Source organism: Alexandromys fortis, unplaced genomic scaffold (assembly GCF_014885135.2).
Source record: "Alexandromys fortis isolate MF-2015 unplaced genomic scaffold, M_Fortis_MF-2015_v1.1 scaffold_69, whole genome shotgun sequence".
Lineage (NCBI taxonomy): Eukaryota > Metazoa > Chordata > Mammalia > Rodentia > Cricetidae > Alexandromys > Alexandromys fortis.
Genome location: NW_026067951.1, coordinates 745738 through 817826, shown reverse-complemented (window position 1 = coordinate 817826; position 72089 = coordinate 745738). Strand labels below are relative to the sequence as shown.

General features: G+C 42.4%; 2 protein-coding genes across 4 annotated transcripts; one reads left to right on the top strand and one right to left on the bottom strand.

The window, feature by feature from the left end:
* The first annotated feature begins 19577 nt into the window (after window positions 1-19577).
* Window positions 19578-23494, top strand: Rpp38 (ribonuclease P/MRP subunit p38). The gene is made up of 2 exons (XM_050150560.1): window positions 19578-19774; window positions 22568-23494. Exon 2 carries the CDS (start codon window positions 22578-22580, stop codon window positions 23418-23420), a length of 843 nt encoding a protein of 280 aa, XP_050006517.1. The 5' UTR covers window positions 19578-19774; window positions 22568-22577; the 3' UTR covers window positions 23421-23494.
* Window positions 23495-23604: 110 nt separating this feature from the next.
* Nmt2 (N-myristoyltransferase 2) lies at window positions 23605-67869 on the bottom strand. Of its 3 annotated transcripts, XM_050150538.1 has the most exons (14): window positions 67262-67869; window positions 49909-50044; window positions 49439-49481; window positions 47941-47990; window positions 45032-45176; window positions 40067-40185; window positions 39870-39961; window positions 39648-39764; window positions 37649-37819; window positions 36528-36636; window positions 29873-30043; window positions 27348-27515; window positions 26920-27057; window positions 23605-26461 (listed from the first exon to the last, which is right to left on the bottom strand). In XM_050150538.1, exons 1-14 carry the CDS (start codon window positions 67852-67854, stop codon window positions 26441-26443), a joined length of 2073 nt encoding a protein of 690 aa, XP_050006495.1. In that variant the 5' UTR covers window positions 67855-67869; the 3' UTR covers window positions 23605-26440. The 3 variants fall into 3 exon arrangements, with proteins under 3 accessions (XP_050006495.1, XP_050006494.1, XP_050006496.1); XM_050150537.1 differs by lacking the exon at window positions 47941-47990 and having other exon boundaries at window positions 49439-49537; XM_050150539.1 differs by lacking the exons at window positions 47941-47990; window positions 49439-49481.
* Window positions 67870-72089: the final 4220 nt, after the last annotated feature.

The window sequence follows — 72089 nt, the reverse complement described above, 5'->3', positions numbered from 1 at the left end:
TATGATCTAAAAAAGCAACTGCTTTTCCTCATTTAAGGTAATGAAACAGAACTAACCATGAGTACAGTAAGACTTTAGTGTCCACCTCACAGAGCATTGTGGGCAGAGCCTGGCACAGTGATGCTGTTCTTGGATTTTGGACAGACCATCCAGAGGCAAATATAGCCTAGTCAAGCCATGTCTGTGAGTCACAGGACAGTGAGGATGTGGCTTTAGGAGAATGAACAAAGAAGTTTCAGTTCAGGAGATCAGTGTGACATCCCAGGCATCAAGCACCAGGGATACCAGGGGCTGGAGGGCACAGAAGAGGAAGAGTCCTGTGAGTGAGCACCCCACGGAATCTGCAGAGATGAGGGTAAATCTCCAAACAATGAATTGCTGGAGACTTTTCCCCAGGATCCAGACGACTCGGGCCTGAGCACATCTCACTCCTCGGCTGCTAGCATTGTCCACAGGACTGTACCACTGGGAAGGCCTTTCAAGATTGTGCCTTCGAGGTTCTGCTTGCTGCAAATATCCTCGCCTCCAGAGCCTCTCAGTCAGGCTTCACGACTGTGCCTGCTACAACCAAGTCAGGCTCCCAGGACAGGAATCCTTTCCTCTCAGGAGAAGGGATCGTCCCCAAGATTTCAAAACCCCAGGAGCATGGCATAGCCATGGGCTTAATGCAAGCAGTAAAATAGAGGGGCCTGGATGTCCCAGGCAGAAGTGCAGGGACAAGTCCTGGACAAACTGAGGGGTCACATGACTATCAAAAGACCGTTGGGCAGAGCATAAAAAGATTTGTATTTTCATTTTGACCTCCAAAGTTAAAGTGCAAAAGAACTCTGCACAAAACCTCAAGGACTTATCCTCCAAGACACAAAAACAAAGAGTCAGTCCTGAGCAGACTCTTCATGACCCAACAGGTCGCTAAAAACAGGACCTCACGAGCTCTGTTGGATAGACTCCAGGAGACAAATTGGGGATTATCCATAGATGTGCTCCTGCAAAGAAAACTCTATACATTGAACCAGCCCAAGACCCAGTGTGTTGGCATGTCTGCCACCACAGGATTCTCCAAAACACAAAACAATCAAATATTAGCTGTGTTTACCACTCCAATTCTAAAGTACATGGTCAAGGAGCCAAAGGCAAATGGAAGCTCTGGGTCATCCTATGTGCAGAGATCCTGTGTACTGAGCCAGCGACTATCAGCACAGGGTACAGGCACCACATGTCCCAGGCATCCCTGTCCATTTGTCTGAGGCACTGCCTCTGCAGAAGGGTAATATCTGGAAAAAAAAATGCGACTCCATCTGAAAGCAAGGAAACATTTAGGCATTACTTCCTCTGTGTATGATTTATCTTGAGGTCCTCTCTGCAGTGCAAGGCCACAGGGAAAGGTCTGCATCTGGTCCACCTTGGAGTACTGTTTCCGGAGAGGATATGACTCGACAAAGAGCTGATAGTGGCGTTTGAGGTCTCACCATCTCCTAGTTCTGTCACTGTAGTTAGTGCCAATTATACTGTAACGAAGGAAACAAAAGTCTTTAGATTTCTTTCTGAGGGTGGTGTTTGGGCTAAGTCAACCCTACAGGACCAAAACAAACAAATTTTTAGGACTGGAGAGAGTGCTAAGTCAACCACGTAAGGCCCCAGCCTAAACGTCATTTAACCTTGTCTTTCTCCTGATTTGCTCTCACCTGACCGTTGTGTGGCTGTGTTCAGAGGCACCAGAGAGCCAGCCTAGTGTCTACCCAAGTCACAAAGTAGGCACAGTCATCAGGACAGTAGTGTGGCATCCTTGAGTTCACAGCAGATGAATCATGGCCTCTAGATATATATCATGCCGAAGAATAAAGGACCTAGGGACTCTAGGGACTTCCTACTCAACTAATTGGAGATGGGCAACCAGCTGAGTTTTCCAGGCCCTCCTAGCTCGGCCTGGATATCAAAGCCATGTCACTCTTTCCTATGTCTGCCTTCAATCTCAGAATGGTGGCCAGCATGGCACTGACAACTTTTCATGAGGTGGCAGCTGCAGAGACCCATGGTCATTTGCAATTTGCAGATGGGTATATACAGTACCCATCTGACTATGGGTACAATGAGCATGAGGTGAAGGTAGAAATACAAAGGTTAGAACTAAGGCAGGAAGAAAGCCAGAAGTTAGGAATGAGTAATGTTAAAATATAAGAGATAACTAGAAATGAGCTTGAGACATTGACCAATCAGTTTTGTAATTAATATAGTTTCTTTGTGATTATTTCAGATCTGCGGCCTGGGAAATGAACTATCAGTGTCCAGTTAAATAATGGTGCAAACATAGGCCAATTACATCCACATAAAACCTGAGAGAACTTGGGAAGGAATCTGAGACACAAAAGAGTTAAGAGACGAAGGAGCAGTGTTAAGGACAGCTTATTGTTAGCAGCATTTTCTCAGGTAGGCTCTGTTTGCTGGCCATGAGCAGAGGCACGTCTTCTTTAAGAGAAGGCTTCCTGACTCAGCCTTAGCAGCAAAACTGACGAGCTTCTTTAAGAGTCAGCTTCCAGGTTGGTGCTGATCGCATAAAACTCTGGCTCTTGCTGGGGGTCTTGAACTTAAATGGGGTCTGTGAACAGTGTGCTATAAATTGCTCATGGTGACACAGACCCACTGTGTCCCTGGAGCTGGGGAGGTAAGCATGACAAAATTGGGAGCATGGGGGTGGGGGAAGAAGGGAGGGTGGGAGGGGAGTTGGAGGAGAACCTGAGGGAATGGGATAGTTGAGATGAGAGCATGGAAAGATATTTTAATTGAGGGAGCACTATGGGGGCTAGCAAGACACCTGACGCTAAATTCCCAGAATTCACAAAGATGGCCCTAGCTAGACTCTAGGCAATAGAGGAGAGGGTGGACAAACCAGCCTTTCCCTGTATTCAGACTGATGAATATCTTAATTGTCACCATAGAACCTTCATCTTGCACCGGAATGAAACAGAGGCAGAGACCCACAGCAGAACATTGGGCTCAGCTCCCAAAGCCCAATGGAAGAGTAAGGGGAGTGAGAATATGAGCAAAGAGGTCAAGACCATGATGGGGACACCCACTGAAACAGTTTAACCCGAGCTGATAAGAACTCACCAACTCCAGCTGGACAGGGAAGGAATCAGCCTAGGAGCAAGCTAGAGCCTCTGAATGTGGTTGACCGTTGGATGGCTGGAGCAGACTGCAGGGCCACTGGCAGTGGCACCAGGGTTTATCCATACTCCATGTACTGGCTTTTGGGGAACCCATTCTCATTGGATGGATACCTTGCTTAGTCTGGATATAGTGGGGAGGCCCTTGGACTTTCCACAAAGCAATGTGCCTTACCCTCTTTGAGGAGCACACAGGGGGATGGGGTGCCATGGGGTGAAGGTGGAGGGAATAGCAGGAGTGAAGGAAGTGGAACCTGGGATTGGTAATAAAATGGAAAAAGATAGTCTGTTTCATTTTTTAAAAAAAAAATAAAAATTAAATGTGCCTAATTATCATTTTCATTGAGAAGTAGCATTTTCAAAAGCCATATATTCAATTATTATTTATATAGCTTCTGGATTTCATATCATTCTATTTACTGATGTATTTGTCATTGGAAGAAAGCTGTGAAGCCCTCCTTTGGCTTGCATGATTTTAGTAGATGCCTCATTTTTCTTTCCTATTTCTACAATTCTGTCCCAAGCATTCAAAGCTGCTGCATGGCATAAATCCAGGGCATGGTCATCATATAGAGAATGCCATGGTGCATCATCATGAGCTCCCTCTCTAGGAAGTTGATCTTGGGAGATTTCCATACCTCTAACCCTATTTTGTTGTTCAATGGTCAAAGCCTCTTCTCAGAATCACGTACATCATTGCAATTGTGGACCAGGCCCTAAAAAAGCTTTAATCAAGTCTATGCTGTCTTAGGGAGAATTCTATTACAAACTGACCATGCGTTTAACACCTGTTTCACAAAAAGTGAATGCATGCTATATGAGACTATTGCTTCCTTGAACTTCCTAAAATCCAACATTTTCACAAGAGTCCATTTAACTCTTGCATAGCCTTGGGGAAATCTATCATCTGGCAACTGTTCCTGTAAGATGACTGGATACACTAAAGTTGGCTGTTTGAAAACCTTATGCTCTCTTCCTCTCTGTTCTTATACTGCAATACTGAACTTGTTTCTCCATCAAATTCCTCTGTCTGGATTTGAATCTCTCTATGATATGTTTTATTAAATTTTTCTAAAACTTCTTAGGACTCAGATTTACCAATATTTTTAGTGATATTTACATCACTAAAGCAGATATTTATGACTGACATTAAGTAAATCCCATCTACCATAGTTATACTCTCATTAAATCATTCCAGTTTCAAACTGTCCACCATATAATCATACAGAGATTGAAATTCCTCCTTTGAGATGTGTGGGATTAGAGGAGGAGGGGAAGATAGGGAAGAGAGAAGCCCTGGCTCTAGAGTCCTACTTCCTCCGATTGTTTCTTTGAAATCTTGAAACCATATACAGATGGTCCTCAACTCAAGATGGGGTCACATGCCAAAACCCCATCCAGGTATGAATTTCCTGATTTTGGAATGGAATGAACAGACCTATCAAGATCACAGCTCAGCCCTGACGAGCTTGTCTTCAGAACACTTGCTTCAACTAACTGCAGTTAGGCAAAGCCAACCCACACAAACCCTCATTGATAATTAAGCGCTCAATAAGGTACATGATTGACAATGGCACTGAAAGAAACACAGAGTGTTGATAGTTGTGGACTCACCTGCCTGGAAGGCTGAAAATGTGTGCATAGGACCATGTAGGTCAACCTCTTCTTTATTCCATTGTTCCAGTGAGTACAAGTGTCTGAAACAGAGCAGGTCACATGGACTCTGAAATCAGAGAGAAATTCAACCTTTATGGCTATGGGGAGGGTGAGTCAGAAACCTAGAGGTGGTGTCCATTTAACCCGCAATGTGGAGGCCTTCACCTTCCTGGGAGCCCACAGTTGTGGTGTAGAGCCAGAATTCCAAGGACCCCTTCAGCTCTCCCTGTCTGCACTCCCCTAGCAACCTCGTCCCCTTTCTGGTCCCCTCAGCCTCCTCCACTCCTCCCATGCTTTGAAATCTGCTGTCACCATCTCCTCCCAATGCCAGATGCTGCAAGGCTCTCAGGCTGGGCTACAGTTAACAGTGTAACACTGAGCTCCGGGGAGGTCAGAGGCCCCAGATACTGTGACTTTTATACTGCTGGGCAACTCAGCTTCTCATTCAAGACTCAGCAGCTGCAGCACCTCTCAATTCCCAGCAAACGCCACGGAGGACAAAGACAGGTTCTCTGCTGGTGTCTGGGTGGGGATCCTTACAGGACACCTGACAGCAGTCAGATTAACAAGGGCCGAGCGCTTCTCCATCCTGCAGCACCACAGACTGGGCAGTTAAACCGCCAAAGAGCGGGGAACAGTTCAGAAACAGGCAGCCCGATTGGCTGCAGGCAGTTGGTCCCACAATGTGATTCATGGTAGCCTGTGATTGGCTGAAGCATCATTGCCGGGATTGGCTGATCGATGGCTACAAGAGTATCCTGTAATATTAAACTCCAGGTTACACAGAAAATCGGGTTACAGATGACTTTGTGCGGTGGCCATGTGAATACAAACTATCAGCCAAAACCAGGAGAAACAAGTTAGAATTTCACTGCCTCAGGCTGATAATCCTTTTCCCGTCTTGAGGGACTGACAGGAAACGTGGGTGTGACCAGTGAACCTTCTGCCAGGATCACAATGATCTGCTGCACTCCAGACAGACTTCATGATCCCACAGGGTCAAGTTAGCCAAACATTCCTTTATTTACCTTTTGTTATTCAGAGGCCTTCAAAACACAAGGACTGTGTCTATAGCTGTTTACATTGGAAAGGAACTTGAACAGAAATATAAACCTAAAATCAATTGCCTTATAGGAAGAATAAACACCAGTGAACATATATTTTAATCTTTGAAGTGTCTGCTAAATGATACAGTGTAGAAGGAACAGGTTTTGTTGTTGTTGTTGTTGTTTCATTAGTTTTTTTTGTTTGTTTGTTTTGTTTTGTTTTTTACAGAAGCCACCATGAGGCAGTTCAAGCAAATCCACTAGAGGGTCTGATTGCTCTGTGTGCTGTGATTGCCATTAATAAATAAAGAAAACTGCCTTGGCCTGTTAATAGGACAGAACTTAGGTAGGTGGGGAAGACTGGACTGAATGCTGGGAGAAAGAAGGGTGGAGTCAGAGGACTCCATGGATCCCCTGCCAGAGACAGATGTGCTAAAATTGTGCAGGTAGGCTATGACCTCATGTTGTTATACAGATTAATAGAAATGGGTTAAATTAAGATGTAGGAGTTAGCCAATAAGAAGCCAGAGCTAATGGTCCAAATAGTGATATAATGAATATAGTTTTTGTGTGGTTATTTTGGTTTTGGGTGGCCGGGATGAACGAGCGGCCAAGTGGCCTCCTCCAACAAGGGTCAGCTCTCAGAGGCAGCTCAGCAGTTGCTGGATGATGGTGGTGCAGGCTGAGACCACATGTTCTCTACTGCTCCTCTCCTGTTCCCATGTGAGCTCCATGAGGCAGCAGCCGCACTCCTTTCTTCACTGCTGAGTTCTCAGGGCCTAAGACAGAGCCTGCCTGGCACGTAGAATGTTCTCAGGAAACCTTGTCAGATAAATGACTGGCCACATTCACCTGACAATCTGTCTCTGCCTTCTATAACTTCTGCTTTCATGAGCACGTGCACACACACACACACACACACACACACACACAGAGACACACACACACATACACACACAACCCTTCAGTGTGCTCTTAGGAAATCCAGGTTGAACAACTGCAGCAAAGGAGAATATGACGTTACCAAACACAACCCTATGCCTGTGGACCCCAAATGGTCTTACAGAAGTCCGCACTTGATTCTGGAGGAGACACTTGAGAAGATCTGAGGCTCCTGATTTCCTGTTTCCTTCATTTGCTTCCGTAAGCCTGATGCTTTAGAGACTATCCTTCCCAAACAACTGAATGCTTGCAATAAAGAAAGAGTGGTAATTACATAAACTCACTAACTGTGGCATTAAAAACAAGTCAGTGTGAGAACCTGGGTTTCCAAACACAGAGATTGACCAGCGTTTCAGGATAAAAATCTACTTAGGGGTCATGGAGATGGCTCACTGGGTACAGTGTCTGTTGAAAAGGCATGAATGCCTGGGTTTACATCACTAGCAACCACGTAAAAACCTAGATGTGGTGGAGCAGGGGTCCATAACCCCAGTGCTGAAGGGCAGAGTCTGGCAGAATCTGGGAGCTCAGCTAGTCCAGCCAAACTGGCAAGCTCCAGGTTCGGTGAGAGACTGTGGCATAACATACGGTGGGAAGCAATCGAGGAAGATGTTCTGAGGTCAGTCTGTGGTCACGACATGCCCCAGCAGGGTAAGTGCTCTTACACACATACTCAAGCATATAAACTCCAGTGTACCACAGCTCAGTCTAGACTTCATCTGGAAAAGGTTAGAACATGTGCACACTGCACCGGGTGAGGACTGGAGGTGGGATGAGGACTTTAGCTCAGTGGACTGTCTCTTGCTCAGGCCTGGCCCCTCCTCTTTGAACCTTCTTGTCTCTGCTAACTGAGCAAGCAATATGATATGAGCTTATGATATGCTCTACTTTGTCCTCTTCCTTTGGTGTACCTGTACTGTGTTTTTCAGGCAGGTTAGTTTTTTGCTTCTTTGGTTTTTGTTGTTGTTTTGTTATGTTCTTTGCACAGGGTTTCTGTATATAGCCCTGGGTGTTCTGGAACTCACTCTGTAGACCAGGCTGACCTCAAACTCACAGAGATCTATGTGTCTATGCCTCCCAAGTGCTGGGATTAAATGCATGCACCACCACTACCAAGAAGGTTCATTTCTTTTTAACTAATGCTAAGCCTCACCAGTGGCAAGAGATAGCAATGCCTGAAAGGTGATACAGAAATAGGCTGTCTTAGGAAACACCTGGCAGAGTCCCTAGGCGCACACTCCAGAGAATTCAGGCCGTGAGAAGTCACCTGACTCCTCTGGGAACACCAAGGGCAGGAAAGCAGATAAGGAAGTCAGGTCCAAAGAGTTCCCCCTTGGGACACTAATTGAGTCCAAGAGAACTGCACCAATGTTTGCCAGGCCTGACACTGAACAGGGGCTGCTGTTGTGGAGGAGGAAGGGAGCTGAAATTTTCAGCTTATTTTGGACTCCTTTTGACTCATCAGTGGTGCGCAGGTTTGCTTAGTGTGAATACTTCCTCCTCTGAAAGACCCAAACAACAAAGTCATAGTAGATAAGCCAGGGGCCATCCCTGCTGGGGATCCTGTTGTGTCATCAGAAGGGAGTCTGACAATTCTGGGATCATCTTCTGAGGTGCTTTAAATGCTCCCAGCACTCTGGCCACCATTTGTCCTGAGACTCTAATGATAACAGCTGCTGTCAGTTCCTACTGCCTGCTGCTGGCTGCTTCCCTAGAGGTTAAAGAATTTCATTTCACAGTTCTCCAACTTCATTGCACAAAAGAGAAAAAGAAAACCCACCAGGCTCTCTAGTGTATGTGCAGAGTGATTTAAAGGAAGGCTTGAACAAATAGCATGAAATATCTTGGGGGTAACTCTGACCAAGGAAGTGAAAGATCTATTTGACAAGAACTTTAAGTCCTTGAAGAAAGAAATTGAAGAGGACACCAGAAAATGGAAGGATCTCCCTTGCTCTTGGATTGGGAGGATCAACATAGTAAAAATGGCAATTCTACCAAAAGCAATCTATAGATTCAATGCAATCCCCATCAAAATCCCATCAAAATTCTTCACAGATCTGGAGAAGACAATAATCAACTTTATATGGAAAAACAAAAAACCCAGGATAGCCAAAACAATCTTATACAATAAAGGAACGTCTGGAGGCATTACCATCCCTGACTTCAAACTCTATTACAGAGCTACAGTATTGAAAACAGCTTGGTATTGGCATAAAAACAGAGAAGTCGACCAATGGAATCGAATAGAAGACCCTGACTTTAACCCACAAACATATGAACACCTGATTTTCGATAAAGGAGCTAAAAGTATACAATGGAAAAAAGAGAGCATCTTCAACAAATTGTGCTGGCAAAACTGGATGTCAATCTGTAGAAGAATGAAAATAGACCCATATCTATCACCATGCACAAAACTCAAGTCCAAGTGGGTGAAAGACCTCAATATCAGTCCAAACACACTGAACCTGATTGAAGAGAAAGTGGGAAGTACTCTACAACACGTGGGCACAGGAGACCACTTCCTACGTATAACCCCAGCAGCACAGACAGTAAGGGCCTCATCGAATAAATGGGACCTCCTGAGACTGAGAAGCTTCTGTAAAGCAAAGGACACTGTCGCTAAGACAGAAAGGCAACCCACTGACTGGGAGAAGATCTTCACCAACCCCACAACTGACAAAGGTCTGATCTCCAAAATATATAAAGAACTCAAGAAACTAGACCGTAAAAGGCTAATCAACCCAATTATAAAATGGGGCACTGAGTTGAACAGAGATCTCTCAACAGAAGAAGTTCAAATGGCCAAAAGACACCTAAGGTCATGCTCAACTTCCTTAGCGATCAGGGAAATGCAAATCAAGACAACTTTAAGATACCATCTTACACCTGTCAGAATGGCAAAAATCAAAAACACCAATGATAGCCTTTGCTGGAGAGGTTGTGGAGAAAGGGGTACACTCATCCATTGCTGGTGGGAATGCAAACTTGTGCAACCACTCTGGAAAGCAGTGTGGAGGTTTCTCAGGAAATTTGGGATCAACCTACCCATGGACCCAGCAATACCACTCTTGGGAATATACCCAAGAGAGGCCTTATCACACAACAAAAGTATATGCTCTACTATGTTTATAGCAGCATTGTTTGTAATAGCCAGAACCTGGAAACAACCTAGATGCCCTTCAATTGAAGAATGGATGAAGAAAGTATGGAATATATACATATTAGAGTACTACTCAGCAGTAAAAAACAAGGACTTCTTGAAGTTTGCAGGCAAATGGATGGAAATAGAAAACACCATCCTGAGTGAGGTAAGCCAGACCCAAAAAGAGGAACATGGGATGTTCTCACTCATATTTGGTTTCTAGCCATAAATAAAGGACATTGAACCTATAATTCGGGTTCTTAGAGAAGCTAAATAAGAAGGAGAACCCAAAGAAAATCATATAGGCATCCTCCTGAATATTAAACTTCATCAGGCGATGAAAGGAGACAGAGACAGAGACCCACATTGGAGCACCGGACTGAAATCTCAAGGTCCAAATCAGGAGCAGAAGGAGAGAGAGCACAAGCAAGGAACTCAGGACCGCGAGGGGTGCACCCATACACTGAGACAATGGGGATGTTCTATCAGGAACTCACCAAGGCCAGCTGGCCTGGGTCTGAAAAAGCCTGGGTCAAAACTGGTCTCGCTGAACATAGCGGACAAGGAGGACTACTGAGACCTCAAGAACAATGGCAACGGGTTTTTGATTCTACTGGACCTATTGGTTTCGTGGGAGCCTAGGCAGTTTCGTGGATGCTCACCTTACTAGACCTGGATGGAGGTGGGTGGTCCTTGGACTTCCCACAGGGCAGAGAACCCTGATTGCTCTTTGGGCTGACGAGGGAGGGGGACTTGATTGGGGAAGGGGGAGGGAAAGGGGAGGCGGCGGTGGGGAAGAGACAGAAATCTTAAATAAATAAATAAATAAATAAATAAATAAATAAATAAATAAAAATTTAAAAAAAAATAAATAAAGGAAGGCTTGAAGCCAGAACCTTGGAGCTGGCACTAGCAAGTGTTATTGCTCCCTGTCCTGTGACCTCCTTCCCGGTCCAGGACCCTGCCAAAGAGTACACCAATATACTCACCACAACTCATCCCTGGTGGATGCAGAGTGCCCTGGGCTTTGGCAGCTTAAGGGAGGCTTTACTCAGATATTTTCAATGTCTACTCTAGACAAGCACAATAGGAGATGAAAAGGGCAACAGAGAGAGAGAGAGAAAGAGAATGCTAAAAAAAAAAAAAAAAACTACGTTAGGTTTTTCATTACCTGGAACTATTCACAGCAGACAGCCAATAGAATATATATAGAGATAAACACAATGTTGTGTTCATATATGTAGATATACATATAAATAATTAATGCACACAGTCTGTCCTAGAATCCTGTAGTTCCACATCTGTGAATTCCACCAACCTCAGAACAAAAATAGTAAAACAGTTTGCATCTGTACTGAATACATAAAAATTTCTTTTCCTATAAATAACCCCTAAATAATACAGTCTACCAGCTATGCACACTGCCCTTACTCTGTCTTAGAAGCAGTGTGGAGTGGTTTGAAGTATCATTCACAAGTGCACATTCTCTGCCATTCTGTACAAAGGACTTTACTTCACAGTGCTTAGATTTGGGTCTGCATACAACGTAACTCATTCCTGTAGATGCTCAAGTCCCTTGAAGAAAATGGTGGAGTGTTCGCAGTAACCTATAGGTTTTTTCCCTGTTCTATGATAATCTTTTGGTACACTGCGAAGATGTGCTACTCTTCTTGATTTAATAAAGAGCTAAGTGGCCAATTGTTAGGCTGGAGTAGGTATATGCAGGAGAGCCAGGCAGCCAGAACTCTGGAAAAAGAAGGGCAGAGTCACCAGTCAGGTGGAGATGGAACAAGACATGGAAGAGGACAGGTAAATGTTATGAGTCATGTGGCTACTTGTAGATTGATAAAAATGGGCTAACTGAAATTGCAGCAGTTAGTAACAAGCCTAAGCTATCAGCCAAACTTTTATAATTAATAAGAAGTCTCCATGTCGTTATTTGGGAGCTGGATGATGGACAGATCTTCCACCTACATCTCACATAAGTCTTAAGCCCACTCTAGATCATTTCAACTCCTGAGGCCGTGTCCACATTGTGTGGACAGCTGTCCCAGTCCATTGAAGAACAACAGGAAAACATTTACACACACTGAAAACAGGAACAGCTTTTTTCCTGGTTATTTTTTACAGTCTCCATGTGTATGTGCATTCATGTGTGTGGTGTATGCATGTGCATGTGTTCATGTGTAGGTACATTTCTTACGGAGGCAATGTTGGCCATCGTCTGTTTCTCTTTACTTTGCTTTTTGAGGCAATGTCTCTTATTGAACCCAGAGATCACCTATTCCACTAGACTGGCTGGCCAATAAACCCCTCAGATCATCTTATCTTTGCCCCCAGTAGCAAGGAGATTAGAGCCACGCGCTGTTATGACAGGCTTTCATGGGTCACCAGGGATCCAAACTCAGGTCTTCGTTCTTCCACAGCAGGCACTTTATTACTGAGTCATCTCTCTGGCCATGGTTCTGAGTATCTTCATCTTGCGGTTGTTTGAATGTACTGGTGTGCTACCCCCGAATGCACAGAGAGGCTGGGCAAATGGTGTAAAACACAGACCCTGTGATAGCTTTCTTCTTCAGCTTGTCCGTCTCCAACCAGTTAGATGTCTTCCATCAGTCACTTTGTTCCTACTCCGCCAGCCATGACTTTGTTCTGAAATATGACTGAACTTTGTCGGAGCCCGTGTGGGCCCAACACAGATTCTCTAACTAGACTGGAATGGAGTCGCGAGGAATAATCAGACACAACTTACACGGTCATCTTGGAAAAGGCCAGCCTCTCCCAATAAGATGTTATTGTCCCAACATCTTATATATCCATCCCAAATGAGCGGGAACACACAAAGGCTGTTGCCTAGGCAACCAGGTGCCTGGACTTTAGTCAAGTCTGCATCTAGCAGCCAGGTAGGTTCTGAATTAGCATCTCTATAAGATAACCTTCAAATTGCATAAGGAAAGAAACCCCAAACATCCTGACCAGTTTCAGTCAACACCTCTTCTCAGGTAATCCACACTTTAACAAAGGATGCTAGGAGCAAGGCATCCTGGCTTTTGTTAAGGGCAGACAACTTGTCTACAGAGCTATGTATTCAGCTCAAACCGGGGCAATGGCTTTTGTGGCATATCAGAATATGCGCTCACAGAACTTGAAGGTTCCCACATTCCCTCCTGCACTACAATCCCAGGAGCTCAGGCTGCTAATACAACTGAAGGCTGGTGTAATGCCAGTGCATGTCAAACAGCACCCAGTGCCCAGAGAGGCCCACAGGGGATCACTCCCCATATGAAGTGCCTCAGAGCCCTGGGACCTGGAATACACCCTTGTTACTGGTTGAAAAGCCCAATTCCAATGACTATAGACCAGTGCAGGACCTCCAGGAGGTGTAGAAGGGTTGAGGGCATTCCTCCAACACTTCCCAACCCCTATACTTTTCTAAGTGTCTTGCCTCCAGAACAGGTCATCTACACTGTGTTGGACCTTAAGGATGCCTTCTTTAGCCTGCCAGTGGCTCCAGCCAACCAGCCTGTTTGCTTTCGAGTGGATGGATCCAGAGGACAGATTCAATGGACAGCTGACTTGGACCAGACCTCAAGTATTATTCCTTTAAAAAACGGCGGCGGGGCGGCGTGGGTGTGTGGACAAACACAGGATAGACGGACGCAAAGGAAGAGACAGACACGCGGCTCCCACGTGGGTGCGCTTTAATGGGGAGAGGGGAACACAGTAAGGGGTGGGACTTGCGACACACAAGGGTAGGGGGGAAAAGGGCCAAGAGAGAGGGGCCAAGGGAGCGAAGCCTCGTGGACCTTCGCTTTTAACGGGGGGCGCAAGGTTATCTGGGAGGAATGGTCTTCACCTGGGCGCGGCCAGCGCGCACGCAGGTGACGGTAATCCAGGAGAAGTCTGGGAGCTGTAGTTTCCAAGGAATAACATCAAGGACACCCCTTTGTCAAGGGCTAAGCTAACATGATTTAACAGTTGGCAGTAGCTTCATCAAAAATGGTTACAACTGAAGAAGAAGTCATATGGACAGAGGCCCTACCTCTTGGGACACCAGCCCAAAGGGCCGAGCCGATAGCTCTAAGAAAGGCACTGCAGTGGAAGAGGGGGAAAGACTTAACAGCTGTGCTGACAGCTGGTATGCATTTGACACAATCCATGTCCATGGTGCCATCTACAGGGAGAGGGGAATGGTGACGAGGAAGGAAAGACTATTACAAAAGAACAAACAGGAGATTTTATACCTCTTACAGGCAATATGGCTACCCCAAGAGATAGCTGTCATACACTGCCCCAGGCACCAGAAAGGAGAGGACCCAATCTCAAGGGGGAACAGTCGGGCAGATATGGCAGCAAAGCAGGCTGCCCTCCAGAGAGCAGCCATCCTGTTGACCACACCACCAAAGATGGGAACACCCACGCTGCTAGAATTTCCAGCTTACACTGACCAAGGGCTCCAGAGAATCCACTCATGCACACAGGACCCCGATGAATGGATCATCCTCCCATCAGACTTTGCCACTCAGCCAGTCCGACAAATACACAGAGTCCTCACTTGGGAGAAAGAAAAACGCAGGACCTCTTGAGAAGAGTGCATCTTAAGGTCTTTGACCTTAAGGCCAAAACAGCAGAAGCTGTAGGTCAATGTCCCGCATGCCGTCTCGTCAATGCAAAAAGTGGAGTCATGAGAACGGGACACCAGGAGAGAGGAACTTGGCCCAGAGCTAACTGGGAAGTTGATTTCATTCAGAGAGGCCAAGCCAGGCCTGTATGATTATAAATAATTGTTAGTTTTTATAGATACCTTTTCATCATGAACTGTGTTTTCCCAACTAAGCACGAGAAGCCTGCCATGGTGGTCAAGAAGCTGCTGGAAGAAATTATCCCGAGGTATGACCTCCCTGTGCTCTTGGGCTCAGATAACGGACCTGCATTCATGTCTCATGTAACACAAAAACTAATTAAGGCTATGGGGACTAATTGGAAAACTTCATTGTGCTTAGTGTTTCCAAGGTTTGGGTCAGGAAGAAAGGATAGACCTAGCCACAAAGGAGAACTTAACCAAATTACCCCTTGAGTCTGGCAGTGACTAGGTGTCTCTCCTCCCCTTTGCTCCCTATTGGGTTTGCCATTCTCCTTAGACTCTAGGCCAGACCACACTGGTGATCATGTATGTCAGGCCATTACCCATTCTTCCTAATCTTAGGGCAAAATTGCTGGCTGAATTTGATGACCAAAGATTTCTCTCCTCCCTTAAAGTTCTGTCTCAGGTGCAGAAACAACTCTGGCCTCAGGTGCACAGGGATTGAGACAGGGAGGCTTTCAGGTGGAAGAACAGCAAGCTTAATTTTTCCCAGTGCTAAAGCCTTTTATACCTCTACTACTTCTGCGGAAAACCACCAGCCAGAAAGAACACAAACATCCTTGTCAATTACAGACCACAAGGAAGTTCCACTGTCAGTCAGGGGGAGTGAGGGCAGCTGGATCACAGCACTGTGCCCCACCGGTTCTAGCCAGGAGATCTGGTGATCATCAAGAAACACAGAAAAGAGCCCACGGGTGGTTGGAAGGGACTTTACACTATCATCCTGACAATGCTCACAGCTGTCAAAGTAGACGAGGTACCTACTTGGAGTCACCATCCCTATGTGAAGCCCTAAGGGTTACGCTCCAGAGGAAGTCAACCCTGGAGAGCCCTTGCACCTCCATGAGATTCTTTAAAATTGAGAATTCAGAAACTCACCAATCCAGCTAAGTAACGGGCTTGTCCCTATGCTTCCTCAGCATGTGCCTGCAGGGGCTTTCCAGTCTGGTCACCCTAGGGGACCACAACCCCCACCTACCCTTTATTCTCACCTAGTAAATCATCAATGCTGGCACAGGAAGGATCCTGAGCTGGATTTCCCATGCAGTACCTATAGGAACCTGATCTATACTTTGACTTGGGGATGCTTTATGGTTGGACTGAGGTGTGTGATGCTACATTACAAGAAGTCACCCATTTTAATGTTTGTCCTGGGTATAAAAGATAAAGGGACAGGTGGAGGCCTATGGAGGAGTCAGGGACTATTTCTGTGCTTCATGGAGCTGTGTATCCACGGGTCATATTTGGCAGAAGGCCCCAAAGGATGGAGACCTTGTCAAGGGAAAGTAGATAGACCAACCAAGATGTTTGGGTGCTTGATGAACTAAGTTTGCTGGAGCAGGGACATGTAACCAAATATTAATTCAATTCACAGGTGCTGGTAGAAAAATGTTCAGTTGGGCTTCAGGAAAAACCTGGGTTTAAGGTTGTATGACCAGGTGGGAAGATATAGGGGAAGACCCAGGAACATTGTTCATCTCCGGTTAGACGTTCAGACCCTACAGCCACAAAAGCCTTTGGGCCCCAATAGAGTAATGAACACCCAAATGCCAAAAAGAGCAAAGCCTAAGAAATCTAAGCCTTTAAAACTAAGACCTTGTCTCTGACAACTGATTCTACCCCCACAAATCAACCCTCTAATCCAGGCCTCTTTAATCTACTAAGAGCTACCTATCTGGTTCTGAATGCCTCAAAGCCAAGACTCACCAGGGCTTGTTCACTCTCTTTAAACACAAGACCACACTTTTATGAAGAGATTGCAACACAGGGACGTTATACCAGCTCCCCTGACACACAGTCATGCAGATGGCAACACTCAGGCAGAGGGAGACTAACACTACAATCGGTAACAGGAAACAGCCTCTGCATGGGCCGAACCCCACCTAACTATGTTGATTCTGCAGTGAAACTCAGCCCACTGGGGACAGGATATTTAATTCTGCCGGATGATACTTGGTGGGCCTGTACCACAGGTTTAACTCCCTGCATACATGCCCAAGTTTTAACTGATATTCAGGGTTTCTGTCTTGGTGCAGCTGGTCACAAAAATAGCTTGTTTCCCTGAGGAAGTCTCCATCAGTTAGAACCAGTTGGATAAGCCAAATGTGAGGTTTTCCGAGCTGTCCTAATATCCATTCTCATAGGCGCTGGAACCTCACCTCTAATCCTCCAAGATCGGAATTATAAGATTCTGAGCACAGCCATAGATGCAGACACAGCCACCCTAGAAATTTCATCACCCATCTGGAGGAATCACTCTCTTCTTTAGCTGGTGTGTCCCCCCAGAATAGGAGGGGGTTAGACTTACTGTTCCTTCAATGGGGGGGAGGTTCTATATCTGGCTCTGGGAGAACAATGCTGTTTTTATGCTAACTACTCAGGTGTCATAAAAGCCTCCATAAACCTAATCAAATAAAACTAGGAAACTAGGAAAGAAGCATATTATGGTATAAATCCTTATTCAATTGGTCGCCCTAGTTAACTATACTCCTTTCGGCTCTGAGTGGGCCCTAGGTCTTTTTACCATTGGCCTTGACTTATGGACCTTGCATCATTAACACTATCGAAAGATTTATAAAGGAAGGGATCTCTACGGTCCAGCTGATGGTTCTGGGACAGCAATACAAGCCTATAGATATGGAGGATGAATTTCCAGGATTTGAGGAAATACACAGAATCATAAGGACATACTTTAAAAACCTATACTCTGCCAAGGTGCAAAAGCTAAGAGAAATGGATTATTTCCTTGATATATACCACCTATCAAAATTAAATCAAGATCAGTTAAACAAGTTCAATGAACCTATAAACCCTAGTGAAATAGAAGCAGTCATTCAAAGTCTCCCAAGCGAAAATCCACAGGGTCATATGGTTTTACATGGCTTAGTGCAGAATTCTACCATACCTTCAGAGAAGAATTAATGCCAATACTCAAATTATTACACAAAATAGAAACAGAAGGAAATTGTCTGGTTCATTTTATGAATCACAGTTACCCTGCTACCCGAACCACATAAAGACTCAACAAAGAAAGACAATAACAGACCAATTTCCCTAATGAAAATAGATTCAAAATTTTTTCAATAAAATACTTTCAAAAACCAAATACATGAAACATCAAAAAGACCATCCGCATGATCAAGTAGTCACTAATGAAGCTTCCAGTATTGGGAATGGGTGACATTTAATTGAAGTGTTGGCCAAAGTGGCCTCATGGGGACTCCTGAAGAAACTAGGCTATCGTCAAGGTTAATAGATGTTCTCCACAAACTAATGGTAAGGTCCTGTTGCTGAGGACAACACCTACACAACCCAATGAACACAGAGACGTCAAGCTGTTGCCTACCTAGAGCCTTAACCCATACCGACTAGAGATAGTGGTCCTGGAAGGCACTTTGCCCATCACCAAAGGAGAAAGGTTAACATCAACCCAGCTGCTAATCCATCCCCCCCACACCACCCCCACCCCACCCGTCTACAGTGATGGCCTGGCTGCAAGCTGCACTGGCTCAATTGTGACACAAAGCTCGTGAGAGTAACCACCCAATACCTGACTGGATTAACTGGATTACTGGATGTAAGCCATACCTGCCACTGCTTAGGTGGCCAAGAACCAGAGTCTAGATAAGCTGGGGACCTAGGGGAAACCAAATACTGATTCTGCAAAAGGAGCATAGCAATAAAATGTTTCCCAGTGACTTTCTGCTATACTCGTACGTAGAACAGCTCCTTCCTCAGCCTTCATCAGAGAAGCTTCCCCCTGCAGCCAATGGGAACAAATACTGAGGCCCACAGCTGAACAATGTGAAGCCGAAGTCCCGCGTGAATGGGCACAGTTGACACTGGCACCACCGCGAATCTCACTCACGGGAACGTCACTGCCTTCCTCTGGCTGGAGTACAGATATTGACAAGTGGGTGACCTGCAGCAAACTCAACATGTGCAGAAAGTACTGGCTGCAGCTTCTTCCACCAGGACTATGCTGACCAGAGCCTGTACAGAGACCCCCTCCTAAGATCAGCCAACCTACTTCCTAGTTCATGCTGTGTATGATCACAACTACAATTGTATCCAGAGCCTGACATATTGTTTTCTACTTGTTTATGGCCACATGAGTTGAAGGTTTCGTTGTACAGAGGGGATCAAATATATACCGTAGATCTGAGGTGAAACACATGGCATATGTAACAGATGTCCACCTCAAATGCTGCCTCTGGGGATACAAGGTGGTCCATTTACTCTTTAAAAAGTTTATATTTCCTTATGTGCTAATACTGAGTTAGCGCCTAAGCCAGCGATTTCACTCCTAGAAAGTTTGTAGTGAATGGACTATGCCTTATTAGATGGAAGTGGGTCTTTGAGGACCAGGGTAGGAGACTATGATTTTAAAGAGACATGCTGGGCTGTCAAGATGACATAAATCGTAATTCATTCAACCCTACAACCCCTGTTTATTTAATTTTCGTGGCGCGGGGACATGTGCAGAGAATGGATGGCTAAAAGGGCTGGAACTTTGTGATCCTAGAACGAAAAAAGATAGCGGGCCAGAATTCCAAGGCTAAAGCAACTGGGCTAAACCAGAAAGACAGGATCCAAGAACTGGTTGGTTCACCATCTTTAAACAAGCATCTGGAGCGAGAGCGGCTGGTTACTACAGCAACCACAGACTCTCGCGAGACAGATTAAAAGCCTGCGCAGTACTGCTCCGGAGCTTTGTTCCGCGCTTAGGGATTCCTCCCACCCCCACCTCCAGCCCCACCCCCACCCGGACCGACCTGTCGCCAGCTGCAGTTTAAGTACCTTACTGGGTGTGACGTCATGCCGAGGGCCGGCAGCCAGGGATAGCCTTCTGCGCAGGCGCAGCGCAGGCGCACGTGGCGGCACTAGAGCCTTCAGTGACGGCGGAGTCGCAGCAAGGAATCCGTCTGTCACGTGGTCTCCGCAGGGAGCTTCTGCAAAGGTGGGCACGCGCCCGTGGTCCGAGTCCCAGCCCGTGGGCACCCCGGTCACCGCGGGGCGGGGCGGGGCGGGTGGGAAAGGGGCTGCACCCGCTTCTGCGGCCACTCAGCTCCAGGTCTCCCCGCGGCCCTTTCCGACTGTTCTCAGGGTTCACCCCGTGAGGGGGCGTTCCTTCGTGTGGTGTAACGTGGGTGTCCCTGAGTCTCCCGAGACCACGGGAGCTTCTGTGCTGCTGACAGCCTTTCCAAGGGTCCCTTCCCAAAGTCAGCGTCTTTCTGCGACGCCTTTCTAATCGCGCTAAACACTGCAAGACTCTAGAGCCCACCATCTTGTCTTTATCCTGTAACTCCAAGTCCAGCACCTCTGTCCCAGCGACACTAAACTTGTATTAATACTCTTCTGGGATTCACCGCTGCCCACTTCCTACTTCGTTTGGAAGCAATTCTTAGATAGCATTCCCTTCCTCCAGAAAGCCTTTTCCTGACCCTAAGGAAAAGGGCTTTCCTGCCTTCTCACTACTCTGGTTTTAAAGTGAGCCAGCCGCTCTTATTACCCGCAGAGGCTTTTGCTTTGCTTAAAGCCTAATGGCTTCGGGCATCAAAGATAATCCTTAAGAATTTGATGAAGAAGCGATGTGGTGGTATGAGTAGTATCCTAGGCAGAGTATACGCGAATACGCACATGAGAAACCAGAAGCTTCATTAAATAGGCCGAGTCCTTAATATGCGTGGTGGGTGAAAGGAGAAAAGCTTATGAGAAATGGGAGGGTAAAAATGGGAACCCTTGAGTTTGCAGTTGATCCTATAGGCACTAGCAGCTTGCAGACATAGATGACAAGGCACTTGCAAGTCCACCCTGTTTTTCTGTGAAGCTCCGTTCTTATTAGTCAGCATTTTAAAAATTCATATGGTATGGCAGTCACCTTATGCAGACAGCTTTTAAAGCTCCCCTTTCAGGTTCTGTGTATCAGAGAAGTGATCCCAATCTTGCTGCCCCTTGGTTGCAGCACATCTAAGTGTGAATGTCCCTCTTACAACAATGGATGGTTTAGTCAGATACAGTAACTGATTTGCAGTTTGGTAAAAACTGTAGCCGGGCGGTGGTAATCCCAGCACTAAGGAGGCAGAGGCTTGCGGATCTTTGTGGGTTCAAGGTCTACAAGAGCTAGTTCCAGGACAGGCTCCAAAGCTACAGAGAAACCCTGTCTCGAAAAACATAACCAAAAAAAAAAAAAAGAAAAAAGCTGTAGTGGGGCCGTTATCTTTCCAGTTCCTGGCAGTCACCTCACTAGATTTGGATGACTTTTTGTTTTTCAATCTGAGTTTGTGGGGAGCAGAGCTAATAAGGAATTGACTAGGAGAGTGCAGTGCAGTATGGGGAAGGAAAAAGTATTAATACCAGTGGGTAGCACTGATGGGACCAAGGCTGCAGGTCTCATTGGAATGAAGGTGATTAGAAGAATCAGGATGGGGAATGAGTCTGCAGTACCATTTCTTAGGGCTGTAGTTTGGAAAGGCAACCCAATTCACCTGGGCATCTTCTTACCAGCCCCCATGGCTTGGGAGCACTCCCAGGTCAGTAGCTCTAGGGTGAGAATAAGCCACCCTTACCTTCTTAAAAGCTACCTGTTATTTCTGAGATGGAGCCGTGACTCAAAGAAGTCTTCAGAAAAACTAATTCTCAGTTTGGACTGTGAGTCTGCTTCCTAACCCACCCACACACTGGGGAACCCTACACATGGGTTAGGGAATTGGGTTGTGGAAAGTGCCCTGAATTAGAAGACCCTTAATCAGAGGGGACTTCCTTAAAGTTTGTCAACTGGGTCTTTACAGCCCCCAGATGAACTCTAGGAATAAGGAAAACTGAGAAGGAAGTATGCAGTTGCCTTTGGGAAAGGGAAACTGAATCTAAATGAATGAATGCTCAACTAGAGAGTGATTGAGAACATCCTAACTAACTCTAAGGTTAATACCATAGTCTCTAGATTATGAATAGGCCAGTGGCTTTTAATATGCTTTCGGAAGGAGCCTAGCCCTTTATTTCTCCCTAATGGATTAATCTTTATTTCATCACAAATTTTTTTTTTTTTAGTTTTCATGAAATTGCCTGCCAAAGCAGTAGTCATGTGATCATGTAAAGGGAAAAATGTGCCAGTATATCCCAATTGTTTTAGGAAGGAACCTGGGAGATCACGGGAGGAAGGAGACTTAACAAAGTATAGAAGTTTTAGCCATGGAAATAGGTTAATTATTACTTTCAGAAATTAAAGGGTATAAGCTGTGTGGGCAGACACAGGGTCTTGTTGCCCACCAGCAGCTGTGCCTAGAACACCATCTGCCCAATGGAGAAGCTCAGTGAATATATGCTGATAAATGAATAAATGAGGGGCCCTTGAGATGATTCAAAGAATAAAGGCCTGTGACCAGAGTTCTGTGACTTACAGGGTAGAAGGAGAACCTCTGACCCCCACTTGTGCTCTATGTGATCCACAAACCTATTCAATGTTACTAATTTTTTAAAAATAAATGAGTGGAAGGCACCAGCTAGAGTTTAGAAGAAGCTAACAAATTAACATCAGCCATTCACACATTGCCTGATATGAAAAAATAGGGGAAATTAAAATTAGTTCATTTTACCATAAAAGTTATGTTTCTGGTTACCTCGTTGGGCCTTAGACTTGCTATTACAGTATATCAATCTGGAATAAAAAAACGAGACTGGAGAATAGAACCAAAATACTCTCAGAACCTGCCTTGCTAACATGAGAATCTCATCATCTTGCTTCTTTCTGAAGGGTTTTCAAGATGGCCGCAGCCCCTCAAGCACCAAAGAGGGGATCTATTCGGAAGACTAGACCTCTGGTTGTAAAGACATCACTGAACAACCCATATGTCATTTCCTGGAGCACCTTGGAGAGAGAGGACATACACTTTATATTACAGACCCTCGAAGACAAGTTTAAATCAATTGGATTTCAGAAAATTGAAGATAAGAAGCGGAAGAAAACACCTTTTGTAGAAAAGCAAAGATGTACCCCAGATGTTGAGATTAGTAAGCATCTGAAGGAGGAGCACGATGGGAATCTACAGGTGTCAGGGTGGACACCGGCCCATGTCAGAAAACAGCTGGTCATTGGTGTTAATGAAGTCACCAGAGCTCTGGAGAGGAATGAACTGCTGCTGGTTCTAGTGTGCAAGTCAGTCAAGCCTGCCATCATCACCTCACACATGATTCAGCTGAGTATAAGCAGAACCGTTCCTGCTTGTCAGGTTCCTCAGCTCAGCGAGAGAATTGCTCCTGTCATTGGCTTAAAATGTGTGCTAGCCTTGGGCTTCAGAAAGAACACCATGGACTTTGCTGAGGAAGTAAGAGCCATCATTCCCAGGGTGCCCAGCTTACATGTGCCATGGCTTCAAGACAGAACCCAAGATCCTAAAGACAACTTAGAGATTGAATTGTTGGAAAGCCAGGACAAAGAGATTTTGGACACTTCATTTGATGACCTTACAAAACTTAGTAAGAGAAAGATTGCTGAAGGTGGGCAGGACTCAGCTGTAATACTACAACCCCTTAAAATAAAGAAACTCATTCCCAACCCTAATAAGATAAGGAAACCACCCAAAAGTAAAAAATCCATTTCAAAGTAGTTTGTATGAACTTATTTCATTTAAAGAATATGGTCTAAATAAGGTTTATAACAAATAAAGTATGTTTACATATATTCTTAGGATCCTGCATGGAGTTGTTCTTTCAGATATGGCAAGTTTTTCTAGGTGGAACAGGTACACTGAAATAAAACCATGAAGTACAGAAAACACTCAAAAACGATGATTAACAAAACCAAAGTTTATTGAGACTAATGTCCATGCGTGTATAAATTCACTGCTTTAAAGGCTGGTACAATGCTTGCTTGCAAGAACATCAGTTTCCTACAGCACTTAACATTTCTCTACCAAACTTGGAAAATGGGCCACAGACATGGTCTAATAAGGTGGGTGGAACAACTGGAGAAGGTGCTCAGTTGTAAGGGAGAGACACTAAATGCTAAGCAGTACACTGTCTTCAAAAGCGGCATACCATTTTTACTTGTGGTAATTTGGCTTTCTTTGTAGGTAAGCATTGACACAAGCTTGGAGAAAGACTTGATTGATACAGGGGGGGAAAGCCTGATAAGGTTATTTCAATAAGAATTCCCTCCCTGCATATCATTAATTTCCTTGCAATACTTAACATCTATCAAAATACATTGGGGGTATAGCTCTGTGATAGAACATGTACTTAGCACACATAATCCCTGGCTTGATCCCCAGCACCGAAACAAAAAAAGTAAAACTAACAACAAAAATTAACTACAGTAGTAACTTAGGTGAAATGTGGCAAGAGGAGAGATTCAATGGGTCTTCCGGCTAGGAAACGAAGCTGCCAGTGCTTTGGATAGGAACTGACTATGTGTTTTGAAAATCATTCCAGGAGGAACTAAATGGGATATTAAAACTTTTACCTCAAGTTCTGGTTGAACTCATGGGCTGTGCCACCTTTGTTCTATCTGACAAATTTCCATTTTTTGAAGAACCTTATAATAAATTTTGGCTATAAAGACAGGGCAACTTAAACACAACTCTGAAGACTTTGCATTTGTATCTGGTTTTAACAGCTATTTTTATATCCGAGCAATTGCACTGGTTACTGATTTGTAAAATACCGATCATGTGCTTAAATTATGACTATACCAATGTTAACTATTAGTGTATTTAAAGGCGATGAGTTCTTTAACAACTGCAATGTGCAGTAAACCTCTAAAGGGATGGTTTAAAAGTTTCCTCATGAGGTAAATAAGCCCATGAAAAAAAATTCCTGACTGGCATTTCTAACTGAAAACTCAATCTGTTTAAGATAAAAAAGGAGTGAAACAATTTCCAAAGAGCTGTAAATCCAGATTCACTAAACTCACTTACCTAATACTGTCTTTCTAAACAGTATTCCAATGAATAGGTAGTTTAATTTTCTGAAGATGTTCTGTTAAAAATGTGACAGTTGGGCATGGACCATATGAAATAAAAAATCTGTCATGTGTCTTTAGGGACAGACAGTACTGGTCCCACTTCTGCACCACTTGGGAGGCCCAGGTACTCCCTCTAGTGGTGCTATCAGGTCTGGCACAATTCGTGGCCTACTTAGGACCTCAGTCCATAAATACGCTAAGAGGCCAGCCAGACAGCAACTATTTTAACTTTGCAGGCAATACAATCCAGTCTATTACAACTACTTAATTTCCCTTCGTAGCATGAGGCAGCCATAGATAGGTCATAAATGAAGATGTGGCTGTATTCTGATAAAACTTGAATTTCCTAAGATTTGCATGCTACAAAAATGTCATTTTTTTTGGCCATTTCCCCTAATCATTAAAAAAAAAAAAATAACGACCATTCTCAACTTGTTAGCTGTAGAGAACAGCCAACAGGTAAGACTCAACCTAAAAGTAACATTTGGTGAGTCCTTTCTAGTAGGGAAGGAAATGCCATATTGTCTGAAGTAGTGTTCTGGACTGGGGCGGAGGCACTGTAGTAAAGGCAGGAAGAAGTATCTACTTTGCGGCATCTGACTCAAAGGCCAGTCTATACAGTGGCCTTATTTAGTATTTTACTTTCCCTTGGATTAGTGGCAGCATATACACACATATGTACACTGTGAAACTTGTTTTTCAAATTCTAGGTAAAAACAACATCAGTAACAAAATTATGAATACGTATTTACAAGTAAGACATTTTCCATTAGCATGACAATTTTCATGATAAATTAAAGTCAGCATAAAGGAACATGTGCAATTTTGCATAATAAAAACATTCAAACCATCTGTGTGCTGACAGCACTACTATACTCCTGGGCATTTAATCTGACCTTAGAGCTTTTACTTCCTTTCCCTCACACATCCTTGACACTGCTGAGTAATGAGATTGCAAGCAGTCTCAAGGTTTGGTCAGTCGGTGTGTACTCTTTAGTGAGCATGCTGAACATTTGCCCAAATTTTGCTTTTGAAACAATCCACTGACCTGCCGAAGAGCAAAGGACAGACCTGCATATTTACTGATTTGGCTACTATGCTTATGGGATAGACCTGTTATGTTTGCTGATTTGGCTACTACGCTTCTTATGGAATAATAAATGTGCTAAGTCACTGGTACATTTTCATATTGCTCCATACGTAATTATCTACCACATGTCAATTCTATAAACATTCCCAGTAGCATTATGTAAGGTGATACACATATGGATCCTTGTTCTGTTATACAAGTATATCACCACTTAATAAACAGAAAAGCAGCAGTGACTCTCCTAACAGCAAAGGTTTTCTTAACATGATGCCACCACTTCTGTTTGGTTCACAGAGAAACAATCCGACTTCTAGAGTGGAAGAACAACATCCTCTCTTTACCAGGAGAACTCTGTGGACACCTTCATCCCTCCCACACATCAGTCAACAGCAGAGATTGGCTCTCAACATCCTAACTAGGTATGTGTACTATTGGCCATCTGTTCTGATTGTTAGCAACTACTTCAATTTCACTCAACTTGTGCTTTTATTCTTCTTTGGAATGGCAGTTCCAGGATTCACTAAATCGAGTATTAACAAATGAGAATGTCAGCCTTCTAGAAGTAACAAAACCACCTATTGTAGAACAAGTCCAACCTATAGAAAGAAAAAAAAATGGGATTAGACCAAATGGAAGAGGAAATTGAGTTATAATAGAGCACACAATATCTGTGTTTTTAAAAGTTCCCTTGGGCCATGATGCTGGCTATGAAGGTAAAGGCACTTGCCACACAAGCCTGATGACCTTGGTTCAGTCCTTGGAGCCCTGGTAGAGGGCAAGTACCGACTGACTTCTCATAGCTGTCCTCTGACCTCCATATATGCTGTACCACATATGTACCCACATATTATATATACATACACACAGAAAAAAAACACCTCTAACAACAGAAAACATACAAAGTCCCCTTCCTCCTATAGTAGTAGAGGACTGAGTTAACTGATTGTAATTGATTCCATTTACAATCAATATCTATCACACACACACAGAAATAGTTAAAGCCCCTTTATCCTGAAGGAAGCTGGTATGGAACTGTCATAACAAGCTTACTCACCTTTTCTGAGTCTGTCCCTGGACACCTCCAGTTGTACAAATAATACTGTAAGTTGCCATCTCCTATACCAAACTTGAGTTTTTCCAAGAAGGTTTTATTTTCCATCAAATCTAGTGCATTGAATACATCAAATCCTTTCTGCCAATATAAAAAGTTTAAAATACCAATGGCTTAATGTATTTTGTGTATATATTCCTGTATAAAATCATTTCCTCTACAATAACTTAAATATGCACTTAAAAGGCTAAGTTATAATATAAAGCCAAAGACTAAGAACCATCTTAGAAGATTGTATTATAAAGACAACTGGGGAAGGGGACCAGACAGGTGGCTTCATGGTCAAGAGCTACATTGCTCTTGCAGAGGACCTTTCTGTTAAGTTGACTTGCTTAAGGAGAGCCCTGTAGTACAAAAGCAACAACACTCACCAACTTGGCTATAATGAGCGCATCATTCATGAGGTCCAGCAGGGGTGTCTCTGTGTGAATGTTGTAGAAGGAATAGGCAGCCTTGAGGCTCTTGTGAGCGGGATGGTGCATAACCGTGGAGGGGAGCGTGTAAAAGCTCAGGAAATCAGTCAGCTTCCCACTAGGGCTCTGAAGGACAAAGGTAAGCAACAGCAAGTGAGTGCTTCCTTGAACAAGCATTCAGCTGATGCTGACCTATGACTTACACCCAACTTTCTGTCTAAATGAGCAACAACTGAGATTTTCTTTTCTATAACCCAGTTTAAGTCCTTTATACTAAGTAAAGACCAATAAGTGGACTGCAGTTTAGTCAAAGTGTTAGTGGGAAATATTCAGACTCTTCCAAAGCAGGTCCTAATGGAAAGTTACTCCAGGCCGACTGATGAGTCAATGCTCACACTGACAAGGACAGTCACAGGAGCAGATTTGCAGGCTCTAAGCTGAGAACCAAAAGCTGCCTTCCTTACTCATACTGGAGTATATATGGTCTGCTGCCAGAAGGAAACAAAGCTTTATGCCAAGTTAGCCACCCACTGGTGAATAGAACACCATTTTAAAGCACATGGCCACTTAGCCTTGGTATCTAGCACCTTTTCTTAGAAGTGAATCAGATTTGTTAATAACATTTGAGATCTCAGGGTCTAAGCTAAAGTTTTAAAGAAGGATAAAAAAATCATATTCTCTACCATATGGTACCTTATAATCTTTCTGATGACAAAGGTCTTACCCATGAATGTAATTTTAAATACTATCAAATGAAATGTCAGTATTTGAAAGATCTATGTAGCTCAGTAAATCTACATTTTCCAAGAGGCCAATGCATGATGTTGCAAACTTGTATGTAAGTAAGATTCATTTGAAGAACCAGATACAAGTTAGTGGTAGAGAATCTGCTTGGTGTGTATAAAAACTGCTGGGGAGAAGGGGCACACAGAGAAAGAAGAGGACAAAGATGGGGGACAACAGACCAATGAGTTTCAGATCAAGAGAATAGAAAGTTCACTGATAATTTCAGGTCACAGTATTCATAATTATCTTAAAAGAGTTGTGTGTGGTACTGTACATTAGTAATCCCAGGAATCAGGACACTCAGGCAGGAGAATCAGCAATCTAAAGCCAGAGGCTGGATGGCTCAGTGCCTAGGAGCACTGGTTGCTCTACTAGAGGCCCAGGTTCTCTTCCCAGCACCCACATGGAAGCTCACAACCTTCTATAACTCCAGTTCCAGGGGATCTCTTCTGGTTTCCAAAGACACAGACATAATGTAATGCACAGACATGCATATAAGCAAAACACCCATACTCATAACATAAAAAGAATCTAAAAGTCAGCCTGAATTACATAGTGGGCCTGAGTTGGTGACATACTGAGACCCCATCTCACAAGGGAAAAAAACAGCAATTATATGAAGGGTTAAATTACCCACTATTTCAAAATCTTCATTACTTCTTGGGAGATATCTTCTTTGTGTAATTCAATCAAGGTAGTAGTATGTCACAATGAATTGAAAGCAAAACCAAGGAAAGGGCACTCACTTTTAAAAACGTAAAATTGTTCTTTCACTAATCTTTGTGGTTTGAGAAAAATTAGTTTTCATGTATTGATGTTCTTTAGGTAACATGCAATGGCTTTACTATTGTTACATTATTGAGTATGGTAAATAACTATTGACCTAATCCATAGCATAAACTCTTTTGGGTTCTGAGTAATTCTTTAGCGATTAAGTCCTGAGATTGGACAGTTTATGAGGCTCCGAAGACATACAAGTATAAAAAGATTTGTGTACAAAGAGTTTTTAGAAATACAAATTTTGAAACTGTCTGCTCACTTGTTCTTTATAAATGTCTTGTGGATCATTCTCACCATGGGCCAGTCTCTCCTATGATCATAAGTTCTGACAATGCTTGATAGCGCTAAGTAACAGTTCTGTTTACAAGTGATATAAACAAATCCCTAGAATCACTTCTATTGGCCTTCTCCACTATCTTCAAATTGCTTGCCAAAAAATCCCATTTTCTTAGTTCAACTCCACTTCAATCCACCGAGCGAGACATCATCTGAACAACCAATTCCAAGCTTTGGAATCAAGGTTGAAAAAAAGGTGTTAAGTCCCACTAAGGCAACGGTCAGAGAATACAGACGGCTCCTTTTCCTTCCCTTCCTTAAACAAGAGTTAAGGGGCTGAATCTGTGTCAATTAATGGCAGTTCAGATCCAGCCAGCTATACACAACTCCAAATAATATTAAACTCTGGAATATAGCTATCTAGGATGAGGCAAAATGAGAAGAGCAAATGCACAGCAAACAAAGAAAAGCACCCTAATTTCTCTTTAGTAACTAGGGAAAACGCTCAAACCCAGGACTAGAAGCAGTTGTGGTAGGGCTAGCAAAGGCAGTAGTCATGGATGAAGGACCTGGGCATGCTGCAATCCTCCTCAAAGAAGCTTTAACCTGTTCTCAGGACTATTTTATCAGCTTATCTTTACCTCCACCACAAATGTGTCAATGATGTGTTCCCTGGGGAGGAACCAGTGGGCCACTTCCTCTTCATCCATCACAGGAGCTAGATGAAACTGCTTCAAGTAGCTGTTGATCAGTTCTCGGACTGCTTTGATATCTTTTGGTTCCATTGGTCTCAAACCTGAAGTCTTTGTAACCTTGTTAGAAGGTAAATAAAGCAAAGTCAGAAGTGCAATGAAGAGGAGTAAAATAAAATTACTTCGTGCTCAGTGTGACCCACAGGCCTGCAGTACCTATGGGAAATTTTCAGAACTGAAAACTCTTGGCTCCAGACCTGCCTTAGTGAATCAGAACTTGCAGTATACCATGAATCCATTAAAACCCAAAGCTGGGTCTAAATGTTGGACCTATATAATCCCAGCTACTTGAGAGGATAAGGCATAGGAATTAATTGCAAAGTCAAGGCCTGACTGGAATATACAGTGAGTACAAAGCTAGTCTGGGCAACTTATTGAGCATGGATAAAAAGAAAGATGATGAGGGCTAGTGAGATGGTTCACGAGATAAAGAAGCCCACTGCCAACCCTGAGCACAAATTCAACCCCAGGACCCACATGATGAAAGGAGGGAAGCAACTCTTGCAAGCGTCCTTTGAACTCCACCAGTGCACCTGGCAAACGTATGACAGCCTGCACTCTCAACGAAGATAAAGTTGATAAGCAATGTGTGTCTTCTTGTTGCTGTTGTTATTTTGGTTTTTCAAAACAGGGTCTTTCTATGTATCCCTGGCTGTCCTGGAACTTGCTCTGTAGACCAGGCTGGCCTTGAACTTACAGAGATCTGCCAGCCTCCAGGGTACCGGGACTAAAGGAGTGTGCTACCACTGTCCAGGTTGTGTCCTATCTTCGTATCCAAATAAACTAAATGGAACATTACAAAGTGCTATACCAAGAACTTAACAGATATGAATAACAGCATCAAATTTTATGCTTTTTCCACTTGAAGAAATATTGGATAATTTTAAGAAGTAGCACAAATATTGCTAATATACTGTTTTGCTCTCAATTACTTGTGAATATTTCTAAACTAAAAATCCCTAGAGCCTGGGAGAAGACTAGGCAAGTAAAACTACTTGCCATACAAGCCTAACAACCTGGATTTGATCCCCGGAAACCACATTTTTATAAAGGCTAGATATGGTGGTGTGCATCTGTGATCAATACTATAAAGGTATTCTTTGACCTCTACACATGTACCATGCATGCGAATGGATACACATACACACAACTAAATAGGTAAATTAAAAAAAAAACACGCAAAACAATAAAACTCATAGAATTAGAATATTATGATTTCTGAAGGACCCTATTATCTTGGTGGCAGCTATAATCAACTACTACTGAGGGTTAGAGATGTTTCCAAGGCTCTATGACCAACAGTGTTGATTGATTACTGGTAGTATGGGGGAAGGCAAGGAAGCTAGCAATGGATGCTTTACATTTCCAGGCCCAAGGGTTGAGCGTTTACAACAACCTGCTCAAGGATGGAGTACGTACTCTATAAACACATGGAACCTCAACTAAAATACCATTTAATTATCTAAAGTTGGAGAACTAAATCCCTAACACTGAATAAGCAGCTCACACTTATCTTTTTGTGGCTTTCGAAAGCAGAAACATCTAGTCCCAGTAAAGTGCTTGCCTAGTGTGCACAAAACAATGGATTAAATCCTAGTACTGCAAAAAGAAATGTCCAGTTCCACAGGGAAATAAGTAAAATAAATATGTATTTCTGAATGCTAGTTAAAGACCAAAACCATCTAAAATGTATCTATATGCCAAAGTTACCCAAAAACTCTCTTGTGCCGAGTTATGTAGCTCAGTACAGAAGGCTTGAACAGCACATACAAGCGGCACAAAAGAAGACAATATTTTCAGCTAGGATGCTTCATCGATCAGACAATTATGACAGTCTTCAAGAATAACTGGGAAGACCCAAACTGAGGTAAAAATAGGATGCTTTTGTATAACTGAATAAAACACTCAAGTTTTCTGGGGGTTCAATATAAAGCAAAGAAACTTTCCTGGTTAATAGGAGCAAGTTACATTTCCTAAGCAAATTCTGTGTCTGAATTAGATACTTTCTCAGCCTCAACTAGTATCAATTATTTTTTCAACTCCACATAATCTGAAGCTTGTATGTACAATTGTATAAGGAAAAAACTCAGACTCCACTGAAAAACAAAAGTGTTACCTGTCAACATGGTATGAGCTGATTTGGAGATAGTTGGCAGTAATGGTTATGGTTACTTATATGATAAAGAAGGGAGTTTCTAAGTACTAAGATCATCTAGTGCTATTAAAAATATAAAACACCATATGCTTTAATGTGCCCTAGCAAGTGTATCCCTTTTAACAGCAGAAAGCATAGACATGCTGGTTGATTAATCTTACTTTTTAATCTACTTCAAATTATTTTTAAGCCCCTCCCTCCATCTTAATCCTGAACTTCAAATAAAGAAGCACATCAAACAGCAGGGAGACACAGGAAGATATATTTCTTAGGAAAGCCTAGCCTTTGGGAAATGCTAGCCACAATGAGTGCCAGGCCAGCTCTGTTCTTACAAAGCAGACTCCACATGCCAATCTTGGTTTTCCATGTCAGCTTCTATGATAGGGATAATAGCCCGCCATCCTGTGACTGCTCAGGCAAGTGCATGAGATTATAAATGTTCATTCTCTAGTACAATGCTGGCCTGATAAACATTAGTACCTAGGTTCAGAAGTCTATGCCTAAGACACAAAAGCAAGAACTGTAAGAAAAATAGTAACGGTAAAAATGAAACAACCATGGTGTATATTCCAGAAGGTTCCCTTATACTGAGCAATACAAGTGGCTTGACTGTTAGCAGCTGCACCATCTATCTTTAATCAAGAGTCATCAGGGTGATTGCTGTTGGCATCTTTCAATTTTCTATTATCTTTATTTTTATTTCTTTTGCTCTCTCTTCCCTCTTTATTTACCAACTACTACGCTAATCAGTCTATACGGTCAACCTGACACAACCCAGCGTTACCTGGGAAGAAGGAACCTCAACCAAGATCCCAGATCCTGTTGGCTTGTACCTATAACCTGAGGGACTATTTTGATTGATGATTGAGGACCAGCCAACTGTAGGCAGCACCATCCCTGGGGAGGTTGGCCTGGTCTATATAAGAAAGTTAACTGAGCATGAGGCACAGAGTAAGCCAGTAAACAGCATTCCTCTATGAGTCTTGCTTCAACATTCCTGTTTCAAGTTCCTGCCTTGACTTTCCACAATGATGGGCTGTGACCTGGAAGTCTGAGTGAAATAAGCCCTTTCCTTCCAAAGCTGTTTCTGGTCATTTTGTGTTTTGTTTTGTTTTTTAAATCAGCAACAGAATGAAACTAAACTACTCTTCATTCCTCTTTCCTATAACTGAAATAGAAGAAAGATGCTTAGACTTAGAACATGTTAACGAAATCTGCCCGGACCTTGATAACTGTTCTTTTCTGATCTCACGTATATGGTAATAATGGCACAGAGGGACACCTTGCGGGCCTGGGCCATGGCACTCCTACGGGGTGTGTGAGAGCAAGCACCATAAGTCTAACAGAAACCTTTGAAGCTTAAGGATGGGACATCACAGGTCTTACTGTTTTTGGTTTTATAGCCTGAGCTAAATATCAACCTTCCTAAACCTCAATTTTTCATGTGTATGATAGAAATAAGAAGTACTAACTTCTAAAGATGTATGAATAAATTGATTAATGTATGTAAAAGCATATTATAAACCTAAGCTTACTCGGCAAAAAAAGTCAACACTTTGACAACATGGCTGCTACAGAAGGAACACTGCCAACTGTTAGAACCATGCCAAAGTCTGCTTTTAGAACAAAAGCTTGTTTGTGATTCACCACCAATTTACCAAACTTTGTTGTCTGTGACATTAATTTTTATGAAGGCCAAGTTGAGTATTTTTACTAGCCAAAATAAACTTGGGATAGGTAATACAACTGCTTTTCCTTTGTTCCATTTTAGGTAACCTCCATGTGAATATTTTCCTTACATATACACTAGACTGCTTTGTGCCTAATACAGAGTCCTGGGAGACTAATGTGGAGCAGCATTCCTTCCTGGTGAAAAATTAGGCATGGATGCAGTTTTAATTTCAATTCACATAACAAAACAGCACATCAAAGATCTGTAGCTGAGAATGTCTGGACAGTCCACCTTTTAGAGATCATGTCTGGTTTGAACTGTTCCTATTGAACACAGAGAGACCTGTGATTTGCTGCTAACCAATCAAAAGTAGTGACTAGACATCTCTTTTAGGACTTGGCTGCACAGGGTTCTGGTTTTCTTTCTTTCTTTCTTTGGAATGTTTTTTAAATTGTTTTTATTGCACTATACATTTTTCTCTGCTCCCTTCCATCTTCTCCCCTCTCCATGGGAGAGGGTTTTGCTTTTCATCTAATTGGCACAACCCCCCTTCTATAAACAGCTCTTACTGGCTTTGAGATAAGTTGCCAGGCTATGGGTTGCCCTGTGGAGAAGACCCTGTGGCAAGGAGCTGAGAACAGCCTGTGGCAGCTGACAAGCAGAAACGGCTCTGAGCCCACCAAGCAGAAGGTAAATCAGTCCTTTTAACAGCCCTATGAGCCAAAAAGTGGCTCTTTCCCCAGTTAATGTATACACAACTCTGGTCCTGGCTGACTGACACCCAGATGGCCAGAAGCAGAAGATGCAGTTAAGTGGTGGCTTGCTCTTTGAAACACATATGAAAACAAATGTGCATGGTGTTTTTGTTTAGACAGGACATGGTTTTTTTTAATTAATTATTTATGTGTATGGATATTTTGCCTGCATATATATTTGTGCACTATGTGTAAATGGCACCTACAGAGGCCAGAAGTTACAGATGGCCACGAGCTACCATGTGGAGGTCAGTGCTCTTAACTGCTGAGCCATCTCTCCAATCCCAAATCACAGTATTTTTATGTAACCCAAGCTGGACTTCAACTCTTTATTTTCCTGCCTCAGTCTTCTTCTGAGTGCTACGATTATAGGAATGTGTCACAATGACTGGTTTAAACATAACTGTTTAAAAGAAAAGAGAGAGAGAGAGAGAGAGAGAGAGAGAGAGAGAGAGAGAGAGAGAGAGAGAGAGAGTGGTGGGGGGCGGGGGGGCTTACATATTTAAGCTTGGGAGGCAGAGGTGGGCAGATCTCTGTAAGTTNGTTGAGGCTAATAGTCTACAGTGTGAGTTCCAGGACAGCCAGGACTGTTACATAGAGAAACCCTGTCTCTGAAAAACAAACAAACCTATACTGCTTGAAGCTGCTTGGTTTGTGACAATCAGCAAAAGATACATAATGTATCACTCAACTATATTTAAATTTTTTATGCGACAACAATTTTTCATATCATGACTCTAGTAGTTTAAAAAGATGAAGGGAAGGGGGGGCAGCTCAATGGATAAAGTGCTTGCTGAACCTGAGAACTGAAGTTTGGATCCCCAGCACCCATAGGGGTCTGGTGGCCCACTTATAATCTTAGCATTCAGAAAGCAGAGATAGAGAACGCCTAGAGTAAGCTTGTTAGCTAGTCTAACCAAATGTGGGTTCAATGAGAGACCCTACCTCAATAATTAAAATGGGGTGGTAGAGAAAGTCAATCCCTGACTTCACATCAATGTTTACTCCATGGGCACCCACAGACGTTATGAGCACGTCCCACACTACATACACCAAACAAAACGAAACAAGGTAGCTTCCAGGACTGGTGCCTATGCCTGTAACCCCAGACACTAAAGCAGGTGGATTTTAAGATTTTTGAGGACAGTCTAGGCTATATACAGTCACTTCTATACAGCAAGATTCTCTCTAAAAAGTTTTTTAAAAAAAAAAAAAAATCAGGGGGCTGGAGAAATGGCTCAGTGGTTAAGAGCACTGCCTGCTCTTCCAAAGGTCCTGAGTTCAATTCCCGGCAACCACATGGTGGCCCACAACCATCTGTAATGAGATCTGATGCCCTCTTCTGGCCTGCAGGCATACATGCAGACAGAATATTGTATACATAATAAATAAATAAATAAATATTTAAAAAATCAATAAGATAGAAAAAAAATAGATAAACGAATACATTATTTTCACCTCCCAAATCTTTTTTTTGAGACAGGGTTTCTCCATAGCTTTTTTGGTTCCTGTCCTGGAACTAGCCTGGCCTCGAACTCACAGAGATCCGCCTGCCTCTGCCTCCGAGTGCTGGGATTAAAGGCGTGCACCACCACCGCCAGGCCCAAATCTTTTCTTTAAGCTTGGATTCTGAGTTCTATGGGACAAAGTGTAACATGAAGGTGCACTCCTTTAAACCCAGTCCACAGGAGGCAGAGGCAGGGAATCTCTGAGTTTGAGGTCAGCCTGCTCTACAGACCTAGTTCTATAGGACAGTCAGGACTTCAAAAAGAAACCCTGTCTCAAAAACATTCAAACAAAAACATTAACAATTGAAAAAAAAAAAAGACTTTTCTCCCTCATTAAGTGGCAACGCTCAAAAATTATGGCATTCTCCTTTCCCAGCTATAAGCACAGCTTCAGTCTGACGTCAAAAGCGTCAATGGTTACAAACTTAGAAAGTAGCACATGCCTCTTACTTACATCCGGAAGTCGGTAAAGCTTCATTGTTCTCTGTAAGGTCATGTTTCTACTCAAGTGAGAAAATTTCACTTCCACCAGTTTCCTGGGGTTTAGGGATCGATGCCAATACCTGGAAGACAATGGAGGTTTTACTCTGTCTTAGCTGTTCTAGAAGCATCTATTTAACACTTACGTTGTACCACGTGCACTGATGGCGCTGGCCATTTTATATGTATTAATTTGTCTGAAGATATAAAAAAAAAAAACCCAAGCATAAAACTGGACTTGCTGCTAGTTATGTTCCTTTGGAGTTTGTGGTCTTTCATATCTTCCCCTAAATAAGAATATTGCACATTTTATATTTTGTATTTTATTTAATAAAAGATGTATGTAAATTTTAAGGAGCCTCGTGATTTTATGAGGCAAACCAAACAAGAAATTTAAGATCATGAAAATATTCCTGCAAAATAAACCGTTCCTATTAGTAGATACCATCAAAGAAAACTAATTCTGAGGAAATCCTTCAATTTGATTTCAGTTTTGGTATATAATACATTATCTGTACTGAAATATACCTATGATGCCAATTTTTCTGTTTATTTACTAATGTAATAATTTAGTAAGCTATAGTGATTTTACAGTTTTGTACTATATTCAAGTTTCATCCTACCTGAATCAAGAGAATTTGTGGAGGGAAATTGTTTTTTGATGTCTTAAAAGCAGGTTAGACTAGTAACAGTCTGACTGCACTCCCTCTGGAGTAATCTCTGCGAGCCTGGTTAGCCAACAAGAACCCGCAGACTTCTGACTGACAACACGTCACATTTAGCAGTGTGACACTGGATGGGCATTTCTAGACTGCGACACCACAGGTTTGCCCATGCACAGACATCAGACGGAGCAGACATGGAAATGTGAATCCAGCATCATTAGTGGGTAAATTTTACACTTAATAACCGAGAGTGCTACAAGATATACTGAATACTGGAGTCAATGGCTTGAGTTTTGTCTCTACATCAGCTACCAACAAACTACTATCCCCAGCAAGCCCAATCCCTGTGGATTAAATCAGAGGAGAACATAGTTACGACCCATCCCATCTGGCAAAGGGGAAACTTCTGATGTTTGTGTGGTGCTATTACCTGCATGTGGCAACAGGTTTAGGAAGAACCACTCCGGCAGTATAAACAGCCTGGAAGATCCCTTCTAGGTTCACTCTTCTAGTTATCTCTCGAATTAACACTGGAGCTACCCGTTTGGATCTCAGCTTCTTATGGACACAGAGAAAGTTGATCTCTACCATCCTCTTCACGCTGACAAACAGACGGAACAATTAGAGCACACTTTAAAAAGCAGGGCAACATTTTTATAAAGTTCAAAAAAAAAGACCATGAAAAGCATCCCGAAAAATAATGCACTGTGCAGGGATTTCACAAAATCAGACTAGATACCATTTTCTATACCCATTGTCAAAATGGTCAACTCTAGGTCAGGGAGATCTAGATTACAATGATCAATCAAATTCTAATTGACCTCAATTAGAATTTAAAACTTTGGTCTATTTTTATAATTTTAGACGTTAGATCAGATAGGTCGCAAGAAGTGTTCCTATATGTTTTTTCCTGCAACATATATAATTATGGCAAACAAATATAGCAAATAAAAACCCCAACACAGCAATAACAACAACAAAACCAACTAAATAATATCCCACCACTCCCATCCACTCTAAAGTAGAAATGGCAAGGTATTGTTCAAACATGACAGATTCCCCAAGATCCCTGGAGAAGGGCCTTCATCAGACCAGAGCTGACACTATTCCAAGCCGCCATAATCCTCCCAGAGCTTCAAAGTTCAGTTCTGACGTGAGGTATGTGTGTATTTTAAGTGTTCTTGAGAGCACATGCTTTTATCAGTTCAGCTAGGCAGCTCACTATGGTAAACAGACATATTAGCTATTAGACCTCTGATTTTCATATCTGCGTATCTGACTTAGGACTGGCAATCCAGAGCAAATATATAATACATTTATCCTTTGGACAGAGTTTATAATCGCCTTTAAAATTGCTAATTTTTTCTGAAATACCTGTTGATGGCTTTGTTTATTCTATGAACATAATTATATACATAAATAAAGCTGTGTGCATGTATGAGATTGAGAGGCAAAGAGTAAAATAAAAATAAGGAGGGAGAGCCGGGCGGTGGTGGCGCACGCCTTTAATCCCAGCACTCCGGAGGCGGAGGCAGAGGCAGGCGGATCTAGGTCAGCCTGGTCTACAAGAGCTAGTTCCAGGACAGGAACCAAAAGCTACCGAGAAACCCTGTCTTGAAAATCAAAATAAATAAATAAATAAATAAATAAATAAATAAATAAGGAGGGAGAGAGGATCAATGGGAAAGTGGAGTGAGGTATAGTTGGACAGATGGAGGGATAGAAAGACAGCACTGTTCTCTCACCTCTTGTCCAAGTTTTCCTTTAACTAAAAAAGAAAAACCTAAATAAATCTAACTATTAGACTTTTTAAGTTTACAGTATCAGTGTACAAAGAGCTCCTAAACAGCTCTCCCAAGCAATCTTGCTATCAACAGCCAAGTTTAGTAATCATTGACTTACTTATTTTGGCACCAGAGACCCAAAGCCACACACATGCCAGGCAGACACTCTACAATTGAGCTACATTTCTTGTCCTTTGGTTCTTTTGATTTAGAATTTTACCACATGGCACAAGCCGGCAACACTAAAGGTAAACATCTACTGTCTTTCTCAATGGTGCTCCACAATTTATTTATTTTTGAGGCAGGACTGGCACTATACCTGGGGCTTACAGATTCAAATAACTTGACCAATCAAGAAGCTCTTGGCACCCTCCATTTCCCTGTCTCTGCTACCCTAATTCCAAGATTACAGGTATATATTATAGCAGTTGGCTTTTATTATTTTTTTATTTTATTTTTATTTTATTATTTTTTATTTTAATATGGGTGGTGGGGATGGGATCCAAGTTCAGGTCCTCATGCTTGCATAGCAAGCGCTTTTTACCGAGCTCCATCACCCTGGTTCTGTACTGTGTAACTTTTAAAAGCCTATTTTAATTACAATTTGGAATGCACATACACACATGCACAGGCTTTAACACGTACCTGTCATAAATTCGAATGTTTGCTGGGATGGCACTTATGAAACCTACTAGCTTTTTATTTGAAGACACTCGGACCCCACAGTGCCATTGCAGAAGCCAGCCTGGGGGACGCAGAGCCCTGAGGTAGAGAAAAGAAACACCAGTCAGGATCCAATAACAAAAGAACAAAACAAAACCTCCTCAGTCAACAATCAATCAATGGCCCATGACCAGCCAGGCATACCACAAGAGAAACTCAGGCGAATAGTCGAAGCGGAACATATTGTCATCGTCTTCCACGTAATTCTCGTTCAGCAAAGTGTACAACTCCTTCAGCTAAAAGACAGAAAAAGTGTACTGTCTAAGGTGCTCAGAGCACCATGTTAGTAAATGTACCTTAGAACAATGACAGTGAATGTAGCTGTTGAATTAAAGTCTTACCACTTCAGCATTACTCAAATCTAAAGTGTCCCACATAAAACCCTGTGGCAAAGAATACGGTTCCTGGCGGATATTGTCCTTGTCTGGTTCAATTGCACCATGAGATGTTATGACTTCATCTGGGAAAAAAAAAAAAAAAGAAAAAGAAAGGATATCATATTACGTAATAGTCTGACAATCCCACAAATAGCAACAGAAGTTAAAGGACACTTTCAGATTTTGGACATTTGAGCTCAAAAGAATCCAAATGGTAAGAGCAGCTATATTAGTGCATGCTTTATTTTATAACAATAGTATTAATATTATTAATAATCATACGTAGTAATAACTAACACATTGTTGATTCCTTTGGACTGTTATTTCACCAGTTAAGCAAAAGAGAAACTGAATGTCACATAGTGACATTATAAAATGATTTCTCAGCCTCAGCCCTAGGTTGCACTACACTACAACCACAACCATAAGCGATACAAGCATGATACAACAGCTTTAGAAATGGTCTCTCTTTTTTATTTCACGTCCACAAATTGAAGGTGTGGAGGCCTTCCAGCAGCAAAACCTAACACAAATTTCTAAACTGATTACTTCTCCCTACCTGTCTTAGTTAGCGTTCCTACTGCTGTGAAGAAACACCATGACCACATCAACTCTTACAAAGAAAACATTTAATTGGGGTGGCTTGTTTACAGTTCAGAGGTTCAGTCCATTGTCATCATGGTGGAACATGATGGCACACAGGTAGACATGGTGCTGCAGAAGTAGCTGAGATTCCTACATCTTATAGGCAACAGGATGTGGTCTGAGACACTGGGCAGTACCTTGAGCACATGAGACCTCAAAGCCCACCTTCACAGTGACATACTTCCTTCAACAAGACCACACCTACTCCAACAAGACCCTACACTTCCTAATAATGCCACTCCCTATGAGATTATGGGGGCCAATTACAATTAGACTACCACACTACCTTTACTATCTCTACTTCCTGAATGCTAGGATTACAGGCATGTAACCACATCTGGTTGATACGGTGCTGAGAATAAAACCCAAGGCTTTGTTTGTAGTAGGAAAGCACGCTACAATTATATTCAGCCCAGCCCTTAACTTCTCTTTTCCAATTCTTTCCCTGAATTAAGTGTGTAATTTAGAATAAAATGTAGACGCTTCTCTGTGGCTCTAGCCTGCCTGGCATCTCTGCATACCTCCATAGTCCTGTTCCCAGTATGATAGCCTCTGACCTTAAGAATTTGTCTTAAGTTCAGGGCATTCCTTTTTGCTGAGGCCTTGTCCTTTGGTCATTAAGATGTTGGTCCCTGGGAATGTCTCAGTTCACAAGTCATTTTCTCACAGTATCTTTCAACAATTAAAGCTTTTTTCCTATGAAAGATATAGAAGCTCTCTGTTCTGCTTGATCACCTTATACAACTCCTTTCTACCTCTGTCCCACTTTCCATGACCATTTCTTGACCTGTGACCCTGGCAATTACTTACTATCTGCGGAGTATGGATCCGGTACATCTAGTTATAGAATCCTTCTACAAGAAGTGCACGACTTGCACCAGGTCCTCAGACTTTCTCCTGGGAACCCTTGTGGCTCAATTCCTGGTCACTCATATATAGTATCCCCATGAAGCCTATATAACGCTTACAAGATGCAGGCACCTTGGAACAGCTGGGTGTGTTTAGCCTGGACTGTGTCACACCCCAGACAGAACTAGAGAGGCAGTTTCTATGTATTCTGTCAGGGCTCCTTTTCTGCACCAACATGACTCCCTCAGCAGACATGGTCTCTGACTGAACTGAGGTATACTAGGAGCTCTAGCATTCTGAGAACCCTGTAAAAATTTAGGGCAAGAGCTGGGGGCAGGGAGAGGAAAGGAGGATGAGCCCCAGGCAATTCTTCCCAAAAGGAACCCTGAGATTAGGTGACTTCTCTGGAGGGCAAGAAAACAGCTTAGTGAACCACATTCACCACAGTCAATAAATCTAGATCCTTCAACTAATACTTATTTAATTAGGTGTCATTAAAGACTTTGTAAATTTATTCTAAAGAATATTCCTCCATTACCAGACACATTTCTAGAAGCTGAAAGAAAAAAGGTAGACCCACTCCCATCCTTCCCAGTGTAAGAGATGAGTCCAGGGCCTCATATCCTAGGCAAGTGCTCTAGCACTGAGGCATACTCCCAATTTTCAGTCTTATTCCTTTCTTGACTACTTAGATGCTGTCCTTCTCTAGCTGTTGGTATGGATATGTGTGGGAAAGGATTGGAAAAACATAACTGATACTTCCAATGCTCAGGAAAACATTACTCGAGTTATAACATCAAAATGGATTATCTGTATATAACTGGGATGTTTAGAGTTTTAGGTGCAAGTGACCCTTTATATACTGATTGGAACCTAAATAATCAACATGTTAGTAGGTACAATTCTAAGTCAAAGTAGGACATAATGCTGTCATGTAATTTGAATGCTTTCATATTATTAATAATCTCACCTTTGTAAAATAGGAAAGAAAAAAAGGGGAAACTGAATGGGATAATAGGAATAATAATAGTGAGTAATAGCATGCATACTTGTGAGCTATTTATGGACAATTTACATTGGTATAGATTCTTTTTTTTAAATATTTATTTATTTATTATGTATACAATATTCTGTCTGTGTGTATGTCTGCAGGCCAGAAGAGGGCACCAGACCTCATTACAGATGGTTGTGAGCCACCATGTGGTTGCCAGGAATTGAACTCAGGACCTTTGGAAGAGCAGGCAATGCTCTTAACCACTGAGTCATCTCTCCAGCCCATAGATTCTTACATATTGATATAAGTTCAAATTATATGTGTTGTATTGAATATGCTCCTATTTCTGTTTATAATATTTGTACACCTATGCAAAGTTATTTTGTCAGATTGTATGCATGCATGTTTCTACCTCTCTAAGAAATTTTGTATACTGATACATTTTAGGATATATTTATCATATTGCACTATACATTTCTACCTCTGATGAAGATACTCGTACACTGTTTACATTTTGAAGTCACTGTTCTCATTGTTGCACAGTGGTTTAAAGATTGTTTAATATTCATAGAAGTCTTAGTATTTAAGCTATATAGGTATTAAGCAGTATAGGTCTATAGTCATCCATATATAGTTAGACTAATCAGGTTCTTTAGATACATAGAGATTGTATTCCACATTGACAGGTAATTTTCAACTACTTCAAATAATTGTAGACTATGGCATTTAAATAATTTAGGGTTCTGTTGACATGAGACACAATTGCTCCTGGCAGCACTGATCTATGCCCAAGAAAAAGTTGAGCACTGAAGGCACTCCACTTGGAGCTTGTTTTCTTCTTTCCAAAACTGGCCTTTGGGTAAGGGACTGCCCATGCCTCGACCACTGACAAAATACACATTGTCTGGAGTAGACAAACAGGGTAAAAAGACTGTCAAACCTTGCCAAGATAGGGTAAGATAGTTTTAAAAAATATTCCCTGCCTCTAAAAATGGTCTGTCAATTACTCTAGGTCTTAGCCAACGTTGGTTGCTCCAACACTGCAAATGAGACTTTGGGTGACTCATCAGGTAGCCAGTTGTCTCTGTCACCTACTGTACATTTTGAAAGCTGTCTGATTGTACTTCCTGCCTACTCAAGTAATATTATCTCCCTTCTCCCTTCGAAGGGGTTAAAGATTAGATGTTATTTTCCTCTTATGATTTAGCTAAGCCATTTCTAATACAAGACTTAGACTCCTTAGGATAGAATGATTATTAAAACATTTAGCATACGTTCCTTGCTTAATAGTTTATGCTGGTTATAATTCTAATTTTTATACATGATATCTGTTCTTATTGTATACAATTCTGTATTCGGTTTGAAGCTCTTATTTAGACAAAAGGGGTGATGAGGAACCTCCTTCAGCCAATGGCCTTTGAGAGGCTGGACCAGGTTGAAGCGTGGCTTTGGGGTGCCAAAAGGTCACAATCCCACCCACTCACCCCTAGCTTCCTGTGCTCCACACCTTGATTTTGGACACCTGTTCCTGTTCTGTAAGCTTTCCCTTTTAATAAAGAAAAACCTTAGAATACTCTATTTGGAGTTAGTTTGGGATAATGTGACTCGGGTTCCCCCTATTCTACATGTTCAGCACCACACAATTATCCACTTAGTGAGATATTATAGAGAAGTTTTTTTTTTTTAATCTGAGTCCTTTAGAATTCCTGAGGTGTAAGAAATGCTGAAAAACAAAGTGGTGGGAGACAGAGGGGATTGCTAGAGTGATGGCTCAGAGGTTCAGAGCATTTGCTGCTCTTGCAGAGGACCCAAAGTTTGGTTCTCAGCACCCACACAATACCTCACAACTAACTATCTTTAACTACACTTTCAGGTGATCCATTGCCTTCTTCTGGCTTCCATGGACACCAAGCATACAAATGGCTCTTATGTATGTATGCAAGCAAAACAGTCGTATGCATCCAATAAAAAATTTTAAAAGATCTTCAAAATACAATACCTAGGAAAAAACAACTTCATGAAGATCAGAGGCAAAGAACAGGAATGAGAGAAAAAAAACCAACTCTCTTTCTGTATAATATATGTAGGTTATATATTATATAAACTATATATTAGTTATATTGTAGAATGTAGCATATTTTATATATTATATATAGTATATTTTAGTATACAGTGTATTATATATTTTATTGTAAACATACATATAGGAAAGCCTAATAGAAAATTATGATATATACATATTTCAAATATGGGACAGTTGGATAACATAACAGAAACAGCAATTAGGCTACAATCAGTGTTATTGAAAACAAATGTCCCTACTAGTGTATCTATACTTCAAGAAGACAGATACTATCTTTTGTGTTAATTTTGAGTGTATGACACAAGACTGCGTCCAGGTCTCTTCACGCTGGATTGTGGAAACACGCTTATGAGCTTACTCAATTTGGGTACTGGCTGTGTGTCCCAGAACTGGTATCTGCGCTTTGTGGCCTCATCAATGTTCCTGGCTGGGCCTTGGCATGCAGACAGCAGCTCCATTGCTCTCTGGATGTCCTGTAGCTTCTGAATAGGGATGGTAGGATTCTAGGAGAGCAGAGACACAGACACATGATATGAGGAAGCTGCCACCACTTTGGAACACAGGGCAACTGTGTGTATTGGCCTCAGAGGCTGCAACTCCTAAACACTGTCCCACCTCCTGGAAGCCTGCTGAAGGCTCTCTGTGAATATACCGAGATGAAACACCTGCACTGTTGCAGATGACCACTGTGATGGAGTTTCAATGGGGACTCTGGTGGTTTGGGAATGCTAAGTACACAGAAGCACCCTTTGCTTCAGATTCCCGCCCATCTGTGCCGGTCCCACTGTTCCTTTGGGAAAAGAAGGCAAAAAGTGACATGCAGGCATGCATTACTGTCACACAGCAGCCAGGCAGCCAGGAGCCTCGGTTGTGCTGTTAGCGATAATGCTCTGCAGCAGCAATGGTGGAGGGGCAGAGGAAACAACTTCTAGAATAGAAACTAGACAGACAAGAGATGATTAGAAGGGAAAGAGGGAAAAAAAAGAAAAGAGAACCTTAGGGCTATGCTGGGAAGGAAATGGTTAAGAAGAAACCACTAACCCTGCTACTACTCTCTCCTGGACCACACCCAGCCTTTCTCACACTAGAGGAGCCCTGAGACAGAAGGCAGAAAAAAAGCTGCTCTGCAAACCATAATCCTTGGCAACCACTGCTTGTTCACTCAACAGAAGTATGGAAAACTAGCCTCATTTTTAAGTAAAACATATTCTTATCTATAAAGTGGGCAGTATTTTAATTCCAAAATTCCTTTCTCAAAGTCCATATTCCAGGTTTTCTCTTGCAGATTCCCATCTACTTAATTCTTCAAATGTAATAATAATACACAGAAACTGAGATTACATTCAAAATGAGACACAGGACCTGGGACTGGATATAAAATCAGTGGCTTTTTCCCCCAATATGTAAAACAACTGAATTTAAGGATTTTGATACCACTCAAATAATACTTTCCATTGTGATTTAGAAATGGATGGAAGAAATTTCAGAGCCATTAGATTTTGCTGTGTATCAGTACACTGAACATGAAGCACAGGGACAATGGACTCTCCAACAACTTTGGACTTCTGCTCAATTTTGAGTCTGAAATCTGTGCTCTGAACAAGCCCTTTATAACTTGAAAAGCTTCTCTAATTGAAGTACAAAACAGGCTGTCCTGTGGCTGCCTTATTTACTGGGTTTCTTTAGGTTCTTGACATTACCTAGTAGATAAAGCTATGAAGTCTAACTGGAGCAGGCCAACAGCTTACTGCCTCCACTCAGCTCCCATGAGCACAGCTCTACTGCCACTGAGTCTAGAAGCTGTTTTAAAGATAGGGCCATACCTTAACGACACATACAAATTATAGCAAATACTTTCCTGTTCTAATCATTGCATTCCTTTTCTCTCTCCTCTTCCTCCCTTCTATCCCTTTTGGAAGTGGTACTAAGAATTGAACCCAGAGCCACATACATGTTAGACAAAAAAGGCTCTACCACTATCTATCTCAGCTTTTTGATAAATTAGAGATAGGGTTTACTAAGTTGGCCATGCTGACCTTGAATATGAGATCTTCCCACATCAACCTCTCAAATAGAAACTGTTACAGGCACGAACCACAACACATGGCTCTGCATTTTTTTTTCAGCCACGTTGTCAATTTTTCTTAGAATAAATACCCAAATGTAATTATTCTCTTATAACAACAAAAGTATGTATCTAGCTATTCTTAGTTGATGTATGTAAGTTGTTTTAATTCCAGTTTTCTTTTGGCCTGCTGATTTCATACATAACTTCATGTGAAGTGCTTAGTTTTAATTCAATCATTTTTTGCATTAACAAAACAACCACCTTTGGTCTGTTTTATTTTCTAACACTTTTTTTTCTTTTTTTTTTGGTTTTTCGAGACAGGGTTTCTCTGTAGCTTTGGTGCCCATCCCGGAACTAGCTCTTGTAGACCAGGCTGGCCTCGAACTCCCAGAGATCCGCCTGCCTCTGCCTCCCGAGTGCTGGGATTAAAGGCGTGTGCCACCACCGCCTGGCTATTTTCTAACACTTTTAAGTAACTGATTTCTAAGATAAGAAAATTAATAACCACTTGAACTTCCAACATAATCTACTAAGAGACCTACAACAGGAACCGAGCTTACAACACAGTTCAACTAATGCTTGAATACATTTAACCTGACTTGAAAATGCAAAGTAGAATCTAGGCTTAAAAAATCTGTCTACAGAGCCTGTACTGAGTTGTTATAGTAAATTTCTTTTCTGATAGTTGGGTTAAATCTTCCAAGACACAGCAAAAAGGAAATTATTTTGAAGTAATCATGAAGCAACATCTTGGTTCTGTAGGAGCCAATGATATTCCAGCTCAGGGAGTCCCTAGAGTAGTTTATATGTGCTATCTACGCAGTGTCACCAGGCTGACTTGTGCTACAAATAATGGCCATTTGTGACACATTTCCCCCAATGTTCACTATTTAAGTGCTTTCTAAAATTGGTACAAATAAATATACAATTTTTAAACTTATGTCAAAGTAAGGAAATTCACAGTTAATTTTTTTTAAAAGACTGTGATTATTTGAAATGCTGGGGATTAAATGCAAAAACCTGCACATCATGTTTGGCAAATGCTCAACCACTGGGCCACACCCTCGGCCTTAGGATTAATCTTTTCTTCTTTTTTGAAACAAGGTCTCCCTATGTAGCTCAGGCTGGCCTGAAACTCACAATCCTCCTGCCTAGGCCTCCTGGGTGCTGGGATTACAGGCGGGCGCCACCACGCTCACCTTATGATACATTCTTAAATCTATCCATTCACCTTCCATAGTATCACCACCTGGGGAGAAAGGCGAGAATGTGCATTAGCCCCCAATTAACTGCCCACTATTATGTTCTTACCTAAGAGGCAGAAATTCATACTTCTTTCCATATCTGCTTCCTAAAGAATACTAAATATCAGCTACATTCTTTGCCCATTATTTTCCAAAATGAATACCTTAGGAGAAATCTGTCCAAGTCTTCTGCCACTAGAATGTCTGTAAAAAAGGGTTGGGGTTGTGGCTCAGGCAGTAAAGTGCCTGCCTGGCATGCACAAGGCCCTGGGTTCAATCCCCAGCACCACATATAGAAATCTGTTAAGAATTCAGACAAGTATTTTAATTTTAATCCTTAAGTGTAAATCAGATAATTCTCTAAATATATCTACTGTCATAGTATGGCATTATCTATACCTGCTATAAATTTACAGGAGTGGGGTGGAAGAAACTTCAGCTTTTAAGAAAAATGTAATAAACAAAATCCCACATTAAAACAGTTTCATTAAACATTAGCTCCTAATGTTTAAAAAACAAACTCTCTACCATATATATATTAGCAGTAATTCCTCTCACTCAGTTGGCTGCAGTTTCTTATCAGTACCCAGAGTGAGTGCTTAGAATCCCTGAGGGTAAAGCCAATGGCGTGGTAGAAGCAAAGAGCTGCCCACAACTGCAGGTAAGTGATGCGTTTATCTGCTGAAGCAACACCAAGAAATGGGAAAATATTTGCAAGCTGATGGTGGAAGTTCTGTCCAGTGGAACATTGATCACCTGAGGTCAAGAGGAAAGCTAAGGCAAAAGATTCAACTTTGTTCTTTCCCTCAGAGTCACTCAGGGCAAGAGACTCCTAGTTCTTTCATATAAAGCAGGTAGCAACAACAAAAGTGTCTAAAGACTGATTTATGTGACATAATATAAACTTCATATAAAAACTGATATCCACACAATTTACAGGTGCTGTTTGCCATGTGCACTGTACTTTAGAAAACAAAGCTATCTTCATTAAAAAAGATGTCACTTTAACTTCATGACAGCTCTACAGACTGGGGGAAATGGGCTTTCCAGGATAAGGAAACAGATTTAAAGATAAGCAATACGATGTGAGGAATGGAGTCAAGGCCATGTGCCAGATCTTGGCGCGCTACTGGCCCAGAAAGATTGACTTGAAGCTACAACCATTTGTCATATCTATTCAGTTCGTTTGGCTCTGGTTTCCTGTACCACCAGGGCCGTGTTCTCCTGTGTGACAGGAAGTAGGGAGGTAATTGCCAACTGCATCACCAGACCTATGGACAGCACAACTAGCTCTTCAGCAGGCTATCTGCCAACATGGGACCCAGATGAACAAGTTTGGTCTAAAATAGGGGTGTCCTAAGGGAGAACATGAGGAGGTGTTTCCCACCCTTAGCAATGGCATGAGGGATGGCCACTGCAGACCAGGCTGATTCAAAGTCAACAGAAGACTTACCCATGGCTGCTCCCGCTGAAATCTGCTGCCAGATGGCGTTGTGCTATGCAGGTAATTAGACAGACACCCAGAAAAATTAAAATGTGAATATCTTCTGAACTAAAAGTAATCACAGATTAAGTGTAACTTCAAAACAAAACAAAACAAGAAAACAAAGCAAAAACAGAAAAAAAACAAAAAACAAAAACTCCTACCAGGCTCCCAGAGAGACATTCTTCTATGACTATGATTTACATACTACTACACAGAGAAGAGATGAGATGTCTGCACACATACAGAAGCCCAGTGTGTACCTCTTGGTTATGCAGGTATCACCATGAACTTCAGGGAAGCTATAAATACCCTCCAGTTACTACTGCCATTCAACACAGCCAAATGAATCACTAGCTACACATCTAGCCCAAAGGGCACCCAAACCCATTTCTTCTGTATTGGGAAACAACAGCTGTGGCAAGAAAACAGGCTCTCACTTTTGAAGACTGCTGAATTTTAATTTCCTGGGAGTCAGATGCAGAGTCAGACTTGGTACCCCCAGAATTCGGCTTCTCCTTTTTTCTCTTCTGTTTCTTCTTTTTCTTTTTTGCTCCCAAATCCCCTCCAGGGCTTCTGTAGGAAATGCAAGGAGAGTAAAACAAAGAAAGGAAAAAAATCATTATATAAAACTGAGTTCATAAAAGCCATTACTTAGAAAAACCTATGTGATCTTCACAGTGAAGGCCAACTATGTTAGGATGCATGGGATATGAGAGTGTCAGGTTGAAATGTCCACGATCAAACACTGGTTCTTGCTCTGTCATAGAGCTAGTGTTCAGATGCTTCCTAAACATAAAAACTGTAGATACAAACCACATTTATAACCGAAATCAAAGAACATTCACAATCACTCCAACTCTAACTAACCTACTTTTTACTTAGCCCTTAAGACATACATCTGGGGGTTAGTGATGGCTCAGAGGTTAAGAGCACTGGCTGCTCTTGCAGAGAAACTGGGTTTGGTTTCAAGCACCCACATTGTACTCACAACTGCCTGTAACTCAGTTCCAGAGAATCCAATGTTCTCTTTAGGCCAGTAAGGGCACCAGACATGCATATGGTGCACAAACTTATAAAACACTCATAGACATTAAAAATAAATCTTAGAAAAAGACCTACGTGTATAAAAATATTATAGATACCTCTTTGGGGTTGACACTATTCATCCTTTTCATATTTATTTGGCTTTGTACATACTAGATAAGCACTCTACTACTGAGCTATATTATATCCCTAGTACATCAAACTACTTACCTTAAAGCAATAGAAACTGTTTTTCCACATGTGAAAGTTTCTTGTAATTAAAAATTTTATGTTGATCAATAAAATCTTTAAGGTTTGTGGCAGTGAAATGACTCAGTAGGTAAAGAAAGATACCTGCTACTAAGCCTGACAACCTGCATTCAATCCCTGGGACTCACAGGGTGGAAAGAAAACTGATTTCCTTTCCTCCAGTTGTCCTGACCTCCACAGGCACACTATATCATGTGCAAGCATGCACACATACACACATACATACATACATACATACATACATACATACACACACACTGCCGCCGCCACCACCACTAAATAAAAACGTAATATATTTTCAAAAAAAATTCCTAAGTATCAAAATTATTATTGAATAAAATATTTTTGTTTAGAACCCTTCCCATTGCTGTATTCTGAAAAAGAAAGAATACCAAAGAGACACAAGATTAAAAATTTTCACTTACTATCTAACTCTACCATGAATTTCATAGAAGGTACAATAAAATTTAACATCAAAGATTATCATTACATTTTTTGCCTATGTGGGGAAAGTAATAGAATCAACTGGTTTTGCTCCACTGTTGTAAATCAATTTGTCCCTGGTTATTTTCTTTCCTGATTTCTACCTAATTAGAATATATACAGTCATCCTCCAAGATTCAAAGTCATTAATGTATACTCAAAGCCTTATGATCCTCTAAAAGACAGTAGTTTTCCAGTAGTATATCTGCTTACAAATGTCTTCTTTAATCATATTTTCATTTTCCTATCATTTTCTAACAAAAACAAAATCGGAAACGTAAAATTGTGAAACCTACTCTAGTCTCTTCTTTTCCTGGGAGTCTACACTAAGCTACATCTGCCCAGGAGCTGCATGGAGACTGGCCAGATTTTGCTGAAACATTCCTGTACAAAAAAGGCTGTTAGTGCAGAAGTATTTCAGCACATCTATCTTCCTACTTTTGGGTAGGCTTGTCCACAGGTAGAAATGCTAGTTCAAAGACCACGCTTTGAGTGTTGGTAAGTAATTAAGACTCTCCCCTAAATACTACACTGATTTCCATTTGCATCAGCAGGAAATAAGAGGGTATCACTGTCTTCCCCCTTCAGGAGTACTGTACTTGTATCATGTTTTCTCATTTGAAATAGTCTTATACACAGAGTTGGGAGAAATTCACCACAGACTTCATTTATTTAATCATTTAATCAAGACTTGGGCTAGACATTTTCCCTATTGATTATTTATGTCATTTCAAGAATTGGTTCTTTATGCTCCTTTCTATCAGCCATTTCCTAAAAATAATGTACAGGTTCCCTTTATGAAAGCATCCATCCATACCTATTTAGTACTCAGAATACACATTCTCATTTTTCTAATGTATATGTATATAGTATGCATACATGCACAAATACATGCACATGTGTCAACCCAAAGCTGACATTGGCTATCTTTCCTGATTGCTTTCCTCTTTGCTAAGTGAGGCAGGGTCTCTCATTGAACCAAAAGTTCACATATTTTAGACAGTCTTGGTAGCCTGCTAACTTAGGGGATTCCCCCAGTTTGCCTCTCAAGTGCTGGGATTACAGCTGGTGACCATGCCTGCCCGGTTTTTATGTAGGTTTTGGGGGATTCTCACAAGTACTTTATATATTGAGCCATCTCTCCAGCTGCACTTAATCTCATTTGAGCCTCACAAAACCCCAGACTGTTATCCTCTGGCTTCTGCTAGCTGTTTCAATCATAAATACTTTATTCAGTGTAACTGTTTAAAACTTTACGGTAAAATTATGAATAGGGCAGAGATTGTATTTTAAATTAGCCCACCACCGCTTCTTTTCTCCCAGCATGCATAGAGGATATTGGGTAACCAGGCAACCTACGTAAACAGTCAGGAGAAACTAATGGCTCCTGATCTGATTAGCATTCACCAGATGCTGCAGTTTCTATGTGCCTAAGTCTGGAGTTTATGTTTATTGCTCTAGGCAGTAGAAACAGAGGAGACCCAGACCTCTAAACTATCATACTAACAGGGTATGCTGTTATAAGCTGTTCTGATTGTGGGCATAGTGGGTCTGTGGTTCTAGATCTCTTCTGCTGTCCTTGAGAGTAAAACACAAGCAGTAAACTTCCTGAACAAAAGTCATCAGTAAACTGAGGTGAGGTGAAAGTGAGTGTAAGGAATTAAGAATTTTTTAATGAGGTAAAACCAGAGCAGCAGCTTGGGCAAGCAATAATTCTATGTCCTTGGATATCTGTGAATATCTTAAATGGAATGCTCTTGCCTGAACCCTAAACACTGAATAAATGACTGCTGATAGGGCTGGAAAGATGGCTCAGTGGTTAAGAGCTCTGCCTGCTCTTCCAGAGGTCCTGGGTTCGATTCCCAGCAACCACATGGTGGCTCACAACCATCTGTAATGAGATTTGGTGCCCTCTTCTGGCCTGCAGGGATGCATGCAGATAGAACACTGTATACATAATAAATAAATAAATATTTTAAAAAAATGACTGCCGATAAAGATAATTGCAGAAGGCAGATCTCTGCAATTACCTAGGAGAGAAGAACAAAGGCTTGGCAGAGGGAAACTGTATTCACACGTAGTAGGGGAATGTAATTAGTAAGCCCCCAAAACACAGGAAACAATTCTGAACTGTGGGAATTAATTCCCAAATATGTAACAGAAAGGGAATTATAGCTACAGTGAAAATCTACAGCAAAAAAAAAAACCAAAAAACAAAAAAAAACCAAAACATTACTTTATTCACAAAGCAGTAACATCAAAATTTCCTTGAATTACAGTTTAACCTTTACCACCTAGCTCTGATAAATTGCTCGGGGAAAAGATGACTAATTACTGTATGTTGTGGCTTGTAGCATCCCTAGATGCTGCTGCAGCTGTGAGCAGATTTAAAGCAAGTCCACATTTTTTTTTTACATCTTTCATGGAGAGCTGGAGCTCGTTCTCTCTTCCTTTGGGTCTAAGTGACCTTTGACTTGCTCTGACTGTAGTAGAAGTGGCACTATGTGACTTTCAGGTCACCAAAGGCCATGCATCCCTTCTTCTAACACTCTTATAAGCCTGGCTCCCTTAAGAATCTGCCATGATGATGAGGCCCATGTTGACTCTCTGGTTGAGTTGGAAACTGAGCTCCTGGCTCAGGTCCAGCATAGTGACCAGCCATGTAAGTGAATCACATAGATCCAGCTCAGGGGGCCCAAAGTCAGACTCCAACTGTGACTTTGTAGAACTTACTTTTGGGGTGCTGTAATGAAAACATCTGACAATGACATAAGAGAGTAAAGATTTGTTTGGACTCGGGGTTTTAGAAGGTTCAATTTATGGCTAATTGGCAACCATGCATGTGGGCAGAAAACCATGGTGATTGGAGTATCTTCAGACTACAATGGGCCACCAGCACACATAGAAAGGAGAATATGGGAAGGGGCAAGGGTAAGATATTACTCACAAGGATACCCCCAGTCCACATGACCAACATCTTACAACCAAGTTCCAACCCCTACCTTTCAGCACCTCTCCATTTTAGGAACCAAAGGTCCTTTTCTTTCCTTCCCTTTTGTTTTAAAGACAGGATTCTCAGTATTTAAGCTGGGCAGACCTCAAATTTAGTATGTATCCCAGGCTGGTTTTTCAGCTTGTGCCTTATAAACAAACAGAGCCACACACTCTCTTTTAGCTGTCCTGACTTCCATGCCAAGGAGTCTTTTGTCCTGGAGCCAAGGTCTCTGGGTGAATCAGAAGCTGAAGAGCTCTGATTTGTGCAGTAAGACAGAAATACACCTTCACTGACTTAAGCAACAACTGTGAGGCTGTCCATTACTATTTCATACTCCAGCACACAATAATCTTTATGCCCACCATCATACAGGATTCCTTCTTTTATCAGTTATTCATGTGTTAAATTAATAAGCATTACATTTTACATGGATAATTCATTCCTTCCTAAGTCCAAAATACAAAAACATATGCAGCTGTAGATTCATGTTTCCCTGTTCCTAACCCTAAAATAGAAAGCAGTATTTACTGCTGAGGATCTATTAAGACCTTGTCAAGTGGTACCCTAGTGGCCTAAAAATAGTAATGCATTCCCACCCCAAAATGAGCAGTTTATTTTCATCGGTAGAATCAAACTTACGATCACCATATTTATATTTAAAATTATCTGGTGATTAAGGGGGCCCATAAATAGTTGACTGACAACTGGACTGAAATGAGTTATCAGAGCCAGGTACTGGAGCTAGAAACATGCTGTAGATAAGCCTGGTTTGGGATATTCTGATTTGGAACAAGGATACTTTAGGTTTTCCTCCTAGATGTTTTTAAGTTGGCACCTTATGAAGTGGTGACAGTACTGTGATTATGTGGGAGTCACATGTAGATGCATGTGTATGTGCATGGAATAAAAGAAATCCATTCTTACTGGCATCAAGAGTTCCTAATGCCACCTGTTAAAAGATATAATAACAAATACCTTCTGAAAGAGTGACTGGTGTATAATGTTTGGCTCTCAGGGTAGCTCCAGTCATGTACTGCCAGACAGTAAAACCCCCCTGAAAAGTAACAATTTGCCCCACCTTTCTTGAAAAGATTACTGAACCTAATACCAAACATTCTCTAAATTTTTACTTAATATTCAGCACTGTATTGTGTTCATAGGGAAGCTGAAGTCCCTGAAGAAATACCCTTGCTTCTTAAGACAGGCAGCACCTCTCTGTCAGAACCCTTTTCTAGAAACCACCAGGAGTCTAAATAGCCCAGATTTCTAAAGCACTTTCTTACAGTAGGATAGGGAATGAGTATCCAAGATTGTGTGCATGCTTGAAACTTTATGAAATCATCATCAGTGTACACACGTTTGTCATGTGTGGCTTTCAAGCAAATATATATTTAAGATATTGGAGAGAATACAGAAACATCAGAAGCAAAAATACCAGATTATCTCATAAAAAATCCTTAAGTAAGTTTATATCACCTACAATATAAACTAGGACTGTAATGTGATGAAACTATACTACTCACCCAAACTTCTTCCCTAAATTCTTTGCTGAAAGAATTCTTCTTTTTCTTCTTCTTTAAAGACAAGGTCTCTACTGTACAGTCCTGGCTTACCTAGAACTCACAATGTAGACCAGAATGGCCTCAAACTTATAGACACATCTGCCTCGATCAGATTCATCCCGAAGGCTGAGATTTAAAGTGTGTGCTACCACGCCCACTTAAACTGGTACTTTTTAATTTTAGTATAATGAAGAAAATATACTCAGCTTTAACTAGGCCTTGTTTATAAATTCTCCCTTCCCTTGCTCACCTAATCATCAAAAACTGGCAATGAACTACAAAAGCTGGCACCAAATGCTTTATCTCTTCTTCGAATTTTGTATACCTATTCCAACCTTGCCAATCCTTAAATGAGGTCAAGCTACTTTCCATTTCTCAGAAGCCTTAAGGAAACTAGGGTAGGGAGTAAGAGTTGACAGGGGTATATCCTCATATTACTTAGTAATACTAGTAATCCTCATATTACTAAGACAACAACAATAAAAAACAGTGAAGGGATCAAAATGGTGTGACGGCAATGCCAACATCCAAGACAGCAAGGCTAAAAGAAATCATGTGTCTGGGGCCAGCCTACTCCTCAAAATATGACTACTGGCAGTGACAGTAAGTAGTGGCTGAAGAGCAGCTCATTACAGTTCTGCAAAAGACCCAGGTTTGGGTCCCAGCACCCACACTGGGCAACTCACAACCTTCTATAAAGCCAGTTCCAGGAATTCTGACACCTTCTTCTGGCCTCGATGGGCACCTCAGACAAGCAGTCATAGACATATACACAACTAATAATAATAATAATAGTAAGAGTAGTAGTGGTAATACTGAAGATAAATAATACAAAGACAAAGATAAGCTGAACTATAGAGAATTCAAAACAATAATCCATTTTGGAATTTCTGAGTTCCTCAGAACTGATTTATTTATCTGTGATTGTGCACGCATGTTTGTGACTGTGTGCTCTTTTCTAAACACTCAAGAGGCCAGAAGAAGGTGTCAGATATCCGTCTCTATCACTATCTGAACAATACTCTCAGGCCAGAATCTCTCCCTGTACCTGGAGTACACATTTCCTACTCTAGGCTAGAAGCCAGTAAAGCCCCAAATCCTCCTATTTCTTCCTCCATGGGAGTTGTGGTTAAAGCCGTATGCAAGGTACACCTGGATTCTTATGTGCCTGCTCAGCAGCAAGCATTGTTAAATACAGAGTCAGCTCTCCATCCCCTCCTCAGAACTTTCAACAAGAATCCTAATGTAACTCAACAATTATACTCTCAGGTTTCTAAACAAACAAACATAAAATATATCTACACAGAAATTTGTATGTGAAAATTCATACCTCAATGGAAACCTATCAACGGATGAACAGATAAGGAAAGGTGCATATCCATATAATAGATTACTATTCAAAAATTTAAAAATGCAGCACTTATACACATTACAAGGAATATTTCAGTATAAGAAGCCAGTGTTGTAAAGCTCACATATTAAATGGTTCTATTATATAAAATGTCCAAACAGGAACAGGATAGATTTGTGGTTGTCAGAAGCAGAGCAGGAGGGTAGGATGGTTAATATTGTCAATTTCACATGGTCTAGAATCACCAAAGAGATGCCTCTGAGCCTTTTGTGAAGGATTAAATAGATTAGGCTAAATGAGGTAAAAAGGCCCACACCAAAAGTGGATGACTCTGCTTCATGGACTGGGGTCCTAAAGTGCATAAGGAGGAGAAACAAACTGAGCACCAGCATGCAATGATGTCCTCCTGACTGTGGATGCAATGTGGGCACTCTGCAACTGCTCCTGTTGCCTTCCCTTCCTCACCATAAACTTTACAAAGAAAAGCTGTCTTGAATTGCTTTTGTTCCAAGTAGAAAGTGACTAGTAGAGAGCGCCTAGGGGATGGACTGATGTGGATATTTGTACTTTGCATGAAAATGTATTGCTGTGAGCGGTTTAATAAAAAGCAGAATGGCCAATAGCTAGGCAGACATATAGGCAGGACTTCCAGGTAGAGCGAGAAATCTGGGAAGAAGGTAGGAGTTACCAGCCAGATACCAGCCTTGGAGGAAGCAGCATGGGCAGTATGAAGAAATGGGGTAAGGGGCTATGTGACAGAACCAAGATTAAAATAAATGGGTTAATGTAAATTATAAGGGCTAGTGGGATGAGTCTAAGCTAAGGTCAAGTGTTCATAATTAACAATAAGTCTCGGTGTCATTATCTGTGAGCTGGCGGCCCAAAGAAAGATCTGACTACAACGGACTGCTTAGGGATGTGGGTTTCATTCTAGGATGATAAAAATCATTTCTAAAATGGACTGTGGTTATGGTTGTAAAGTCTGTAGATGTTATAAAGGCCACTAAATTGTAAGCTTTCAATGGGAAAATTGCATGGTATGTAAACTTTATTTCAATGAAACCTTTTAAAAATATTAGCTAGTGAACTACTATGCCTAGGGTACCAAGATCAGGGAGACCTAAACAGATTCAGAACAGTAAGAGCTGCTTAATTGGAATTTGCTTGCTACAGAAGGCTACAGGCTCTGAAAGAACACATATAATAGAAAGAGATGTCACAAGCCTGGGTAGACAAAATGCTGAGCAGGCACTGGGACAGTAAAAGAGGAAAGAAACCCTGTTAGAAAAAGGTTCCGCATGGAAATTCAGTGAAGTCTGATTCAGAATCCTGTTTGAGGTAGATCACCAAGTCCAGAAACACAACTATGGAAATGATGTTGCCTCTTCATAACAATCTCTCCAACTCTAAGAAGAGCTCCATGTCCCTCTTCCCTGAGATTACTCACGAAAGATCTACATAAATTCTGAACTTTGCTATCTTGAGCTGGAAATGTGAGGTGGGGATGGATTTTGGGCCTTGATCAAACCTGTCACTGGAACCAGCTCACTCCATCTCTGACATGGAAAGGTCAAATAATACAGCAGCCTGGACAGACTTGAGAAGAACCATGGATATTTATCATCTATTAACTATAGTATATGCTATTTTATCTTGCTTTAAAAACAAAAGAATGGTGATATAGAAAGAATAAGGATATTCAAACCCCTTGGTTATAGTGTATGGTATTTTTTAAGAAAAATGGCCCCCAAAAGGAGTGCCATCATTAGGAAATGTTGCTTTATTAGAGTAGATGTTACCTTGATGGAAGAAGTGTGTCACTTTGGGGGTGGGCTTTAAGGTCTCCTTTGCTCAAGTTACTTCCAGTGAGACAGTCCATTTCCAGTTGCTTGTAAGACATAGAACTCTCAACTACCTCTCCAGCACCATGTCTGCCTGTATGCCTGATGTGGGAGGTAATGTATGCTGTGAATGTTTTATTGCCATTGGTTAATAAAGAAGTTGCTTTTGCCAATGGCTTAACAGACTAAAGCGAGGCTGAAAGAGATATATGGAGAGAGTTGACAGAGTCAAAAAGAAGCCATGTAGCCCCACCAGAGACAGACGCCACAGGTGGAATTTATCCAGTAAGCCACAGCCACATGGTCATATACAGATTAATGGAGATGGGTTAGTTTAGGATATAAGAGTAAGCTAGAAATATGCTTAAGTTATTGGCCAAACAGTGTTGCAAATAATATAGTTTCTGAGTGATTATTTCGTGGTCTGGGCGGCTGGTAATGAACAAGTGGCCTCCTACTACAAATTGGTGCTCAACGTGGGTTACGACCCCAGAACCCTAAGATTAAGAGTCTCATGCTCTACATATGCCACGGTGTCACACCATGATAGTGGACTGAACCTCAAAACTGTAAGCCAGCCTCAATTAAATTATTTTCCTTTGTAAGAAAATGTGGTCACAGTGTCTCTTCAAAGCAATAAAAACCCCAAGATGAAAGTTGGTACCAAGGACTAAGGTATTGCTTTGATAGACCTGACCATGCTTTTGTTTGGAGGAATCTGGAATCTGGTGAGCATGGCATACAGAGGTGCTAAGAATTATTTGAATAGGGGTAAGGGGTTAAAGATGGAGCGGAGTGGAAGTTCAAGAAGTTTCACAAGAAATGAAGTTTAAGTTGCCTAGAAATTGGTCTTACGATATTTTGGTGACGTAAGTGGTTGCTTCTGCCCTTGTCTGAAAGTCTGCCTGAGGCTAGAGTTATGAGTTCTGGATTGATTCAGTTGGCCGAGGAAATTTCAAAACAGTCTACTATAGATTCTGTTATATGGTTATTAGTGGTAACTCTAATGAAGATTAATAATGAAAAAGGAGCAAGCTGAACAGGGTAAATTTCAAAATAAAAAAAATTAAGAAGAAAAGGAGCACCAAAAATAAAATTGAGTGGTAAAAGCAGTGGTGGTACACACTTTTAATTCCAACACTTGAGAGGCAGAGGCAGGCTCTGAGTTCAAGGCCACCCTAGGCTACAAGAGCTAGTTCCAGGATAGGCTACAAAGCTTCAGTAAAACCCTATATCGGAAAAAAAAAAAAAAAGTAAAATGGTATAATGTTTTAGACAGTGGTTACAATTTTGTTTTTCTAAGATAAAGTTTCATGGAGCTCAGCCTGACCTCCAATTTACTGTGGTGCAAATGACCTTTAATTCCTGATCCTTCTGCTTCTAACTCCCAAATGCTGAGACTGCAGGGACATGTCACTGTGCCTAGCTGGTAGTGGTTAAAAATGTGACAATGATAAAGAAATATGGTTAAAACATGCTTGTTAAAAATTTAACGAATTCCTAGAAGGAAAAAAAATGAAAATGTTGTAGTCTGCTAAAGACGAAAATAAATGTTTAAGTATTTAAAAACAGGAAACTCAAAGGTACATATTATTTGAGTTGTATAATATGACAGTCACCATCTGTGGAAGGCTTTTTTTGGTAAGTTAATTTAAATGAATTGAAATGTTTGTTCCTCAGGCACTCTAGCCACATTCAAGTGCTCAACAGCTCCATATGAATAATGACACTGCACTGGGCATTTCTACCCTCTCAAAACATGCTAGCAAACAATCATGGTAGAAAAACAAGGCTGCGAATGACTCCCATAAAGCATGATCTTATTTACATTGACTGGGCAAATACTAAAATGTGAATCAATACACTATCAATTAAACTGGGGTACAAAGAAATAGGATAACCAAGGAATTTTGCTCTCTGTATACTTTACTTTTATATTTTAATCTGCGAGTTTTACGAGTTTTACTTATATAACCCGTAACTCATATAATCATTCAAATGGAATGATGACAAACCAATTGATTTTTTTTAACTTGAACAGCTTTTCACTGTTAAAGTGCTATACATTGACAGTGATTAACAAATATGGCAAAGTAAGTATCCTGTCCTTAGAAACTCTGTATTTCAGCCAGCTTCTGGGGAAAGTCTGCTCTGGGCCAAAGGTGACATCATCCTCAAAGATGCAAGTCCTAATTGATATCTGAGCACTGTTTTCAGTATTTCTTGATCGAGGAGATCCCTTGGACTGGGGCTGTTTATCTTACCATCTATACATTTGATAGCAGATCACATTTCAAAAAGAGCAGCTTTGAATAACCCCTTAAATTTCCCATGATGAGAATTTAGAGCTACAGTTATGTTTCTGCATTTTCTCACTGATTCCATGCAGTTGACTAAGGGAAGTGGTCATAGCCAGTTTCAACAATAGCCAGTACACTGTTATCTTCAACTCCCTCCCCCCATTTGAGGGTGGTACAAGAAAGGTTTATTGTTTTTGTTTCTTAATCCCAAAGTATGTGACAGTTCATACCTGTAATCCTAGAACAAGGAAGGCTGAGGGAAGGGGGTTTGGTCCAGACTACACAGTAAATTCCAGACTAGACTGGCCTGACTAACACTGAGACCCTGTCTCAAAAACAAAAAAAACAACAAAAGATTTGATCTTCATGACATACTGGATCTTCTCTTTCTCTCTCTCTCTCTCTTTTTTTTTGGTTTTTCGAGACAAGGTCTCTCTGTAGCTTTGGAGCCTGTCGTGGAACTAGTTCTTGTAGAACAGGCTGGCCTCGAACTCACAGCAATCCACCTGCCTCTGCCTCGAGTGCTGGGATTAAAGGCATGTGCCACCACCGCCCGGATAGGATTTTTATTTTTCTAAGAAAAGAATTTTTAATATGTTTTGCCAAAAGCAGTCTACAGATTCAAATCAATTACTGTCAAAGTTACAACATTTTTCATAGACACAACAACAAAAATCCAAAAAATTCATTTGGAAGCACAAAAGACACCAAATAACCAAAGCAAGACTGAGCAAAAAAATAAATAAATACTGGTGGTACTTTACTCCAAGATACACTACAGGCCATAACAAAAAGAGCATGCATGGTACAGGCACAAAAACAAACTTGTAGATCAGTGGAATAGATAGAGGATACGGAATAAAATCCACAATGACAGCCACCTGATTTTTTTTTTTAAACAAAGATGCCTAAACTCTACTTTGAAGAAAAGCCAGCCCTTTCAATAAATGGCACTGGCAAAACTGGATATCCATATGTAAAAGAATAATACTAGATCCATACCCCTTACTTTGTACCCCCCCAAAAAAAGAAAAAAAAATAGAATATCTTAATGTAAGATTGAAACTTTGAAATTGTTAGAGGGCAAGGTAAGGAAAGTACTTAAAGATACTGGCAAAGGGGGCTGGAGAGATGACTCAGTGGTTAAGAGCATTGCCTGCTCTTCCAAAGGTCCTGAGTTCAATTCCCAGCAACCACATGGTGGCTCATAGCCATCAATAATAAGGTCTGGTGCCTTCTTCTGGCCTGCAGGCATACACACAGATAGAATATTGTATACATAACAAATAAATATTTAAAAAAAAAAGATACTGGCAAAGGCAGGGACTTTCTGAAGCAGCTCAGCAGGAGCTGGCAAATGGGACTGATGAAATTAAAAGGCTTCTATACAAGTGAAGAGATGCTTACAGTGGGAGAAAATCTTTGCTGCTTTGTAGCTTACAGAAGTATTGAGACTCCATAAAGAACTCAAAAGACCACCAAACCAAGGAACCAAACAATCCACTCAGTAAATGGGCTAAGGGAATGAACAGGCAAGTGTGATGAAACACAAATTGTCAATAAATCAAAAAAAAAAAAAAAAAACCAATCAGCATTCTTCCATTAGAATTAAAAATTAACCGGGCGGTGGTGGCGCACGCCTTTAATCCCAGCACTTGGGAGGCAGAGGCAGGCGGATTTCTGGGAGTTCGAGGTCTGCCTGGTCTACAAGAGCTAGTTCCAGGACAGGCACCAAAGCTACAGAGAAACCCTGTCTCGAAAAAACAAAAAAAAATAAAATAAAATAGAATTAAAAATTAAAACAATGCAATTTCATCTCACCCCCAGTCTGAGAGGCTATCATTAAGAAAGCAAACGCCAACAAATGGTAACCAGGAGGGTGTGGGAAGGCAGCTCCTATATGTTGCTGGTAGGAATGTAAATCAGCCTAACCTGTATGGAAATCAGTATAGAGGTTCCTAAATAATACTAATAAAATAGAAACAGAACTACTTTATGGATCAGCTATGCCACTCCTGGGAATATATCCAAAGAACCCTAAATCAACATAAAATGACTTATTGTTTGTTTCAAGCTTCCTTTTCTTTCTTTCTTTCTTTCTTTCTTTCTTTCTTTTTTTTTTTTTTTTAAATGTCTAGCTATGAAATCCAGGTTAGTGTCAAACTCAAGGTTCTCCTCAGCTTCCTTAGGCCAGGACTGTTGATTGAGGTTTCTGTCCTGCAGCCATTCAGTCCCAAAGAAACACACAGAGGTCTATCTTAATCATAAACTGGTTGGCCTATTAGCTCAAGCTTCTTATCAACTCTTACATCCTACATTAACCCATAATTCTTGTCTGTGTTAGCCATGTGGATTGGTACCTTTTATCAGCGAGGCATTCTCATCTTGCTTCCTCTGCAACTGGATGAGGACTGCAGACTAAGTTTTTCCTCTTCCCAAAATTCTCCTATTCTCACTGCCCCTCCTGTACTTCCTGCCTGGCTATTGGCCAAATTAGCATTTTATCAATACAAGACCATTTCTGTCCCACAGCACAGGATTGCAGACATGTGCCACCATACTTGGCTAAAGCTTTTTGTGGTATCAGGTATCAAACTCAAAGTAAAATGCATTTGCTCTACCAGGGAGGTACATCTTTACACTTGCCACCCCCATTCCTGATAGTCACGGGTGAGCAACTTTACTCCTTCAAATCATTCTATCCTGGGCTTCTGTCCTAAAACACTTAACAGGCCATGGACAGGAAGCCCTGAAATGTTGAATCAAAATCAATCTTTCAATCTTAAACTGTTTCTCTCAGGTATTTAACTAGCACAGAACTCAGTGTAGGGTAAAGCTTAAGGAACCCTCCAGGATGTAGTTTACAACTAGAGAAACACACCTCAATGGAGCAAGATCATGAGCTGTAGTGGACTTAACATTGTGCCCAATTTCAACAGTTTTACCAAGTCCCTTCAAAAACTAAGAAGGCGGAACAAAGAATGAGAGGAATATTTAGCATGAAGGATCTTGGATTACCTCCTTAGTCTCACACCTGGGTTGGCAAGTTCCTAGTAATGTTGTAGATAACCTCTTTCCTGCCATTGCTTCTCAGGACAGAAATGGAATCTTCAGTCATCCTGACTTTTAATTTGCCTGGAAATTTTCAAGATTCCTCAAGTTCTTTACTGATACCTATTTATTTTATCCCACTTTTAAATCATGTGGTAAAGCAAGTTACTAAAACAGGTCTCAATTACCCTACTTATAATTTTCTACATATTATTTGAAAATAATAAAACTACATTATCTGAGCTATCACTTCACTAGTTAAAAGTGGCAATCTCTCCCTTTGGCAATATTTTGAGAATGCATATACTTTTTTTTAGAGTGATATACTGTTACCATCTTGGTTTATGGACCAAAAAGTTAAAGAGTACATTTTCCAAAAAAAAAAAAAAAAAAAAACATGAAAGTGGTGACTTTCAAGTATTTTGTACTTAAACTATTGTTTTAAACATAAAACTTCACATTTTGTTTATGGGCTTTCAATATTACTCATAAAGTGAAATAAAAAGTCAATAAGGAAAGTTCTACAAAACCAAAAGCACAGTATTATCTTTACTGGGTAGTTTTCCTTTATTTGAACCTATAGTTTCAACGTGGTAAGCTAACCACGGCTTGTAAATGCATTATACTGAATGCTGGGTGCATATTAATCCTTTCAGGCCACGGGGGAGCTATTGAACAAATTACTGCTCTACATACTGACCACTGTCTACTGGCTCAGAAGGAATACTCTGCCTATTTGAGGTAAAACATTATCTACTCATTCTCCAAAGGCTCATTATTTGTTGTTTATTTAGACTAGTGGAGAATGAAAAGGCTAAATGAGGAGGGAAAAGTTTCCCATATTTTAACACTGACAAACCTGAGCTACTTAAAAAAAAAATCTGGGTTTCTACAGAGCAAGCCAAATAAAACAGGATGACTTCCTTAAATTGTACTGTTTAAATTGCAATATAAAAATAAAAAAGGCATTTCACCGAGAAGAACAACAACTTGAGTTTTACTATCTCTCTACATTTTAACAGATAACAATAAATCTATTACATTAATCTTTTCCAACTACAAGCTGTTATCACATTGCCTATTCCTGGTTTAAAGCAATCCAATCCACTGGGCAGCTTTTAATTTTGATTAAACATAGTAGCATATAATTAATGTGCTGATGCATAAATCAGGAAGCCTCTGAAGAGGGCCCCAAAATACCTTTGGATGCTCTTCTGGGAACTTCAACAGCCTATAGAGCAAGTTATCAGACAGTCCCATTTCCACACTAGTAATTCTTTCTATCAAGGGTATCCTCGACTGTGTAGGCAAGGAAGCTTTAATTGAAACCCCAACCTAGAATATCAAGCAGACACAGAAGAAGAAACTGGAAGAGAGGTCCAGGGTCTCCCCAGAAAGATAAGACAGATGCTGAAGTTATTTGAGGTATCTATCAGCGTTCATCTGGACCGATTTCTGGCAAGAGCTAGTGTTTCAAAAATACATTCATATTTGGCTATCACAGACAAATTTCTATTACTCATAAAACAGAACTAAAGCTCAGATTTCTGTAGAATTTCCTCTTCTGGCTTAAAAAAAAAATCTAGACTTGAATGACAACATTCAGTACTTGCAGCTGCCACTAAACTGTTCACTGAAAAAATTAAAAAGCAACTTGCCAAAGGGAGATACATATAGTCAGCTTTTCTTTCTCTTCATTTGTCATCTAATATTTTATAACATATTCAAGATCAATAAAGCCGCCTCTCTTAAATATAGCTTAAAGTAAACGTTGAATAAAATACAAATACTTGAAAGATTCTCCATGAACTGAATAAATAAACCATCTGTGACTCAGGCTCCCCTAGCGTGTTTCTGGGTTGACCCATTTCTACAGTCACCATGGTTCGCAGGATCTCACTTCTAAGGGGCAGCAGTAGCGGCTCTGTGCCAGCGCATAGTTGAATCCAACAGGGTAAAAGGCTGAGGCAAACAGTACCTACAAAAGGCCACGGGGCTTTATTTAAAATGATCCCCCAGTCCCCGCCTCTAAACCAGAACTTCAATACCAGCCTTAACCAGAAGCAGTCTTTTCTCCAAGAGAGGAACGAGTCGGGTCTGCAGGGGAGAAAAGAGGGCAGGCACAGATTGAGAAAGCGGTCAAGCGTTAAAAGAACTTGGTACATTTGGCTTTGGGGGTCAGTCGCCAGGTCTGCAGTCAGGATAAGGTCGGGGCCGCGGGAACTCAGTCCGCCCGTCGGCTCGGCTCTAGAAAGCTCTACCGACTAGCTCAGAGGCCGCAAAGCCGAATGTCCTCGGGCGTCGCGGCCGGGACCTGGATCCCCCCAGGCGCCCTTCGCGGGGCCTAGGAGGCAGAACTTTGCGCAACCCGGAGAGCGCCAAGGGCGCATCCCTCTCCCACTCGGCACGCCGGCCTTGCGGGTTTCGTCTCCACAGGGGCTGAGCGGCGGCTGGGGGTTGGGGCGGGGGGGGGGGATGACGAGAAAGTACTAGAAGGATGCCGAGGCGCAAGCGGCACTTTTTGCATCCCGCTCGCCCCTGCGGCCCAAGACGCCGCCGCCACAAAGGGAAGGATGGGCCTGGCGCCCCTGCTGGGCTCCCACCCGGAGCCGCTCGCCGCTCGCCGCGGCGGGGTGAGGCCGGCCGGCGGGGGCGCGCGGCAGGTGACAGCCGAGACGCGGGTCCCCGGGCCCGAGTCGCAGTCTCCCCGCCCACCTCGGGCCTCGCCCACCCCGCGCGCTCCCCGAGAGCCGGGAGCCCGGCACCTCACAATGGTCTCGGGACGCGACGACCGCCGAGCGGAGCCTCCGGGCGAGGGGCTCCCGTTCCCCCCACCCCGGGCGAGCCGGGGCCGGAGCCGAGGTGCGCGCGGTCCCCGCCCTGCCGCCCGTCGCGCCCGCGCGCCCCCTCCTACCCTTTGGCGTGTTCCGTCTCCTCCTCATTGTCTCCGTCTATCCCGCACGTGTCCTGGTCGTCCAGCTCGAGGCTCTGCTGGCTGGCCGCAGACTCGCTGTCCTCCGCCATCGCGGCGGCTCCGAGCGGCTGGGGAGGCGGCGCTCCGAGCGGCAAACGAGGCGCGACAGGGCGGGCGCGGCCGCGGCTCCCTCTAGTGCCGCCCACCCTCGGGCTCCCGAGTGTGGAGCCCGCGGCCACGCCCACCCCGCAGGTCACGCCCACCGCGGCCGGCCCGGCCCCGCCCGCTCGCTTGCGGCTCCCGCCCGTCACCGCCGTCCGGCCCGCCTCAGTCGGCGTGGGCCCCGCCCACGTGTCGAGTCCCCCTTCAGCCGCTCGCCCGCCTCTCCCGTCCGCTCCCGCCCACCTCGGCAGCCATAGCCCCGCCCAGCTCGCCTGCCCACTTCCGCCTGTTTCAGCGGGTGAGGCGCCGCGGGTCTCGCGTTCGCGCTTCCGCCTCAGCCGCCGAGGCCCCGCCCATCCCGCTAGCCCGCTTCGGCGGCTTTCGGCCGGCCGACACTGCCCCGCCCACCTCGCTGGCGGGCTCGGGCCCATTCAGCCGGCGCGGCCCCGCCCACCTCGGCCGTGGTGAGGGCTCGACCAGGCCTGCCCTTTCCTCCTCAGTCTCGTGCCCTGAGGTGTGAGCGTGGGGGCGGGGCACGACTGGCGAGCCGAGCCCGAGGCCGCAGGGGTGGGGCGTGGCCTGCCCCGGGCTGCGTTCGTAGTTTGGCGCCTGGACTTAGGATGTCTAGGTCACCCGGTGCTGGATTTCTGTGCTGGACGTCAGCGTTTGCGAGGACTGGTTACGCGATCCTCTACGTCCATGTGTTCCTCAGCTGCCGGGATTTTTTTCACTCAGGCCTGCGATTTCCTGACGCTCTCCCTGCCTTCTCTCCCACACGTACTTGAAAATTTTCCATTCGATGTTTCCATATCTAATGCTTATCAAGACAAAGTCAGAGTGCTCCAACCTCCCCACTTCCCTGTTGCAAGCTACCTCAGCCCTAAACAGAAAATTACCACAGCGGTTCTTATTTGATCTAGATAGGTTCCGCTGAGAACAGAACGTTTTGACTTCCAAATCGGGGGTATTGGGTAGTTTCTGGCCGGTCGTCTGGCCTTCTACATGAAGGTCGTGACCTAGACCACCAAGCAAACGGGTCTAATTGTTGAAATCCTCCTCTCATCAGGAAACAGGCCAGGAAGGAAGCCAAGCTTGGTGGCCCAAGCCTGGTAAAAGGATTAGGAGTTCTTGGGACCAGCGTCCACCACTTACACAGGTCAAGGACATCTTGGGCTACAAGAGACTTGTCTGGGGAAAAAAAATAAAAGGACTGGGGATAGAGGAAGGAGACTCTCCCTTGTGTACCAGATAAGATGCAGGTGAAAGTCACTGCTGGTAAATGCTTCCCACAGCAACACTTTGCTCTCCAGAGATGGGAAAAATTAAAAGATCCTGCCAGACCACCGGAAGTCTGTGAGGCAGTCTTATGCTGGCAATTGCTGAGAAAGTTACCAAAACTCTATGAAGAGGGAAAAATCCTTACAAGCCACCCGAGAATTTTAACGCAATGAGGGGAACCCGCCCCCATCACTCTCTCTCACACACACACACACACACACACACACACACACTCACGAGAATATGGTTAAAATGCTATGAGCTAGAATGCCCGAGAGACAAAAATTGCAGAGCAACTTCAAAGTCCAACATTTGTTTGATGTTCTTGGAAAAAGTATAAATGGGACCCAAACATAGAGAAAATGCAATTTTGCCCTTAACAGTTGCAACCATTTCTGAGACGGTCAGTGAGGCCAGAAGATTCAGACTTGAGGGTGAAGGCAGACACAGATGAGTGAGGTTCCTGCCCTCATTTCTATGAACATAAGCAGCTGAATAACCTGGCAACAGAGACCTAGCCAGGAGGGATCCTATGAGAGCAGCTGTTTTAACCTGTCCAGGGGTCTGTGACAGGAGAATGGACTGGGAGTCAACATCAGGATTATCATGTGAAGGAAACCAGTAGGCAGACAGCCTGGGAGCCTTTCTTCCCCTTGGCTCACAGAGCATGGGACTGAAAACCACAGAGAGAGCTGACCTGAGTTAGTGGGAGCTCACTGACTCTGGACTGGCAGCTGTGAAACCTGCATCGGACCAAACTAGGCCCTCTGAATGTGGGTGTCAGTTATGTGGCTTGATCTGTTGGGGCAGGACTGGCAGTGGACCAGGACTTTTCCTGGGTGCATGAACTGGCTTTTGGGGGCCCATTCCCTATGATGGGATACCTTGCTCAGCCTTGGGGGGTGGGGGGCCTTGGTCCTGCCTCAACTCGGTATGCCATTCTTTGTTGACTCCCCCAAGGGAGTTCTTACCCCACCTGAGGAATGGATGGAGGGTGTGGGATGAGGGAGATGGGGGAGGTGGGAGAAGAAGAGGGAGGGATAACTGGGCCTGGCATGTAAAATAAAAAGCAAAATTTTAAATTAAAAAGGAAAAGGAAAGAAAGAAAAACATATTGTATTCAAATATGTGCGAGGTTGGTGCTCTGTAAGGGTCCTGCAAAGGGTCATATGACTTGTGGCCTCGAGTTTTCTTAATCAACTTTCTCTACGTCTAACCATGTGGTGCAGTCTTTTATCCTGGGACATATGAGTCAAGTGTCCTCTGAACTCAGATCCGTGCCTACAACAGGTTCTCTCAAGCAGTTTTCAAACTCCAAGGCATAGGAAATGCAGCACTCTTTTATTTCAACTTTCAAGAAACACTGCCTAAAGGGGGGAAAGACTGAGGAAACAATCCTAGAGAAGAGGGCATCAGAACCCAGTGAACATCAGGAAATAATGACAAGCAGGGAGCAGCTGTTCTGCGGCATGGGAAGGAGCTGTGCCAGACACTGCACAGTGCTAGATTGAAGCCTTATATAAGTCAAACGTTTCTTGGCAGAATACTAATCTTTCCCAGGAGATAACAGTTTCAGGACAGCCCTGGAGGAGCCCTAAATTCTATTATCATGTCCAGAAACAGTGTCTCAAAGGGGCTTTACTCCTCTGTGGCCTCATCCGGGAGTCTGGGGAGTCAGAGCCAAGTGGCAGCTTTGGGGAGATGAAATCCAAGGTTTAGTTGAGGGGAAAACACTTCTGCAGAGTGCTCGCCAGTGTGTTAAAAGTGACCCTTGGGACTTTTGCCTCCTGCTTGGCTCATCTTCTATTAGAAGAAGACACGATTGTGTAGATGGTCTTGTTTGCTTTTTTTTTTTCTTCATAAAATACACAACATAAAAGTTCCTGCCAGCCATTTTCAGAGTATGGAGTTTGCTTTCACAGCATACTTCTGATGTCTGGAACATTTGTCCTCCTGCTGAACTGCACCTCTATATCATTAAACAGCTCCCGTTTCCGTCTTCTGTGGCAACTACTGTTCTACTTTCTGTTTACATAAATTTGATTATTGTGGAAAAATCATATAAGCTCTTCACTTTTTTTTAGACTGATCTATTTCACGTAATACAGAGGCCTCAACATCTTGCATGTTAAAGCATGTGTTGGGTTTCCTTTTCCATTTGAAAGCTACATTGCATTCTGTTGTGTGCGTGTTTTAGGAGTTCACCCATTGGTGGGCACTGGGTTTCTCCCATGCTTTAGATACTGTAAAAGCTAGACCTCGCTTTCAGTTCTGCCAGAAAGTACGAGCAGAAGTAACGTTGCTGAATCGTACGGTGTTGAAGTTTGTGAGGAACGGTCGTTGGCGTCCATAGCAACTGCTCCATGTATGTTCCTAGTGTTGGACTAGATGTCCAAACATCAGGTAAGAGTTGCTCCAGACACCATTCACATAACCACAAATTGATGCAAAAGCAAGAGGATTTTTATTCTGTCATGACAGGGCCCTTCAGGTTCAGGAGATGAAGGACATCGATAGCTGTTACAGCCCATCTTTTAAAGCGAAAAGCCACAGACACAAGGGGGGGGGGGGCTGTAGGTTGTTTTCCAACTTATTGGATTGGCTTATTCAAAGGGTTACTAGTAGTGATTGGTCTATTCTAGGGCAGGAGAATAGTTGCGTGGTCAGGTGATAAGGGAGAGCATCTGTGGTCCATCCTGACCTTTAGTTCAGGGACTAAATCAATACATCAGGAACTGAGTCAACATCTGTGGGCTGTATTTGCCTCAATTCCCAAAATGGAGTTATGTTTGAAGATTATTCTCAAGGACGCAGGGGGATGAGCATGTGGTTATTTACAAGGACACAGGAGGATAAGCAGTCCAGTATGTGTGGGCGACTGTCCCTTTTCCAAGATAGAGTGAGAGTAAGGTTTTAGAAAAATGTCTTAGGGTTGAGGGGGCTTACAAATGCATTTAGAGTCTTTCACTAGCAAGAGTACCAAAGGGTTTTTCTCTGTCTTCTCCATGCCTGTGGTCCCTTCCCTGGCCCACTTCTTTCTCTTCTGTTCTCCGGCAGCAGCAATCCTAGTAGGTATGGGCGATACAACTCAGTGTAACCAGGGACACAACACTTGTATAACGTACATTTTAAAGTCAAAACAATTATAAAGGTTATGTGTATGTGTCCGTGTTCATGTGTGCAGATGCACATACAGGTGTGCCTGGGTATTTGGAGGTCAGAGGACAACCTTGGCACTCATTCCTCAGATGCCATCTACTAGTTGTTTTGTGACAGGGTCTCTCACAGACTTGGAATTCAGCCATGTATGCAAGGTTGGGGGGGGGCAGTGAGCCCCAGGGATGCTCTGGTCTCTGCTTCTCTAGCATTGGGATTGCAAGAACATGTT

Excerpts from the sequence above, each read along its gene's own strand:
- Rpp38 (XM_050150560.1), top strand. The coding sequence starts at position 22,578 with ATGGCCGCAGCCCCTCAAGCACCAAAGAGGGGATCTATTCGGAAGACT.
- Nmt2 (XM_050150537.1), bottom strand. The coding sequence starts at position 67,854 with ATGGGCCCGAGCCCGCCAGCGAGGTGGGCGGGGCAGTGTCGGCCGGCC. Across the intron at positions 49,538-49,908 it reads AAATTCAGCAGTCTTCAAAA|TTCAGAAGATATTCACATTT; the intron begins GTGAGAGCCTGT and ends GATTACTTTTAG. Across the intron at positions 39,765-39,869 it reads TCGCCTGAGTTTCTCTTGTG|GGCTCTGCGTCCCCCAGGCT; the intron begins GTATGCCTGGCT and ends TCTCTACCTCAG.